Below are 72,089 nucleotides of genomic sequence, written 5' to 3'. Positions count from 1 at the left end.
CCCAGAACTTGCTTGCTATCACATATTTTCCAGAACTTGAAGTTGAAAGCAACAGCTTTGGTTTTGCAATATTGCTACTATTTTGCCACATACATACTCTAATACTCAGTATCATAAGATTCTCTGAGGCAGCAGGGTAGACATAAATTTCCAAAGATTTCTACATGTTTTATTTCCAAGACTATATTTAAAATAATGACTTGTATTGATTATTCAAATCCCATCTATTTAGCCTCCTTATTCATAACAATTTAATGATCTGAGGAAGAGTTATCCTAAAAAAATTTAGACTCTTATGTACCTTACAAATACTGATTGATTTCCTAAATATGTTCAGCTCCATTCACAGGAAGCTGTCCAATTAAAACACACACACACACAATACTACTCAATCTAGAAAAAACAAAAGGAACCTCTAAATAATGACTACTTGGCAAGGGATCTCCTTCACTGATTTAGAGAAATCAAATAGCTTGGAACAACTCCTTTTTCTAATTTGACTCTATTTGCATAAAACTTAACATTTATAAACACATAGCATACCTTTAGGCCTCACTCAGCTTAGAAAACAGACAAATACAATTAAAATAAGCAAGTCAAGAAGTGGTTGCAAAGTGAATACCTCGATATCAACACATTACACAAGTGGACTATCCGTTCAGTGGGAAGAAGGGAAGTTAAAACACCACCAACCGCACTGGAAATGTTTTTCTTCATCAGCTCCAGTGTAACTCCATTTTCGTCCATCACCCTACCAGTAAGACTTGGCTTGTACTCCTTACATTCCAGAATATTTTTAATCATCACCATACACTGAATGAGAAATTGCTCAAATGACAACAGATATGGATCAGGATCTGTTATCCTATTCAAACAGAAGTCCAAGACCGATGAAAGAACAAATTTATCACCAAATGAGTATGGATGTCTACCCTGAAAGGCAACTAAAATTTTCATCAATTTGGTACATGCCCTCTTTACAAAGTCCTAAAATTTAGGATATTGTTTTTGAAAAGACGAATCTGCAAACAACCAAAATGTCTTGTAAGAATAAAAGGAAAAAAAATAATATTTATGTTTTCTTTTTCTTTGCACTATATGAGAACTAGACATTGTAGATTGTAGTCTGACTAGGGAAGGAAATATTAGAATTTAAAGGTTCAAATCTTTAGCAAAGCATCTCATCACATAGCATATAGATAGTGTTTATTATTTGCAAAAAAAATGAGAAAAACAAAAACTAATGTACTACAGTCCTGGGTACTGAAAGATAAAGATAGATTAAGAAACACAAACATTGTCATAAAGATGTGTTAAATATTCAAAGCTACAAAGCCATAGCCAAAGATTAAAGAAAAGGTAGTCAATGAATTTGCCCACTGTGCTTTACATAAACATCATTTTAAGGGTCATTCACTCCTTATTTTATTTTTTTCATGTATATCCACTATCTACCTCAGTATTTTTAACTTTGCAATTTATTTTCTATTTTTTGTTGTCTTGGCCCTTCACTATGCAATATCCACGACCATAGAGTATTGTTGGTCTTGCAGCTGTCGAGGAGAATTTTCCTTTGAGTTTGATAGACACATTCCAAATAAAAAGTTATGCTCAAATTTTCTCCATTTCATCCAGCCAGATTGACTACTATGTGTGACATTCTCTCCACAACTCAAGTTTAAAACTTACTCCTCCAGATTCACCAACTAAGATTATATCATCCAACTTCTGGCAAAATGATGCATTAAAGCATGTTTGGACTGTCCCTAAGAACAAATCATCCAACTATAAGGTGTGCCTAAATACATTCAATCCGAAGTTAAAGAGTGTGTGGAGACACAGTGGGCCTATGGTACAAATCTTCCATTACACCTCCATAAGTTTGTATACCAAAAAAAACTTCGTACCCCATTGCCCAGAGGCTCTTCGCTATGCGAAGGTATGGGGGAGGGATGTTGTACGCAACCTTACCCTTGCATATGCAAAGAGGCTGTTTCCGGATTCGAACCCATGACCAACAAGTCACCAAGGCACAACTTTACCGCTGCACCAGGGCTCGCCCTCATAAGTTTGTATACCAATTAAATGAAAATTTATTCACACTATGTTTGGATCATCAAAATCCCAGCTAAAAATATAAAGTGAAGTCTGCATTACAAATTATCATTCTACAAAACTGTAACTTGGCATGCTTATATGTAGCATGCTATGAGGGAACGACTCTTGTCCAGGAACCAAATGATTCTTAATGTTTTCATTTTGATTTTACAAACGTTTATAACAGTTATTTGTACTAACTTACACGAGGATGAACATATATACACAAGAAATAGAAATCTCACAGTATGGAAGGAGTGATTGAATGGCACTCAAGAGCACAGGTGAGACTTCCTTGACTGGCCGAACCTCCTACATAATAGTAATATATGGCCCAATACCTTAAATTTTAAATTTATCAATTTGAAAAGGGTGCTAAACTTCAAGACACAGAAATCGTCATAGAGAATTAAAACAAGAGATAGATAGACAATTACCTGAAAACACTTTGAATCACTTTGAAATCCAGAAATAATTAATTGCCGAACAATCTTCGAACATAACAGCCATCGCTCACATGTAAGATAAAGTTCATGAGGCTGATCTTCAGCATTTAGATTACAGCTTTGAGAAAGAGATGAGAAACCATGCAGTATTGTCTGCATATCACTTTGCCAAAGGCGCCAGCTATAATCAAAGAAATGGGATGATATCTGCCAAACAAATCAGTTGAATATTTGAATATATTATATTTTCTAAGCCATGCACAGGTACTAAACAGTAATCTTATTGTATAAGTACTACGTCAATCAGATGCAGAATTTTGAGACAGAAAGGTAAAGATTCAAAAAATAGGGAGAAACGATAAAGTGGAATACAATATAAACCCCAACAGAGCCTAATGCTAGACCATATGTATTTCATAAGGTTAGATAAGAGCAACCACTGAAAAAATTAAGAATGAAGTACCAAACATAAAAAGATAATGGATTTCAATACAACTTATAGCAATTCATTCTGGCTCTTTATCATTACGAAAGAACAGTTATCCTTGGTGATGTTAGTATTGAGCAGTGACAAACTTAATTTGACAGCGGCATCAAATGTTTTTATCTTAGCTAATGTAGTAGATATAGATAGAGACCAACTAGGACATACAAACATTGCAATATATTGGACCCAAGCACCTGCCTCTACTCAATGCTACATATCCTCCTTTACTGATATTCCTCTTATCTATATTAAGTTCACCACCCTCTTGACAGGGTTAAATTATTGTAATTAAAGTTCCTCTTAATCTACCACAATCCACTCAATTATTAACTTAATGGTTGAAATTAAAAAATGACTCACAAAAGGCAATGAGACATACTCCCATGCTGATATGCCTAAAATTGAAGAACACACTAGGTTGAGTGATAGACATCCCTTCCAGAACGAAAAAACAAATTAAGCTACCCCTATAGACCTTAACTACTAAGATAGTTGGGACAACCTTTTAAGGGAGAGTGGCGATACTGCCTCCTCAAAAGTTTAATGTATCGAGCCATAAAGCCTTCAAATACCTACATCCAAGTTTCCAACAACTCACTGATAGAACCTCCTTGCTACCCTTGTAAGAACAAGTTAAAAAATATTATGAAAAAAGTCATCCATATTTGTGACTTTGTATATGTATATCTGTAGTCAAGATCTCTTCACTATGCAGACAGCAAATCTGTTTAAACAAGGTTTTCTTTTATATAGAAGATTTTTTTCTCCAAAGAACAATAAAGACAAGATTATTAATGAGGTTTGCATGATGTTCCAATAATGACTGAAAACATTTTGTAAGTTGTCAATGTACAGCATAAAGGCAAAGATTTAGACAGTTGAAAGCAATACTAAACAAAAAAAGAATAACAGAAAGGATTGCACCTCTGCAAAGTTGCGTTGGTCTGATGTAAGGCGTTTTGTGGACAACTCCTTTAAGGTCCTAAATAGAATCAAAAAGATTCGATGGGAAGCAAGAACATCTGCTGATTGAATTTGTTGTGATAAAACCAAAAAGATGTCTGGCCTGAGGAGTCATTAAATTAGCATATCAATATATAGTACTAGCTTTAAGAAGAATGTTAAAAACAGAAAAATGCATAGAAGCCAAACATTAAGACAGCTTATAACATGTTTGCAGCAAAAAACCATGCATGTTGGATATTAATGTATTAAAGACAATTTAGACAAATCACTTTGTAAGGTATGAATTGCGTAGGAAATTAAAATCCGTTAGACAAAACATATTGCCATGGGAGTTCAAGATAAATAGTGAACCAAAATGAACAATGAAAGAGAGAAGTAAAAAGTAGGATGGGTGAAATTTCAATTGCAGTATTGTGGACACATTAAATATTCCTGAAAACCAAAGAAATAAATATCAAAAGTACCATTCTTAGGGATAATCACTGCGGGCGATTCTGGAGATGAGCACCGCCAGCATCAGAGCTATCTGCGTTTTAAAAAGTGAAAGGGGATAGAAGCAGTAAATATCTACAACTCATCACAATTCACAAGCATAGCCAATAAAAATAAAATACTAAAAACATTTGAAATGCATGCTGGGGTGAAGGATGGCTAATATCATTTACCATTAAGTCTAACCAAAACCATGACCCATATCCCCATGACAAAGTATCTAAGATCAGAAAGTCCGTCACAATGGAAAGGGTCACAACTTGTAACCCATGCAAATTGAACAACATGGGTTATGAACCAATCAACCCATCACCGAACAAAAAAGACCATTTCTGGGACCCAAGTAACTAAACAGCTTGGCAATGAGAAAATAGTAACAGTAACAAGATAACACTCCAAACAGTCGCCAAGTACGTAATCACTAATAAGCACTGCGCGCCCACAAGACATACAACACAGCCACTAAAAGAAAGAAAAACAAAAGAACCTGATCATTCTCTTCTCTCAAGTACATCAACAACTTCTGCCTCAGGTGCATTTTCTCCTCATTGCTAATTCCACTGAACAAAACGAAGAAAAACACATTCAAAAAAGCGACATTACTCTCCGCATATTGTTGCATGTGTGCTTAAGCTAGATTTTCACACAAAAACAACTTTGCAACTCAGCTATCAACACTAAAAACCAATAAAAAAAGGACCTCTCAGCAGCATTTCGATTATACATTTGTTTTTCATTTCATTTTGTATTTTCTGCCGAGAAAGCAACAGAAACAAACACTCTCCCTAAGAACGAAACTCAGAAGCGCTTACGAGGAATTGCGGCGGTGGCGCCAGTAGCGGTTGACGCTGTTCTTGAAATACACGGTGGCCATCATGCGCACATCCGTCTGCGACCCCAAATCCTTCGCGGTAATCACTTCCTGCAGTTCCATTTACAGAAAAGCCAAAACCTCAAAAACGAAACACTAAGCGCAATGCAAACTTCATCGGAACCCTAAGAGAGAGAGAGAGAAACGTTACGAGGAGGCAGGAGCAGAAGCCAGGCCTGGACTCCGATTGGGCGAGCGCGTCCTCCGCCGGACCGCGGAGACGGTGATCGGTACTCATGGAATTCGAAAGCAGCGAGTACATGGCTGCAACGTCGGAAGCCGATAGCGCCATCGGCGACGGTGGTTGAAGAGAAATGATAGTTTCTCTAAGATTAGATTCGAAGAGTGTGTGAGTGAGTGAAATGGTGTTAAGTGAAAGAAGGATTTGTTTTCTAATGTGTACAAACTAGAAATGAGAGAGAAAAGGAGAATGTGGAGAAAGTGTTACACTCTATAAATAAATTTATGTAACTTCATTTAGTCTTACTCACACATTACAACGGTAAACAAACTAAATAATTTTTAGATTAAATAGGTAAATTAGTCGAATGTCTATTTGACAAATCTCATGTGACAAGTTTGGGTTCATGTCAACAATCCCATGTGGCAAGGAATGAATTGAAAAATTAGGAAAAATTAGATTAAAAAACATTCAAAAATGAGTCTGCAGTTTTAGCTTCGAGGGTCTCCTAATAACTTGGAGAATTTCCTTAAAATGGTTTCTGGATCTTATATTCTGGTGCTGAAAGAGACAAAGTTCGAGTATTCGGAGCCGGTTTTGTACTTGGATGTGGGGATTTGGCACCCTTTGGCTCCCATTTCTAGCCCCAGTTGCCCGTTGCCAGTTGCCAGGAACACAATCTCAATTTGGTCGGTGCCACCGCCTTCTCATCCTTTATAAAACACAAAACAAGAAAGTGATCATAAACTCATACCTCTGTCTTCCTTTCAAGCATTCTCAACCATGAACTCGTCTTTGTCTTCTTCCTAGTTAACTGCTAATTTTGACAAGTTAAATAGTTTGTCGCACCCACTTGAATGCTTGCAAGGGAACCCAGTTCCGGCATTCCTGTCCAAGACTTTCGACCCCGTCGACGATCCGTCGCTGGATCCGATCATGTCCTGGTGCTACAGCGGTGTTAGCTACATGGTGTGGGATCCTACCCTGTTTGCAAGACACGTCTTGCCGATGAATTTCAAGCATAACAATTTCTCCAGTTTTGTTCGCCAGTTAAATACCTATGTGGGTAATCTATGTATTTTTATTTTTTATGTTTCTATTGTAAGTTTGTAACTGGTTTGATTTGATGAAGATCAACCATGTGTAGTTATTTGATTGAAGACATTGTTTTGTCAACTGGGAATGAACTTTTTTTTAAGTGTATCCTAAGTTTCTCTTGATGCTTAAGATAATGTATTATGTATCTAACTTTGGAATGATTGTATGTGTTTAAGCAGGTACAGTAGTGAGCCATTTGTTATTTGTGATTTTTTTTTGCTTTCTTATTTGTCTCTTGTTAAAAGTGAACTTCCATGTTGTGGACTTTTCTATGTTAGCCCCTATGACTACTGATGGAGTTGTGTGATAAGAATATGGTTCAGATATTGTTCTATGTGGATTCTAGCACTAGAATTGGCAGCAGAAAGAATGTCTCTCTGAGTATCTACTATAAGTAGGGAGTGGATTGCATCCTCAGCAGGTAGTGTTCTATGTTTTTGTGTGGCGTTTTGTATGCTGCCAGAACTTACATACTGTTATCATTTTGATCATTTCCATTTGTTTGTGCAAAGCTTGTTTTGGATTCACAGATTGCAAATTCCATCACAGCTTCATCTGCTCCTCTAATGACTTGAAATCTGGTGTGTCTAAACCAAAATTTGTTTTTCTGCTCCATTGATTCTCAACGACACTTCAACTTTGATGTTAGTGGTGCTGATTCAAGCTCTGGGATGACAGACATGTGGGATATTAACTATTTAACTCACAACAAGTGATAGAAAGTATCCCAATTGATGATTCAACACTTGATGAAAAAGAAAGATAATATAAATAAGAATATGGATGCATCGGGCTTCATCTGCTTCTGCACATATTGTGTTATGTTTAGTTCCCAGGGGTCCAATTATTGAATAAATTGATTTTTAACTGGTGCTCATTCACTAATCACCAGGTTTCATTCTTTTAGATTAGTTGTATAGTTGTTCATGCTAGTAGTTATGAACCAAATTCTTAATTTAAATATCTTAAGATTCAAAGAATTTGTGAAACTTCATATCATATTAGTGTTTTGGTACTGTAATAAAATTTTCTTTATATTTTCTCTGTATCTATTATGAAGTCAATTTCAATGAATTAGAATATAATTTCTTAAATGTGTTTTTCATTTGACATTTACTCAAAGGAGAAATGACTTGCAAGTAATGTCTGGTGGAGAATTCTATTGTTTCAAAGCATAATTCATAGTTTTTTTTTACAGAAAAGTGCAATATCTAAATTCTATTAAGGTTATGAATTTATGCTTATTTTGATCTGGATATGAGTATTTTTGAAGTCTTATCTTAAACCTCATTATTTACCAACCAAATATCTAGAGAAACAGAGAAGTCTCAAACAGTAGAGAATAGGCAAGGAAACAAGGTTTCCTATTAATGAAAGGAAATCTTCAAATCTACAGCTGATGCTTCATTTTCTCCAAATCTGCAAGCCTTCATCATGGATTTGCAGCATATTATTCCTTTGTTGAGAAAATCTTCAAAGCTGATGTTGTACTTCATTTTGGGACACATGGTTCCCTTCAAAGCTGCACGTCTTCCATGGTGGCTTTGCCGAATGAAACTACCAAAAAATGCACAACAACTGTCACTTGCAGACATGGAGAAATCAAGTGAACAAGAAGAAGCAAAGGGTAGAACCTTTACAGTCAAGAGAAGAAGAAGCAACTGAGCGTGAACGAAGAAGAAGAAGAAGCAACTCAGCGTGAGAGAACAACAACTTCATAAACCCTAATTTTTTTGGAGAAGAAGAAGAAGCAAACTTGCGTGAGAGAAGATTTAAAGAAGCATACTTCAATTCCACGTTGGACAGTCTACGTGGCACTGAATTGCCACCAATGCACCTCACTAACGGCGTCACTTGGGAATTTAACGACAAGGACTATTTTGAAAAACTTATGTAAAGACAGGGACTATTTTGGATTTAACATTAAGTTAGGAACTAATATGCAAAAGGGGTAGAATGTCAGGGACTAAATTGTCTATTTAGTCATAATTTTTATTTATTTTCTGCATGTTTTTTATGAGTACCGAAGTTGAGAGCAAGGCTCCCTTTAGTGTAGACAATGCCTTTTCTGTGTCCCCATTCCACTTGAAGTCGGTATCTTTTTGAAGCAATTGTGTCAAAGGTTGAGCTATCTTTCCATAATTTCTAATAAATCTCCTATAATATCCTAATAACCCAAGGAAGCCCCTAAGTTCTTTAACTGTTGTTGGCCTAGGCCAGCGTTTTATTGCCACTATTTTATCTTCATCTGGCTGCACCCCATTAACCGAGATCAAATGACCCAAATAATCTATTTTTGTCTTCCCAAAACTATATTTTTTGGGATTGAGAACTAGGCTACTGTCTTGGAGGAGTTGTAATGTTGTACTCAAGCATTGAATGTGCTCTGACCAAGTTTTTGTATATACCAGACTATCATAAAAAAATACAAGGATAAACTTCCTGAGATATTCTTTAAAAATGTCATTCATCAAGTTCTGGAATGTAGCTGGCGCATTGGTTAGCCCAAAAGGCAAAACCACCCATTCATAGTGACTATTATGCATTCGGAAGGCTGTCTTGTGAATGTCCTCTTCTACCATTTGAACTTGGTTATAACCACTCCAGAGGTCCAACTTGGAAAAGTAACATGCACCATGAAGTTCATCTAATAAGTCTTCAGTTGATGGCAAGGCAAACTTATTTTTGACTGTTAGAGCATTCAATTTTCGAAGATCTGTGCAACACCTCCAAGAACCATCTTTCTTCTTAACTAGTACTAGTGGAGATGCATAGCAACTAGCACTTTCTCTAATAAATCCAGTGCTAAGTAATGATTTCAACTACCTCTCAATTTCTTCTTTTTGTGCATGCGGGTATCGATAAGGTTTCAAGCAAAATGGTTTATCATTGAGCAATGAAATATTATGATCATATCTTCTTTTGGGAGGTATAGTGGTAGGTTCTTTGAATAATTGTTGATAAGTTGCTAATAAAGCATCCAACTCAAATTGCTGACTTTGAGTTAGGCGTTGAAAATCAGCAGCTGAAGAATCACTATAGCAATATGGTCCTCTTATAGCAAGCAACATAGCTTGGCATTGTGCTGTCTTCAGCTTGCCAGTAAGTTCACTCATATCTGTTGATGCTTGCTCACCCTTTAAGCAAACCATCTTCCCTTGATGTTCAAATTTCATGGTTAACTGAGCACAATTCCAACTTATTTCCCATAGTGTCCTAAACCATTGCATTCCTAGGATCACCCCAAAAGTACTGCTCGGCAAAACCAGGAAGTCAGCGACAAATACAAGATCATGAAATTTCCATTGCACTTGACTACACTTCTTGGTTATCACAAGTTGCTTATCTGATGCAACCGTGACTGGAAAACCATGAATATTTTTTAGAATTGAGACCTAATGTTTTTACCCAATTCGCACTGATAAAATTGTGTGTGCTTCCGGTGTCCATCAAGAATGGCACAACTTGTTTCTTAATCATGTCTTGCATTTGCAGTGTGCTACCACCAGCCACACCTTGTAGAGCATTAAGGGAAATACAAACATTTGCATCCTTGACTATATCTAAACTGCACTTTATGAAATCATGGTCGTGATCCTCATCAGATTCGAATTGTATGTCAACAGTCTCTTGATCTTGCAATGAGAAAATAACATTTAACTTTCCCCACACCTTATATTTTTTCTTATGATCTTGATCCCATTTGTCACCACAGAATCGACACAACCCTTTAGCAATCTTGTCACTAACCTGCTTCCTGGAATTATTGTTGGCAGTAGATACCTTAGAATCTGTTGGATGTGTTGGCTATGTTGGGTTTTGAGTATGTTGATGATGCAAAGTTGTAATTGGAATCGTTCTATGCTATTGTGATGTAACAGACTAGTTTCTTGAATACTTGGTCTGTGAATATGCTTGAATCAGTTTCGTTGGAGAAAATTTCTTGGTCATCTCGTGAATAACCTCATCTTGAAGTTTGGCTATTCTGACATCTTCCTAAATTGAGGAAGGTCTATGAACCCTGACAGATTTCTCCAATTTGACAGTCAAACCAGAGAGAAAGAAGCTCAATGCCAACTCTTCTGATATAGCAATACGAGCCAAAAGTGTGTCAAACCTCTCAAGATACTCAATCAAGGAATCTTCTTGCTTCAGTCTTGCAAGTTTTGCCACTGGGTCGTCGAATGCACCAGTGTCAAATCGACTGCCTGCGTCTTGCAAAATCTGTTGCCACGTCTTGTGTTTGTTATTCATATTCTGCATGTAATGCCTTTGCCAAGCAAAAGCTTTACCATCCATAGACAATAGCAACAAACGACTTCGTTGCTCTTTCGGTGTTCCTTCCAATTCAAAAAATTGTTCAGATTTTACCTTCCATTCTCGATAATTAGAACCATCAAAAGAGGGGAAAGGGATTTGCGCCCTATCCACCACTGAGACAATGGGTTCATGAGTCCCACTATGATTTTCATCCTCAGTTGTGATTTTAGGTCCCTTATGTTGGGTTGCAATCGAAACCATCAGTCCCTCGATAGATTTATGCATCATCGCGAACGAATTTTGCATGGATTCTTGAAGATCAGAGACGATCTTCTCATAAGAATCCATGCGTGTCTCAAGCTCTTTTGTTGTCACAATCGTCACCTAGCAATCTGATACTAATTGTTATAGTTAGAAATAAATTTCTAATGTAACTTCACTTACTCTTACTCACACAGCACAAGAGGAAACAAACTAAATAACTTTTATTTTCTGCATGCCTTCTATGAGTACATGCTAATATTTATACCCTTACTTCCTAATGTTATCTAATTGTTTTAAGATAAAATCCTAATCTTATCTAATTGTTTAAGATAAAATCCTAATCATAACTTCTCAATCTTATCTAATAAAATACTAATCATAACTATCTACTAATCTTATCTAATTACTAACTAATTGACCCTTATTTTTGACTTATTACAGAAAGTGTTTGTGTTTGTGTATGAGAGAGAGAGCGTTTGAGCAGAGAACAGAAATGGGAGCGTGGAGGCTAACAATTGGGACCCATGGGCGTCGTCATAAGCGTTGCGTTTTAGATTCAGACGAAGCAGCGTAGCTGCTCCATTTAGCCCATTTTCTGCCAACTCGGATTGCTTTTTCTTTCTCTCTTGCTTTCTTTGGTTTTGGTCCATTTCTAAAACAGTGATGGGTTGGCTCATATTGGCAAGAGTGTTGCTAGGTGCACCCAACATTCTAAAAAAATGGCAAAATTACCCTTGCTTGGTTTTCTTCTTACGGATCAACTTGATCCGTAAAAGGAAAAATAATAATTTATTAAATATACAACATATTTAAAGATATCTAATTTATAATAAAATTTATAAAGATATTAATTTCATTAATTATAATATAATTAAATATATTTATTCATTTTATTAATTATAATATATTTATAAATATTGATTTATTATAAATAATTAATTTTAAATATATTTTTTTAGAATAAATTTGTTTAGAAGATGATATTAAAATACTTACATAGTCCCATTATTAATAAAAATCAATAAATACATAAAAGATAATAATAATTTTATAAAATTAATATTATCATCATTAATTTATTTTTTATTTTTATAATTAATCATATCATTAATATAAAGAATATAAAAAAATTAGTATTATATTAAAAATTAAAATACTTACTGCTTTATAATATATTTTTTACATGGTCATTTGTATAAGTGAGAAAATAGTAATTATAAGAGAATTTAAAAATATTAATACGTTATATAAAATAAGGATCTTAGATAACGAATGATGTCCATTTTTTGTTTAATTTTTTTTTCTACACCCTTTTCAACTTCTTTATTTCAATTATATTTAAAGTTATATTTCAAATTATTTTTTATTAGTTGGTAAACTAAGTTAACTAGACCATTTATAATAATTTACATATATTATAACTAAGTTAACTAGATCATTTTAATAACACGTGTGTATATAGACACAAACAGAATACACAATCAATGGAAATAAATAAAACTAACATTACTAATGAAAATAAATAAAACCAACAATACTCATGAAATGGGTTCATGTACAATATCTGTATATACATGGAATATCAATATAAAATATGTACATAAACTACGCCTGATCCGTGCGCCGCCTGCGTCTAGACCTAACATATACTAGATGGTCCTGTGTCACACTCCTGGCCAACTTGAGGCATTCTTCGATCACCTCATGTGTCGATGAGCCTGGCGTGACCACCCCTTGACTCAAATGGCGCTCCAACCTCTCAGCAAAGTCATCACAAACTTCCTGCTACATACAAAACAAACTGATTACACAATTTATTATGCAAATATTGAAGTAAATGACATAAATTATTAGTATTACTTACCGCTGCATGTCTAGGCTCCTCCGCAGATGTCGATGATGCTCCTGGCTCCGGCACGTGAGGGATATTCGTCTGCGGGGCCTGAGGGACGACTCGGGGCTGCGGGGCGTGACCATGAGGCAGAGGATCTAATGCATGGCCTGGTATCATGAAAGGATGCGAGATGCGGAATAACCAGTCCATGTAGTCACTGAAACACTGGCCTGGCACAACCCACACCTCACCTGCTGGAACGATATGATCCTCGTAGTGCATCCACCTGTCGTGTATATCATCATACGAGACCCATGAATCGACAGAAGGAGCAGGAATGGTCTGCGTGTATCCAAATTGCCGCACGACCCTCTCCGGTCGGTAATAAACAACAACAGGCCCCCAGCGCAAGAGACCGGAATAGCATGATCTAACGTGGAAGTCCCGGACCGATCGGTGCTCCCCATACGAGATCCAACAGACATCCGGAATCCGGAGTCGGTCCAGGTGCTCCCTGTATACCGGCATACGAATGCTCTTCACGGTCTTCTTGGTCGCAATCCACCTATACGCACACGAAGAATTCTCATCGTACTCCTGATCAGCAGTGGAGTCCACGACTGACGGAAAGTGCTCGTAAATCCAGCACTACAGATGTAACATCAAAATTATAAACAATAATAATGAAAGTGCAACAAAATTTAAAGTTGAACATTGTTGAGGCTGAATGAATGAAAAACATATTTGTTACCTGCAGCAGTGTGATGTAACCGCCAAGCTGTCGGTTGTGGCTTATAGATGCATCGTTCAGATGGTCGTACATATGCACCAAAGCAGCCACTCCCCAGGCATACCTCTCCGTCATACTGAGGTCACGAAGGGCCTCCAAGTAGACAACATGGACATTGGTTGCACTCTTGTTAGCAAACAGAGTGCAACCCAGAAGATGAAGAAGATATGTGTGAGCCGCAGCTATCTAATGGCCAGGCATCGACACTCATATATATCACATACCCATTGCAGGCGTACATACGGTCCACGACACTGGGCTGTCTCAGCCCTAGCGGACTCTGCAGAGACCATCAATAAGTCCACTAGTATCTAAACCGCATCATCCACGTGCAAAGGCTCAAAAGCATGTAAGTCGCCAATCACGGGAAGATGGAGAAACGAGGAGACGTCGTCCAACGTGATGGTGAGCTCTCCCACCGAGAGATGGAAACTAGACGTCTCCCGATGCCACCGCTCCACAAATGTGGACAAAAGTCCCCGATCACCGGTGTCTACCGAACACGCAATCAGAGGACTTAGTCCTGTACCAGCAACAAGTCCCTCAATGGCAGGGACAAGCCTGCCTAAACTATGGACCTTCCTCCCATGAGAGGATCGCTTCAATTCAGGACGCTCCTGAATTGAAGTATAAAGGAACGCAAAATTCGTTAAAATCATCATTTGAAGGAAAACTAATTTCAATCATAACAAGTAACTAAAAATAAATTTTATAAATACCTCTCTCGTCCATACGCTGCAAGCAACGTGATCCGCATATTGGGTCAACACGGATGGGTCGCTCGGACCACCCGGAAATCCCTCATGCTCATCCTCAGCAGCCTCTACCTGTGTCCGCAGGAATGTCTGCCACAATGTCCTCTACAGCAGCTGGTGCCTCCATCGGGTCATCCTGAACATCTGGCGCAGGGACCATTGGCTCATCGTGCGTCACAGTCACAGCAACTCGCTGCCTCCGTGCGGATGGAGTAGGCCGTCGACGCTGAGGAGCAGCATCGGAATCATCACGATTTCCTCTGCCCACACCTATGCCAGTAACCTGACCTAAGGCACGACCTAATCCTCTGGTCCTAACCATGATCTGCAAATGAGTACCACAAATTCAATCACCGATTTCATTCACTCAAAGTAATGCAAATTTCACGTGGTTGATCTGAACTACAATAAACTTGACCCTAATGATGATAGGCCTTCTCATCAACAAGTTTCGTATAATCTAGCCTTCATGTACACTTGTGGTTCATGACAAGTTTCGTATAAGCTAGCAAGTACCAAAGAATTGTTCTAGACATGGGAGTGATAAATATGTAAAGTTTGATGTTCATATTAATGATGATGAAGATAATTTGAGTGAACCAGATCAGACAGAGTTTGTGGGAACTTTTGTTAATTTGTTCCATGGACAAGGCCATAATATCAAAGTAACTAGTTTTAAGGTAGGGATATCGAAAGTGCTCGATTGTTTAGAAGCTGAAGAAGACGATGTTGTACTAGTTACTTTGGTGCCTAAGGTTGGAAAAGGAGATGTCATCATAGGAGGCATCAAAGTTGAGTTTATTCCAAAGTACAAGGATTAGTTTTGTTGTTATGTGTGCATCTCGAGGTCGTACACTTTCTTGGCTTGCCAAATTAACAACAAAGACTTGAAAGAAAATGTTAGCAAGATGGGTCAACAAAGCTAAGTCATTTTCAAATGTTCTGCTACCCTGAGAAACTTCTACTCATGATTTTACAAATGTTCTGCTACCCTGAGAAACATTATTTCATGCTAATATATCAATTGCTTTAAGTTGATCAAGTTTAAGTTCTTTAAGAAGTTTATTTTGTTTTAGTTATTTTTCAGGGTATGGATGGTGAATGGCAAAAAAAACCTTCTTAATTCTGCTTTGAGAATCAAGTTTGGCCCCAAAAGCTATCCCCGACCAGTCATTTTACCATATGATAATCGAAATAAAACAAATGGGTGAGAAAAGTTTAGAGACAGAGAATTTATCTAGTTCTAATGAGAGGACATGTCTTAAGCATAAGCTAAAACTTATCAATTCAAAATGTGTGTCATTTTAATGTTTTAGGGATGCAAAACAAAATGTGTTCCTCAATCAATGAGATGCAATTCTTGGAGAAACTTGGAACAATGACGATGGAACGATGATTAGAGCTAGGAAAGCTAAAACAATTAAGGAATTTGATGATAACTAATTTAAAGGGAGAACTTGGATACACACTATGTTCCTCAATCAATGAGATTCAATTCTTGGAGAAACTACATATTAATGCATTAGGTTATAATGAAGTGATTGACTTGGACTTTAAGTCAACCCAATCTGCACTTAGGAAGCTTTGCCTCAGGGGGAAGTTAAAAAAGTTGCCAAATTGGATTCCACGACTCGAAAATCTTGTAAACTTGTCTTTCATGTACTCCGAGTTAACTAATGATCCATTGCATATGTGGGTGTGGTGTCGTGGTAGTGTGGTGGTCACTCACTAGTCATTGGCCATCAAAAGTCTTACTTGAATTGGAGTGAAAATTTGGGTTGTACATGTTAAGGTTTGGTGAACTCGTACTGTAACAAGACAAGTTGGATTTGGATTAGCACTTTAATCCTCTTAGCATAGTGCTTCAGCAATTTTGGTACCAAAAATTTTAAATGTTCGGTTTTGGGTCTCATAATTTTTCAAAATGAGTAAGTGGAAAAAATAGATTATGCACGGAATGCAAAACAACTATACTTATTATTCTAAAGCTATTGTTTTTCCTTTTTCTCTCAAGTATCAACTATTGATCAAGTTTTAGGGATTTGTCCTAATCATGTTACTTTTGAACTTAATTTGCTGAGGTTGTCTAGGCGTTTGAATAAGTTTCTCGATACCACATTTAGTTCTAAGTAGCAATTACATAAAAGGCAATTACATATTCGCATTAAATCAAATTGAAACATTAAATATTCTCCAAACTGACACTATTTATCAAATATTTAGGATACATTCAGAGGTGATCCTAATAACCAAAATTCCTAATTTCAAAAAAAGCTCACAATGTATCAAATATTTGGCAATTTTTCAATTAAAATGAAGCTGTGACTTTTACGGATCAGGTGATCCGTAAGCTACTAAAAAATAGTTTATGGATCACGTGATTTGTAAGCTTCTTCCGAATCAAGTTGATCCAAAAGCTGCTTACGGATCACTTGATCTGTAAACTATTTTTTAGTAGTTTACGGATCACTTGATTCATAAGCATGTTTTGGATCAACTTGATCCGGAACATGCTTACGGATCAGGTGATTCGTAAACTGCTCAACACACTTTACGGATTAGGTGATCCATAAAAAGCACAGCAACTCCTGATAGCGGTTTCCGCCATCGCCGGTAACAATGGTGGAAAAAACAAAAAGGTTCACGGCGCTTACCTTGACTGTGGACGGTCATGAAGCTCCCTCGACGGTGGGCGGTGAAGAAGAAGCAGAAACGCGAAGAAGAAGCAGAAACACAACAATGGCGGCAATGGCTTGGGAGGCGAAACGCGAAGTTCACTTGGGAGGTCCGAGGAGGTTCACGACAACAATCACGCAAGAATGAAGAAGATGTAGAAACTCAAGAAGAAGCAGAAGAATGAAGAAGCACAAATGTCCGAGGACGAAGAAGCACGCGGCGTGGGAGAGAGAGAGGCGAGAGTTATTTTTTTTAAAAAAATGCTGAGGGGCTAAAAGGTCTTTTCCCAACAATTGTTGGGTGCACCAGCAAAACTGCTGGGTTCACCTAGCAGCACTCTATTGGCAATTGGATCCTTTGTAGTGGTGTTGCCTCTGCAACACTCATTTAAATTAAGGGAAAATATAATCATGGTTTCTTTTAGTAGACGAGATCTAAGGTGGTCAAGTTGTCTACATGGACCACCATGGTAAAAACATAAATAGTGACCATTAGATTTTGTGGATAGAAAATGAAGGGTTAGGATTTGCTACCTGCAACCTGTTTTGACCAAATTTAATATGACGCATGATAATGACTGATGTGCCATCATTTTCTTCTATTTGCTAAACCCTTTTTGCACCATTTTAATTATTGATTGGTCTTAATTGACAATTAATTAGGCAGTTTTATTATTTGGGCTCATTTAGCTAATTTGATGTTTTTAATCTAATTTCAGGAATTAATGAAACATTGGGCTTAATCCGGATTTTGGTTGTGGACTTGAAGAGGGCAAATAAAGCAGCGCTTACCTTAGTTAATTTCTAATTAGGAAATTTCGCAATTTTATTTTATGTTGTTCAGTGTTTATTTCGTTTTGGGCCAGAGTATTGTAATAGGGCCCAGTGACTTTGAGTGACTCTTTTTAAATAGCTTCCTTGGGATTCGTGCAGGCATTCTGTTATGTTATTTTCATTATTCAGAGCTTGGGTTTTAGGTTTTCACGTTTTTCTGTTCCCTTGTTACGATTTTCGTTCTTAATGCAAATTTCCGTTTTCTGCTTCTAATTACGAATTCATTCTTGCTTCTTCTTCTACTTTCATTTACGTTTCCGTCTCATTTACGTTTCTGTTCATTTACGTTTCTGCTTCATGTTTCATTTGCGTTTTCTGTTTGAATCCATGGAAGGGCTAGATTTTCTGGTGTTGTTTCCTTTTGAGGACGAAGCCCAACTCTCTTTGAGGTTTCGCTTGTAATGTGGTTTCCTGGCAGTTTTCCCTTCACCAGTTATCCCAAATTCGTGAATATTAATCCGTGCACGCTTCGTGTTCGATTAATTGCCTCTGAGCCTAACTTGCGTTCATGCTTAATGGACGAAGGGCTAACTGGTGTATGTGGTGCCTAATCACGTATTGACAACCCTAAGTTGATTTTCGCTTAGTAAATTGAAATAGGGTTGGATTAAGTGGTTGACTGTTAGGGACGAATTCTCCATAACCCAGGATAAGAGAATGGCTTCTAAATCAAAGGAAACAACCCATTTTTAATATTAGTAGTTTCGTATTCCAGTTTACTTGTTCTACTCTTTAATCACAAAACAAACAAACCCCCCCCCCCAATCGTTACTGTTACTGCAAGTATATTATGAACAATTGGTGTGTCACTGCTCGTTGGGAAACGACCTAGGATCACTTCCTAGTTACTGCATTTTCATGTTTATTTGATTCGGGTACGGCCTCGATCAATGACAGATTTGTCCTTATTGGTGAAACTAATGGCTTTGTATCCTATTAGATCTGAAACTAATTGTAGTTAGGGTTTATCGTTGTAGAAGACAAGAGTTGTCATTCAAATTCGATGAAGAAGGTACCAAATGCATTTGTAATACATGGCGTAAGCGGTAGAGGAATGTTTCGAACGGAGTCAAAGATGGAAGTTGGAGAAGTCATTGTTGTGCCTGGAAGTAGTGGAGACTTGGTGGAAGTATGAAAATGAGATATATTTGTTCTACATATTGTTTTGGTGAGTCTGGTTTATTTTAAGAAGCCTAGTAATTTGTATAATATGATGTGGAAAGTGATGGTGTTGAAATGTAGTAAGGATTAACCGATTTATGTGTCATTCTTTGTTATTTGATAATGGTTTCTATGAATAGTAATAATGGATATGATTAATTTGTATTGGCAAAGGAGTACACAATTGTTTCCGTTTGTGACGAGATTAAATTTTTCTAAGGTTGGTCAAAAAAAGAAAAAGTTGTGCATGTTCCACCCAAAGAGTGTTTCCATGTTGACATCTAATTAAGAAAATTATCAACATCAATTATTGGGAAATATTATTAAGGAGGAATTTTGTATTTTTTTAGAAGTGTTAGCTTATTTTTGTATATAGTGGTGAGTGAAGATATTATTATTTTGATTCCTAATATTAGAAGACATGTCATTTGGTTACATGTCATTTGTTTATCGGATGATAGGTTGTTTTACAATAAGTATTTTGATGGTTCTTGTAAATAAAGTGGTCTACAAAGCCACTTGTAGTGGAGTAGTTTAGTAGATGAATTATAAAGATTATTAATTGGAGGATTAACTAACACTAGGATGTTCTAGCTTAACAATTAGGTTTGAATTCTGATATATAACTATAATACTTGAAATGAGAATTTTATCACTTATAATAATTATATTTTATTTGAAAAAAAAATTTAACAAAAAATACATATAGTCTAAACAAAAAATCTTTTTTACTACACACTTAAATACAATATGCTCTCTAGTTTTATTTTGTTGGGATCTATGGTTAACAAAGAATACAATAAAAGTATGATTATTGCAAAATATACAATAAAATTATGCTTTCATTATAATATTAAGGGTGAGAAAATAACAGTACAACGAAAATATGATTCTATTATACATTGTGTACATCAGAATCATACTTTTGTTGTAATACGATATTGCAAAAAAAAATACACAACATAAATATGATTCCACTATACATTATACAAGGAATCATACTTCCAACGGGGAAGTATATTTTTGGAAATTAGTCAAAAGCCACCCACATAGGCAGTGTCAATAGCAATGCCCTTATCCAAAAACAGTGTGGATAACTAGTTATATAGGCGATCCGTGGCCCAAGTCCAAATACCACGATTTAATCTAATTTTGTAGATTTTGTAAATGTTTTAGGAATAAGATTTTCCCCCCCTTTTTTCTATACAATAGTCAATGGGAATAAGATTTATGGTTTTGATAGCCGATTATTCGTACGTAGATGACATACCAAATCAGAAATTCTGAAATCTGATTGGCCAACATGCGTGGTCACACACCATAGTGCCACGTCCTTAACCTGGAAGCATCTGGACTCTCTTCCACAAAGTATAAATCCGTCATTCCATCATGGTCACGGTTATCTCTGATAAACTAACTTTCCTCTGCATAAAAAAAAACAACTAACGTTCCTATTTCCGATTTCAAATTCCTTCCGGCGACACATTCGGATCCCAATATGAAGACCCGTTTTCCCTCCACACGGGTCATCTTCGTGGCCTCACTCTGTTTCCTTGCAAGCTTCGAATTATTGCAAGCCAAAACCATCGACCCCTACAAGGTTTGAAAAGTTTCATCTTTTTTTTTTCCTCTCTATTTTAGTGCAATTTGGTGTGAGGTTTGGGAATTTGTGGTGGGAAAGGTAGAAAGGTGTTGAATTTGTGTGATTTCAAATGTATTGATTGGTGGGTTTAGGTTAGTTGCATTGCATTGCATTACATTCTCGAGAATTTGTTACCCAGCTTAATTTTTGGTTGCTTATTTGAATTCTCAGTTTGGTGTTTTTAAATTGAGAAATTCGGGGGTTCATTTGCGAAATTAGGGTTTTGACTGACCTGATTTTGACTTTTGTGAATCAAATTGTCAAAGTTTAGTTTTTCTTTCTTGGCTTGATGGAATCAAGCAATGTGTTGTGTGCTTGAATTGAAGGTTATTCATTTACGAGTTTTTGTTTGTACATGGAGTGTAAGTTCAAAACCTGAATGAGAAAAAGCTGCTATTTATCCGCTTCAAGCTATCACTGATCAGTGATCACGAATCAAGATGGAGAAAGAAAAGGGATTTTTTTTTTATGTATTTGTTTGTTTTTTTATGAGAGCGTGGTGAACTAATTGTGCACGCTGTTCAATTTTTCAGGTTCTTGGGGTTGATAAAAATGCAAGTCAGCGGGAAATTCAGAAGGCTTTTAACAAGTATGTATGCTTGGTATTCATGTTGTCACACTTCATCATGTAGATTCAATCTGGTAACTGATATTTCTTTATTAATGTTTATTTTTTCAGGCTCTCTCTTCAGTATCACCCTGACAAGAACAAATCCAAGGGTGCATAAGAGAAGTTTTCTCAGATCAATAATGGTATTATAGAATGTTGCTCTCTCTCTCCCTCACACACTCACACACACACGAGCTCATATTCATTGGAGCAAAAGTTGATACTACAATCAATGATAACATTTATTTTGTGCACTTTCTACCTTTATCTTGTTTAAGGATATTCATGTGTGCCTTTCCTTTCTTTTAACAACATATGAGATTTTATTGGGGAGAAATGTGGCATTTGTTTGTTGTCTTCATAAATCACATATCCACTTTATCTTGGGTAGAAATATGAATAAACTTTGATGCATGTCATGTGTTTGGAGAAATTTCTATCATTGTATCGACTTTGCTCTTTTCCGTTTTCATAGTCTTTCATCATGATACCCAGACTTATGATTTTCTTTTCTGAATCACATGAATAATTTATGACATTATCTTCCCAAGTGATGTATCCTTTCTTTTCTTTCTTCTCTTTGAAATTCATCTTGTCAAATTTTTCCATTCTTCTTTTAAACACAGGACAATTGAATCTCATGTGCCCAAGTTGATCGCACTCAGCATTTTGGGGCTAAAGAGTAATCTTCTTCTTTCTTCTTTCATCATCATCTTCTTTCTTCTCTAGTTTTTTTTATGTAGTTGCATTTCTCTATACCATTATAGGAATAAAGGAATCAAATTCAATGGCTTCCCATATCTTTAGATCTATGGCTTCTATAAAGATCTACATTCGGGTTTTTCCAATAATGATAACCCTCACCATTGAACATAAGAGCCTATTGACAGAATTTCCCTCAGGAAATGGACATTTGGATGAGGCCATATCTATTCTTGAAGTTTTTAAACTTTATACAAGAATCCCACTCTGATACTACTTGTTGGTCCGTGTGGCCTCAATAATCTTAAGAGGGATAGACTTAGAATGCAGAAGAAGCAACAACAATCAATTTAACAATGTTCTTTAAACATGAAAGACAAAATTGATTGCAATAATATAAATAAGATAAGGGAAGAGAGAATGCTAACACAGTTTTATACTGGTTCGGCCACTTCCCGTGCCTACATCCAGTACTCAAGTAACCCACTTGAGTTTTCCACTATCTTTGTAAAATCCTTTACAAAGTCTGAACCACACAGGGACAACCCATCCCTTGTGTTCAGATGCTTTACAACAAGAGACTCACAGTCTCTTAGCCAATCTCATTGAATAAGAAGAATGGAAGAAGAATTCTCTTCAACAGAAGAATATTACAATGAAGATCCATGGATGAACTCTTAATGGATTTGCAAGTGTTTGCCCAAGATTTCTTGAGAGAGCATTTAGCAATGAAGTTCTCTTGGAATCTCTCTCATTTTCTTTTGAGAGGATAAGACATTTTGGACCAGCAAAAACTCTCTTATAAAATTCGTGCCCAAGTCACCTATTTATAGGCCTTTGATGACCATTCAAAAATCCAATGAAAAGATGTGACTGTTGGCATATTTTCTGACAATTCTCCATTGGTAATCGATTACAATGTTTGTGTAATTGATTACACAGTTATAATTTGAAGGGTCATGACTTTTGAATTTGAATTTCAGAAGTTTCGTTGCTGGTAATCGATTACAGACATATGGTAATTGATTATATGTTGAAAATTCAAATTCAAAACCCTTTTCAACAGCTATTTGTCAACCCTGTCTTCTGGTAATCGATTACACTGCCTGGTAATCAATTACCAGAGCCTTGAATGTCTTGAAAGCACTTTGTTTTGAGGCAAGGCTTGATCTTGAAGAAATCTTGAATCAAGGCTTTGTTTGTTGAAACAATCTTGTATTAATCTTGAAGCAAATGCTTATCCTTTGAAGCAGCCTTGTTTGATTCTTCTTTGGCATCATCAAAATCTTATATACATACATTCACATTCTCCCCCCTTTTGATGATGACAAACATGTGATTTCTTCTCGACACCATCAAAGCTTGCATGATTTACATTCTCCACCTTTCTCAAGCAAATTCTTTTTGACATCATCAAAATCTTCATGATTTACAGATTAGGCTTATCTAATCTACCTAATTAAACTAATTACATAAAACAAAGCCCAAACTCGCAGCCCAATTGTTCAAGTGCAGATATTTTGACTTCTAAGCTTAATTTGACCCTCGAAATGGCAGAATTGGCCAAATTTTATTTGTGAAACAATTGAAGATATTTTTCTTAGCTTTTGAGGGACTACTCACATGCTCCATTTGTGCTTGAGTCTCTCAAGAATCAAGAGATACCATACTCTTGTTCTTATAAGGGATGCCTTACCCTTTTCAAAAGTTTAAACAAAGAATATAAGAATTCACTCTCTAATTTAGAGGAAATGTTACAAATTGAAGCACTAGAAGGTTTCTCAATAATAAGTGTATTTGGCCAAGTTTTTGATCAAGAACTTGATTATTGAGAATGATTTTTAACTAGATATTTTCAAATGTTTCTCATGTATATAAATGTAGTGTATTTGGCCAAGTTTTTGGTCAAGAACTTGATGATTGAGAATGATTTTTAACTAGATATTTTCAAATGTTTCTCATGTATATAAATATGTTAAAATGATGAATATTTATAGGTAAAATCTATGTAAGCTGTTAGGGGTGATTCCCAAAAAATGTAACTCTTCAAAACACACTTTTTGGTAATCGATTACATTGATTCTAGAACTTGAAAAACAATTTTAAAACTTTTAAAAGAAACTTGAAGACTTTATTTAAATTAATCAAATAACCTAATATGCTTCTTGAATATTCTAATTGCTTGACTTATTTGTGTTCAAGATTCTTCATGTTATTTTGCTTTCACCTTTCTATCATTTGTTTTTGAAACTTGGGGAAATAGATTTGGGGAGGGAGGGAAAGGAAGGAGAGAAAGAAGGAAAGGAGAAAAGAATTTAACGAGAGAGGGGAGATTATGAAAGTTGGGGAAATAGATCTGGGAAAGGAATAAGAATATGGTGTAAAAGGTGTATGATAAGAGAGGGGAGACTAGATGAATTTAACGATAAGTATTAGTGGTCCACTAAAACAACACATGTTTGGATGGTTCACCCTAAAATTGGCCATAGAATAGAATAAATAAAGGTAAATACCTATTTAGTTTTGAAAGTCTATGTTGATGACAAATTGGCCCCTAAAATATGAAAAATTCAAATTTAGTCCATAAAATGAGGCAAATCAGTCTTGTCGTTAGCAAAAGTCGTTAACTCTAGCATCCCTACATACATGGCATTTTTTTTAATAAAAATTTTGTACATGTTTCATGTCATGTGTTAGTGAAGAGTCAACATGACTATTTTGTCAGCAACTAACTCCTTTCATTGCAATCACACAATTGCTGCCATCAACGTAACCTTTGTCCATTTTCTTCATCCCATCTAAAGCATATGTTCACCGGGGAGTTCCAATTCTTCCTCACAAAGATTCACTCTTCGAAGAGCTATTGGTTTAAGGTGCCCTGCCATCGAGTTCACCAAATTTGCATTAGATCCCTACCGATGCAGATTGTTTTGTGCGTGCATCCTCATTGTAACACCCTAAAATATTACTAATTATAAATCTATGTTTAATTGTATTTATCATGTTATTTGACTATATGGTTGACTTGAATGAGTAAAGGTATGGCTTGAATTAGTCATGTGTGAATTTCTTGATGTGGATGTTGAGTTATGTGGAGTTTTGTTGAGCTAAGTTGAAATTATGAAATTTCAAATTTTACCTAAACCTATTCCAATAAAATCGCAATCCCAAATTTGTCAATCGTTGGATCATCTTCAAATTTTGACTGGAGGTTCCCAAGACAACTCTCCACAATCTGGCCATTGGGATTTTGAAAATAACAACTTTTTATGTCTCCCTAAGCGAGAAGAGATCGCTAAGCGCAATTCCAACCCGAGAGGGAATTGCGCTGAGCGAGAAGGGGCGTGCTAAGTGCAATTTCAACCCGAGAGGGAATTGCACTGAGTGAGAATTGGCCCGTTGAGCGAGACTTAGTGTAGAGGGAAGACCTGGAATTCGAGGTTAGAGATCATGTATTCTTGAGAGTCACTCCATGGACTGGGGTTGGTCGAGCATTGAAATCTTGAAAACTCACACCTTGCTTTATTGGTCCTTTCCAAATTCTTAAAAGAGTCGGTCTTGTGGCATACCAAATTACATTACCCCCATATCTTTCTAATCTTCACAATGTCTTTCATGTGTCTCCACTCCATAAGTATATCCATGATCCATCTCATGTGATCGAATTGGATGACGTACAAGTGAAGGAAAACTTGACATATGAAACATTGCCTTTGAGGATCGAGGATAGGCGAACAAAGGACCTAAGAGGGAAGGAGATTGCATTGGTCAAGGTGATCTGGGGAGGTGCATCAGAAGAAGATGCCATGTGGGAATTAGAGAGTCAGATGTGAGCAACCTATCCATCCTTATTTGAGTCAGGTAAATTTCAAGGACGAAATTTCTAAAAGGGTGGGAGAGTTGTAACACCCTGAAATATTACTAATTATAAATTAATGTTTAATTGTATTTATCATGTTATTTGACTATATGGTTGACTTGAATGTGTTGAGGTATGACTTTAATTAGTCATGTGTGAATTTCTTGATGTGGATGTTGAGTTATGTGGAGTTTTTTTGAGCTAAGTTGAAATTATGAGATTTCAAATTTTACCTAAACCTATTCTAGTAAAATCGCGATCCTTGATTCATTAACCATTGGATCGTCTTCAAATTTTGATTGGATGTTCCCAAGAAAATTCTCCACAGTTTGACCGGTTGGATTTAAAAAATAAACAAATTTGTGTGTCTCACTAAGCGAGAAGGGCGAGCTAAGCGCAATTCCAACCCGAGATGGAATTGCGCTGAGCAAGAAGGGGTGCGCTAAGCGCAATTTCAACCTGAGAGGGAATTGCACTGAGCGAGAATTCGCCCGCTGAGCAAGACTTAGTGCAGAGGGAGTTGCACTAAGCACGAATTGTAGCTCTAAGCGCAAAACGTGAACTTCCGCTTAGCAAGACGAGCTCGTTAAGCGAGATCTGCAGATTATAAATACGTTCTTCAGCGTGAAAAACATGATTTTCACTCTCTCCTCTCCAAATGCCACCCAAACCCTAACACCCCCTTTTTCCACCACCCATGACCATCGATGACCGCCACGAGCCACCGTTGCTTGCTGCCAAACCCCCACACCAAGAGGAACATTTTAATCGGAGCGGAATCCTCAGAATCCTCCTCAAGGATTCGGTGGAGAAAATTCCCCCAATCCTCCATTTCATAGCTTCTCTGAGGTAATCTTGATTTCTAAGCCCTTCTCTTAGTTAGTTTGAGTTCCTCTAAGTGTGTCTTGTTTGTTAGGTACTGCAATAGGGTATTTTTACACTTCCTTTGAAAAACCCTTGAAAATGAGACATTGTAAAAATTATCTTTTTATAACATTGATGTTATTTTCGTGACCTTCACTGAACCTTGATCACATTGGTGTGATTGGAATTTTAAAATCATGTCTCCTTTTAGTAGAATCCGAAACACCACTCAACCAATTATGTTTTGACAGGGGTATTTGACTCCGAATATGGTTATTAACCAATTATGTTTGGACTGATGAGTGTGAATGAGAGAGACCTCTGAGCGATGCAAAGAGGAACCGAAGGAGAGCTCACGATAGGTGAGGGGAGTTTATTATCATTTACAATTTTTAATACCATAGTTGGGGTCAGGGAACCTAACTATAGGGATGTATGCTTGTCCCTATTGCATGCTCGTTTTCAAGAAAACAATGTTTTTGACTAATGGGATGCGATATATCTATTATTGATGAATAAGATTATTGTTTCTATTAGACTTGTATGGTCTGAAGACTTGGGGAGTGTGAATCTCAGGCATGAACTATACATGTATGTGTATACGGAATGCGACTTACTAAGGATACTATTATCGAGGATATTAATTGATGTGAGATGATGTTGTCATTGATGATTATGTTGATATGAGTTGATGCTGTTAATGATGATTATGTTAATATGATATGATGTTGTTGTTATTGATAAAGTCATTGAAATGAGATGAGGCATTGTTGATGCAAATAATGATATTGAAGTGAGATGTTGATGATGTTGAAAATGTCACGGTATGTACATGGGGGTGCAATGACCTCGTTGGATATCCCTGGTGGGGAAAATAGAGTGGTTAAAGAGTTTTAAGCATCTCAGGAGGGGGATGGCTTAGAATCTTTAATTATCAACGGTCAGTGCATTGATGGTGTCCATGTTTCATACGTTGTATATTGTGTATGTACATGAAGGGTGCAGTGACCTTGTTGGGTATCCTTGGTGGCAGAAATAGAGTGGTTAAAGAGTTTTAAGCATCTCTAGAGGGGGATGACTTAGAATCTTTAATTATCCACAGTCAGTGCATCAATGGTGCCCATGTTTCATACGTTGTATGTTGTGTATGTACATGGGGGGTGCAGTGACCTTGTTGGATATCCCTGGTAGGGGAAATAGAGTGGTTAAAGAATTTTAAGCATCTCTGGAGGGGATGGCTTAAAATCTTTAATTATCCATGGTTAGTGCATTGATGGTGCCCATGTTTCATACTTCATATGACATGGAAATAGTATAAAATTTATCAATAAGTACTTGTAGTTTCTCATGAGGAGGAATACTTGTACTTGGGGGTATGTCACTCAGTTTGGAACTCCCTTGAGACTCAGGCTGATCACCGTGGATGGGAGAAGTGGAGTTGCCTATGCATGACAGGGTGACCTCGACACTTACTGCCTAGTTTTCCTAAATGAGAGTGTCGTGTGGACACACTTAGGCTATTTCCTTGGGGATGGTACCACATTGCATTTGAGTGTTGAAATTAGGTGCATGCATCATACTGAGCATGATTGATTGAATCTATGGATGGATGATGACTATTTGTTGAGTATATGTTGGACTAATGAATGTTTGTGTAAGCTTATGATATTTGTTAATGTTTTCTTACTAATTATGGTTATTTGATTTTTGTATTAGTTTCTTTTATAATAAACTCACCCCTTGCAATTTTTGTACCGTGTGGTTGGTACCTGTGATGATTACGAAGTGAGATTCTCTTGTGGAGCCGCCGAGCCGACGTATGGATCATTTTGGGACAAAGTTGTGTTAGGTTAATCAACTCCTCCATAGCTGGTTCATAATTATTTTTGTTGAATTGAGGATGTAAATCACATATATATATATATATATATATATATATATATATATATATATATATATATATATATATATATATATATATATATATATATATATATATATATATATGTAGAAGCAAAGACTTTGCCCTTGATGTTTTGATGATGCCATATGTTTGTGATGTTTTGATGCCTTATGAAAAAGCGCTTCTCAAGTTTAATTCAAGAACAAAAATCCAAGAATACAAGATACAAGATCAAGAAGATCTCTAGTGTTTTAGGAAAGGAATTCCAAATTGAAGTTGCAAAAGGTTTGGCCAAGAAATTTAAGCAAAAATGTCTTTTTCAAGAGACTTACTCTCTGTTAATCGATTACCAGAGGACGTAATCGATTACTAGTGGCCAAAATGATTTATAACAACTATTAGAAATTTGAATTCAAATTTTACACCGTGTAATCAATTACACAAGAATGGTAATCGATTACCAACAGTTAATAAACATTTTGATTCAAATTTTAAAGCCTGTAATCGATTACACAAGTCTTGTAATCGATTACCAGAGGAGATTTTCAGAAAATTATTTTCAAGAGTCACAACTTTACAAATGGTTTTTACATGACCATCAAAGGGCTATTTATATGTAACTTGGAACACAAATTTGCTCAGAGTTTTTCAGAACAAAAAGGTTTTATCCTCTCAAAAAGCAAAATCATCTTATCCTCTGAAAAATTCCTTGGCCAATACACTTGCAATTCAATAAGGAATTATTTGAGTGCTCAAATTGTTCAATCTATCTCTTTTAAGAGAGATTTCTTCTTCTCTTCATCTATTTCTCAAAAAGGGATTAAGAGACCGAGGGTCTCTTGTTGTAAAGAAATCTGAACACTTGAAGGGTTGTCCTTGTGTGGTTCAGAACTTATAAAGGGATTTTACAACATAGTGAAACTTTCAAGCGGGTTGCTTGTGGACTGGACATAGGCACAAGGGTGTGGCCGAACCAGTATAAAAATGTGTTTGCATTTCCTCTTCCCTTGAACTCCTTTATTGCTTATTGCTTATTATTTTTATTCAGTAAATTAATTTGCATTATTATCTAGGAATTCTTTTTTAAAGGAATCTTGAGCTGTTGGGATAAAATTAAAATAGAAATTTTAATTTAAAAAAGATTGTGATATTTTAATTCAACCCCCCTTTCTTAAGATACCAAAGACCATTTGTCCAACAATATATATATATATATATATATATATGTGTGTGTGTGTGTGTGTGTGTGTGTGTGTGTGTGTGTGTGTGTGTGTGTATTCACTTAAGTAACGGTGCATTGTGTGGTGAATGTATATCGGAAAAAAAATTTACGTTCATTTTTCATAAGAAAATTAACAGAGTTTTCATTTAAAAATTGAAATTCTCGCGGTTTAGAGTGTTGATATCGTAACGACGAGCCCCTATCATAAGTTTCTTGCCTATTTCCTTCTGAAACATCAAGAAACCCTACGGATTGCACCGTGATTACTGTTAAGCAGCTCAACTCAGTTGGAAAAAATCCCCATGTTGACAAAAATTACCCCCATTCTGAGTATCTTACTCATTTTTTTCCGTAACGTCGCAAAACCCTACGAATTGCGCAATGATTGATGTTAAGCAGCTCAACTTGATAGGCAAAAATATGCATGTTGGCAAACAATTATCCCTGAATGAATTTAGGGTATGACAGTTGCCCCTCTTTACTTATCTTTTATTGGAGATAAAAGGGAAGTAAAGATAAGACACTAATTTCGTTCGAGCTAACTTTCCACCCGACCGACCTCTAGCGAAAGTGTAAGCAGTAAAACCTGTGAAAGCATAAAGATATTGAAGTTCTTCCTTTTCTCATTTTATTCTTTTTTCATTTTTATTTTCTATATATATTTTTATTTTTACATATATTTTTTATTATTATTTAAAAAGCATAGAAACAGAGGACGTCAAGTCCTATGAAGCACAGGGACAAAAGATATTGAAGTTTTAGAGATGAAGACATTGTTGTCTCCGAAAGCGTAAATGATGGCATTGTAACCTTTTGAAGGCATGCAATGACTGAAGACATTCTCATCTTCGAAATGCAAATGATGGTCATTGTCGCCTTTGAAGGCATGCAATGACTGAAGACATTGTTATCTTTGAAATGCAAATGATGGTCATTATCGCCTTTGAAGACATGCAATGACTGAAGGCATTGTCGTCTTCAAAATGTAGATGAAGTCATTGTCGCCTTTTGAAGGCATGCAATGACTGAAGACATTGCCATCTTCGAAATGTAGATGAAGACATGGTGGCCTTTTGAAGGCATGCAATGACCGAAGACATTGTCGTCTTCAAAATGCAAATGAGGACATTGCCACCTTTTGAAGGCATGCAATGACTGAAGACATTACCATCTTTGAAATGCAAATGAGGACATTGTTGCCTTTTGAAGGCATGTAATGACTAAAGACATTGTCGTCTTCAAAAAGTAGAAGAAGGCATTGTCACCTGGTGAAGACATTCTCGTCTTCGAAATGTAAAAGAAGGTTTTGTCGCCTTGGGAAGACATTGTCGTCTTCGAAATGTAGATGATGACATTGTCGCCTTTTGAAGGCATGCAATGACTGAAGACATTGTCATCTTCAAAATGTAAATGAGGACATATGGTCTTCGTATGCCATCGGAATCGATTGTCTCTGGACGGTAAAGGAGACTAAAATAGTCTTGAAAACAACGAAAACGGATGACCATAATGGTCTCCACATGCCATCGAACTCGCTTGTCTATGGATAGCAAAAAGGGTGTGGATAACCATGATGGTCTCCACGTTCCATCGGACCTGATTGTCTCTGGATGACGGAGGGGAGACTTTAATAGTCTCTATCAAAAGACATTGAGTCTTCGACAAAAGAGGGTAGATGACCATATTTGTCTCTGCGTGCCATCGGACTTGATTGTCTCTGGATGACAAAAAGGTTGCAGATGACCATGATTTGTCTCCGCATGCCATCGGACTTGATTGTCTCTAGATGATGAAGGGGGGACTTTAATAGTCTCACGGGCTCGCTTGCCTCTAGTTGACAAAGGGAGACTAAAGTAGTCTTGGTCTAGAGACATTGAGTCTTCGACAAAAAGGCAGATGATCATATTTGTCTCTGCGTGCCATCGGACTTGATTGTCCCTGGATGGCAAAGGGAGACTGTAATAGTCTCCAAAAAGCATAAATGATAGATGACTTTGAGTCCTATGAAAAATAAAGGTAAAGGACTTTGAGTCCTATGAAAGACAAAAGCGAGGACTTTGAGTCCTATGAAAGATAAAGATGAGGACTTTGAGCCCTATGAAAGATAAAGTGAGGACTTTGAGTCCTATGAAGGTGAGGACTTTGAGTTCTCTAAAGACGAGAACTTTGAGCCCTCTAAAGGTGAGGACTTTGAGTCCTCTAAGGCGAGGACTTTGCATCCTATGAAGGCGAGAACTTTAAGTCCTCTAATGGCGAGGACTTTGAGCCCTCTAAAGGCAAGGACTTTGAGTCCTCTAAGGCGAGGACTTTGAGTCCTCTACCTATGAAGGCAAGGACTTTGAGTCCTCTAAGATGAGGAGTTTGAGTCCTCTGAAGGCGAGGACGTTGAGTCCTCTAAGGCGAGGACCTTGAGTCCTCTGAAGGCTAGGACCTTGAGTCCTCTAAGGCGAAGACTTTGAGTCCTCTAAGGTGAGGACTTTGAGTCCTATGAAGGTGAGGACTTTGAGTCCTCTGAAAGATAAAGGTGAGGACTTTGAGTCCTATGAAAGAATAAAGGTGAGGACTTTGAGTCCTATGAAATGAGCCAATAGGTCTTTAGCCTTATGAGAAAACAAGATGTTGACTCCTTTAGAGGACCTCTCATCTATGCACTTATTGCCTAATATGAACATGATTTTTTTTGGGATGCAGATGCATGCAACCTTCATCTTGAAATGCAGTAAATGCAGGCTTTGTATGCAACAATGCAAGCAATGAAAATTTGTACAATGTTCATGAAATTCTTTCCTATTTTTGTGATTTTGATTTTGATTTGATTTTTTTCTTTTTGTGGAAAACATAGAATGATTGTTTCTGTTTTTTTTTTGAAAGATGTGATAACTCGTGCAACCCCTTCCTATCTTTTGCAAATCTCTTCGGGGACTCCCTCAGAGTGTATATTTTGTTTTATTTAGTCACTTGACAATTTTGGATGACGGTAGTGAAGCCGTTTGACACTTAATCAATCAACTAAAATAAGGGTCCTAGGGTTTCCCCCCTTTTTTATTTAAAACATCGATTACTTAGCACAATAAGAGAAATATAAGGCCTTGGGACCAATCACATGCACCATTGAAGGGTGGCAATGGATCATTGCACTTTGGTATATGACCAAGTGAAACTTTCTTGATTTAAGGTCATAGAGTGGTGCCATGAGTTTGTTGATCCCGCTGGGAGTTTGATGACATGGGCTGATCATGAAAGAATTTTTATGATGAAGCTACCCCTGGGATTTAAAAAGAATCCCAAAGAATTTGCATGAGAGACTAATGTCAAATGTACCCTACTATCGCTATTAGCTTCGGGCATTTTCTGTGAGCTTTTGGTTGAATGAGATTTCTTCTCAAATGTGCAAGTGTGAACCTCAGGGGTTTTTCTCTTTTTTTGTTATATATATATATATATATATATATATATATATATATATATTAATAATCACAAGTGTGTGCATGTTTCATTCTAGAATCTCAACTTAAAAGCAAATTAGTCATTCTTTGATCTACATGGACTTTATTGGGCTTGTAATGTGGTCAGGGGTAAGAGGGCTATGAACTAAAGGATTAGAGAGGCTCAAAAAGTGTTTAAGGGTTATATTGAGTAAGAACCTCAAGAGTGTCTTGCTTGTACCTCTTGTTCATTTCAACTTTTGAGTTGGGCTCTACTCCTTTTGCCTTGTACGTTAATCTTTCATTGCACTTTTGTGCCCTTTTTTTTGTAGAATTTGGAGATCTTTGTCTCTCCTTTTTTTTCACTCGCCTTTGGCGGATTTTATTTTCTTTTTTCTTTTCATTGTTGCCCAACTTCATGCATGTGTAGTTTGCTTTACTCTTCCTGCTGGTTTAGCAGTGGTTCCCACTCAGGGTTTCTATTTTGCTTTTGCTATTTTTTCTTTGTTGTTGTTTTTAGAAAACAACATGCTTTGGCTCGGAAGGGGTAGCAGAGGATAGACTAGTGTTTAGGATATTGAAACATGGTCATGTGTCATTTCAAATCTTGACTAGATCCTTTTTGTAGTTTGGATTTTGGGACAAAATCTTAATAACACTCCCCTGATTGTTTGCTTTAATTTTATTTTATCATCAACCCTAATTTTTGCTTAGGTCGCCCTTTCGGGTTTTCAACCTACTGGTTGAGAACTTTGATCTGCCCCTAGGTTCGCTTGAGGCTCACGCATGATGCCTTATATTGCCCCAGTGTAGGGCTCTGAGGTATCTATTGTTGTCTTTTGCTATGACCTTGTGGCAAGGCAAGATGAAAGAAACCGTGCAGATTCTCAAAAAAGAATTTTCAAGGACGAGAATCATTTAAAGGATTTTCAATTGACAAATTAAGTCAAACTACTCCTTTTCTTGATAACTCACTTTTCTCTCAAAAAGACAACTTTTAGGAATGATAAAATGAGGTCACATGAATGCTTGTATTTCTTAATTTGAAACACAGTCAATCAAACATTTTTGTTCTTTTTTTTATTTTTATTTTGAACTTTACTCATCGTTTTATGACACCCTCACCAAACGTGTAGAACGAGTAATTTCTGATTGAACAGTCTTAGAACTCAAAACTCAGGAAGCACAGGTCGCTTGAGCAAACAAACCAACGACTTATACTCACATTCCAGTGGAAGTCAAATAAGTAAAGATGTAATTGTGAGAGGATGAGAGACAAGGATGTCAAATTTATCCATATTATTAGCATTGTAACTGTGGTTTACAATAATGGCATAAACTTGAAAATCCTAATGAGTCATTAGAGACATCTAACAACAACCTTCAAATTGCCCCATGTATGGTGTCGCTTGCCAATGTCAGAATTCGCAAGCGATTCTCCTCAAATTTCAGCTAGCTCGCATCAATTAGACCTTGCACCTTATGTTTCAGGGTCCTACAATGCTTAATGGAATGCCCTAGAACTCCTTTATGGTAAGCACATGTTGCGTTCGAGTCATATCCTCAGAAAAATGGAGGTTGAGGAACCTTATATAGAAGCAAGCTTCATAATGATGAATCAAGTAGTTTTGATGATGACAAAAAGCCCAAAAGAATGATGTCAAGATTGAGTCAACAAGTTCAAGATCAAGATTAATTTCAAGATTCATTAGAAGAAATCAAGAAGATTCAAGATTCAAGAGAAGTTGATTTCAAGATTAAAGAAAAGACATCAAGAAGAATCAAGATTCATGAGAAGATGAATTCAAGATTCAAGAGAAGCAATAGTGAAGCAACAAGTCAAGACTTCACAAGGGAAGTATTGAAAAGGATTTTTCAAAAACCAAACATAGCACAATTTTGTTTTACAAAAAGAGTTTTCTCAAATTTTCTAAGTTACCAGAGTATTTACTTTCTGGTAATCGATTACCAGTTTCCGTAATCGATTACCATTGATAAAATTTGATTTCAAAGTTTTTAACTGAATTTGCAGCGTTCCAAATGATTTTTAAATGGTGTAATAGATTAAAATATATTGGTAATCGATTACCAGTGTATCTGAACGTTGAAATTCAAATTCAATTGTGAAGAGTCACATCTTTTCATAAAATGCATTGTGTAATCGATTACATGGTTATGGTAATCGATTACTAGTGACAAGTTTTGAATAAAAGGTCAAGAGATGTAACACTTGACATGATTTTCTCAAGGTTATAACTCTTCCAATGGTTTTCTTGAAAGACATGAAGAGTCTGTAAAAGCAAGACCTTGACTTGCATTCAAACAACTTCTTGAACAACTTTTGAGAAATCTTGAAACCTTTACAACCTTTAAAATTCTTTAAGAATTCTTTCCTACTCATCTTTCTTCTTCTTCCTTTGCCAAAAAGCTTTCTAAGTTTTCTATTTTCCAAACCTTGTTCTTCTGCAAGTGAAAATTCTGCAGAAAACAAAAGTGTGCTATATCTTTTCATTCTCTTCTCCCTTGGCCAAAAAGAATTCAACAAGGACTAATCGCCTGAATTCTTTTTGTGTCTCTCTTCTCCCTTTCCAAGAGAATTCAAAGGACCCCGTCTGAGAATTCTTTTGATTCTTCCCTTTCCCTTAAACAAAAGATCTCAAAGGACTAGCTGCCTGAGATATCTTTTGTTTCCCCTTACAAAGATTCAAAGGACTAACCGCCTAAGAATTCTTTGTCTTAACACATTGGAGGGTACATCCTTTGTGATACAAGTAGAGGGTATATCTACTTGGGTTGTTGTAACTGAGAACAAGAGAGGGTACATCTCTTGTGGATCAGTTCAAGTTGAGGGTACATCCACTTGGTTGTTCAAAGAGAACAAGGGAGGGTACATCCCTTGTGGATCTTTGCTTGTAAAGGCTTTTACAAGGTTGAAAGAAATCTCAAGAATCGATGGATCTTTGCCGAACCAGTATAAAATTCTTGTGTTTGACTTCTTCTTCCCTACACTTTTTAATTTTCGTTGTGTACTTTACTTTTACGCTTTACTTTTGTTTAAGTTACATAACTTAGTAGTAAAGCCTAATTGAATCTAGTAACATTAAGAAGGATAAGTTTTAATTAGTCAAGGTACATTAATAATTAATTCAACCCCCCTTTCATAATTAGTGAAATTTTGGCTCCAAAATTTGGCTCCACAAATTCAATTTCAAATTCAAGTGAAATTTGAATAGAAATTCAAATTTCCCTCCAATTTTGTGTGACACTTAGGCTATAAATAGAGGCCTTGTGTGTTCATTTTTTCAACTTTGATCATTTGAAAATTAAACTTTAGATTTCAGAGCTCTTTTGGAGTACAAAACTTCGTGCTCTTTTCTTCCTCTCCCTTCATTCATCTCCTTCTTCCTCCAAGCTCTTATCCATGGCCTCCTATGGTGATGAACTTCTTCTAGACTCATCTTCTCCTTGAAGTGGCGTCTTCTCTCTCTCTTCCTTCTCCATTCCACTGCCATTCATCTTCCAAGAAGCAAAGGAATTCATTGATGAAGAAATCCTAGGCCTACAAGCTCCAATGGAGATTACATAAGGAGGTGAGCATTTGCTTGCTACACCCCATTGTCACATCATATAGTCAAACTTTGTGCATGTGCTTCATGCTTTACATGCCTCATGCCACCTAAGCATACTTAGTGGAGAATCTTGGACTTGATCTTGAATTAGTGGACTGAACCATAGCTAAAATTCACTAATCATAATTAGTGAAATTTTGGCTCCACAAATTCAATTTCAAATTCAAGTGAAATTTGAATAGAAATTCAAATTTCCCTCCAATTTTGTGTGACACTTAGGCTATAAATAGAGGCCTTGTGTGTGCATTTTTTTCAACTTTGATCATTTGAAAATTAAACTTAAGATTTCAGAGCTCTTTTAGAGCACAAAATTTTGTGCTCTTCTCTTCCTCTCCCTTCATTCATCTCTTTCTTCCTCCAAGCTCTTATTCATGGCCTCCTATGGTGGTGAGCTTCTTCTAGACTCATCTTCTCCTTGAAGTGGCGTCTTCTCTCTCTCTTCCTTCTCCATTCCACTGCCATTCATCTTCCAAGAAGCAAAGAAATTCATTGATGAAGAAGATCCTAGGCCTATAAGCTCCAATGGAGCTTACATCAGGAGGTGAGGAGTTGATTGCTACACCCCATTGTCACATCATATAGTCACACTTTGTGCATGTGCTTTATGCTTTACATGCCTCATGCCACCTAAGCATACTTAGTGGAGAATCTTGGACTTGATCTTGAATTAGTTGGCTGAACCATAGATAAAATTCACTAATCATAATTAGTGAAATTTTTTCTCCAAAATTTGGCTCCACAAATTCAATTTCAAATTCAAGTGAAATTTTAATAAAATTCAAATTTTCCTCCAATTTTGTGTGACACTTAGGCTATAAATAGAGGCCTTGTGTGTGCATTTTTTTTCAACTTTGTTGATTTGAAAATTAAACTTCAGATTTCAGAGCTCTTTTAGAGCACAAAATTCCGTGCTCTTCTCTTCCTCTCCCTTCATTCATCTCCTTTTTCCTCCAAGCTCTTATCCATGGCCTCCTACGATGGTGAACTTCTTCTACACTCATCTTCTCCTTGAAGTGGCGTCTCCTCTCTCTCTTCCTTCTCCATTCCGCTGTCATTCATCTTCCAAGAAGCAAAGGAATCCATTAATGTTGAAGATCCTAGGCCTACAAGCTCCAATGGAGCTTACATCAGGAGGTGAGGAGTTGATTGCTACACCCCATTGTCACATCATATAGTCACACTTTGTGCATGTGCTTTATGCTTTACATGCCTCATGCCACCTAAGCATACTTAGTGGAGAATCTTGGACTTGATTTTGAATTAGTGGGCTGAACCATAGATAAAATTCACTAATCATAATTAGTGAAATTTTTGCTCCAAAATTTGGCTCCATAAATTCAATTTCAAATTCAAGTGAAATTTGAATAGAAATTCAAATTTTCATCCAATTTTGTGTGACACTTAGGCTATAAATAGAGGCCTTGTATGTGCATTTTTTTCAACTTTGTTGATTTGAAAATTAAACTTCAGATTTCAGAGCTCTTTTAGAACACAAAATTTCATGCTCTTCTCTTCCTCTCCCTGCATTCATCTCCTTCTTCCTCCAAGCGCTTATCCATGACCTCCTATGGTGGTGAACTTCTTCTAGACTCATCTTCTCCTTGAAGTGGCGTCTCCTCTCTCTCTTTCTTCTCCATTCCGCTGCCATTCATCTCTGTTATACAGTTGTGAATTCTGTAAGTTAATTTAGATTATTGTTAATTCCTTAAGTTATTGTTTTAAATTCATACATGATTAACTTTGTGTTCACAAAAATAGGCATCTTACTGAGACAAGTATGCGATCGGGGAATTCCGATGTGTATGGATTCCTCGAGCCACAATCCATCCAGAGATCTGGGCAATCACAATTTTAATCAGAAAGTTACATGAAGAACTGGATGCAGAATTCAAAATGCGATGTCTACCTAGGAGCCTACCTGAATTGGTAAGTAAAACTAAACAAATAAATTTAAATAATGTATAATACTACAATAACCTATATTGGTCTCCACTGCAACGCACACTGGCAAATGGACGTCATTTTGCCTAAGGAAAATCTTGTTGTCTGGTTTTGTTCCTTGCATAATAGGCCAAACAACTACCTTAAAGGAATAATTAACAGGTAAGTATTGTTTTTCAATACATTTGCATTAGCATCACTCAGCAACATCAATATTTTAATGTTCCTTGTATTCAACAGTGTTTTGAAAGGACTAGATGATACTCCACAACCTAAATCCAAGGTTGGTGCTAGGTGGATTGTTGTTAAAGTAAGTGATTTAAAGAAAACTTCTACTTATATATATTTTATGTGTGTGTACACTAAATTGTAGTTAACGTTTAATACTATATTTCATTATGTATTTAGTGTAATAGACAAAAAGGAAGCACTGAGTGTGGCTATTACATGATGCACTGGATGTCCACTATAATCTTAGGAAGTTTCATGAATAATTGGGAAACGACAATTGTTTATTTCAACCAAATTTGATTTTGTTATCATTGGTATTACATTAATAACTTATGTTTCATTTGATCATGCAATATTTTAATGATGTTAGACCATTGGAAGCAGAGAGATTGAAGGCGCTTCGCATCTAGTGGGTACAAAATTATCTCAAAGTTAGAAATCAAACTTAGGATGCTAGGGAACTTTGTAATTTTAGTTTACTTAATTAGTTTACTACCTTACTTTATATTTTTTTACAATTGTTGTTTCCTTTTAACATTGAATATTCTTTATTGATAGTTATTAATAAATTATTTATTAATAGTTATCAATTGATTTTTTACAATTGATAGTTTATTAGCTAGCTTTTTGCTAAGAATTGTTTCAAAGCAGAATGCAAATGATATATGTTGTGTTGTGTGCTCTGATTTCAAATTTGCAGGTTAATTTTAGAGTTTTTTTTGTAAAAACAGACAATGTATTAAAAAAAATTCCTAATAACAACATCGGTTTTTTTTAAAAACCGATGTTAATATACACAAGCAACATCGATTTTTCTAAAAAACCGATGTTGACGTATAAGTTAACATTGGTTTTTCAATAAATCGATATTGTTTGTGTATATTAACATGATTTTTTTTACAAAAAAAAAACCGATGTTAACATATCAGTTAACATCGATTTTATATAAAATCGATGTTAACATTGACAGTTAACATCGATTTTAGTATAAAACCGATGTTAACTGTCAAGGCTGATATGAACATTGATACCTTTTTTTGGTGTAATTCTTATTATATGACATTGGTTATTTAAATAACGGATGTTATCAATTTTACGTTAACATCGATTTGATAATACTTTCAACATCGGTATTTTCAACATCAGTTAATAATCGATATTGAAAATCATAAATAACCGATGTAAAAAACATATTTTCTAATAGTGATATACATTTTGAATAAATAAAAGGATATGGTTCTTGAGGTGCACAATCAAAAGTGCAATTGATTCTACATGAAACTCCATTAGAGTCATTGTTTGATTCAACTTGCACGAATGAGGGATTGTAACCGGCTTGTGCCAAATCCAACATAATCATGATCATGACCACAACCCCTAAAGTCTTCTTCTCATTATTTATCATCTAAGTCTTTACAAATTAATTATCCCAAAATTTTATATAGATGTTAAATTATTATAGCGATGTTTCAAGAAAACTAAACGTCAATTTATAGACACAAGATAATGCATGTAAAACAATTTTAGCTCCTCCATAGAATAGTACATAAAACTCTTCCAAGATTTTGTATCATATTAATTAAATTTATTTATTTTTAGAAATAAAATAAATACATATATTATATGTGTCAAATCAATAGGCCTGTGAGTCATAGTATCTTTTATCATAACAAATTGATTTAAAAATTAATACAAAAGGTAAATAATAAAATAATTATAGAAAAAAATACATATATAATGCCAATGGAAGATCTAGATTTTTTTTCCAGTGGGGCATAAAATAGGCTAACGTTTTCTCGGACAAAAAAATATAAGCTTTTATTAGAAGGTTGTTAAAGAAATTTGAAACAGTAAGAATTTGAATGATAACATGGGTAAAATGAATATTAATTTATTTTCTCTTTTATCTTTTACAAATTTTTACATCCATCCTTTTAAAAAAATTATCTTATGGGCAATGCTTATTTTTTTTATGGGACAAAACGAATATTTATTTAATATATTCAATTAAAAAATTAAATTGTGGGAGAAATTGCCCCCATTGATATCGAGGTAGATTCATCCCTGTATAATTCAACATGTTAAAAATATGAATTGCATTACTTTAAAAATTCAATTTCGTATTTGTATTAATTATTATATGTATTTAACTTCTCTCTTGATCCGAAACAAAACACTATTCAATTTCTCTAATTAACTATTATATTTAATAAAAATTTGATAAATGTATTATATTTAATGAATAAATACTTAATCAAATTATATATTTTATATAATGCATATAATATTGAATGTCATTGACTATAAAGTTTATATATAATATATTAATTACTTATAATATAATAATTTATCTCTTAATTATTATATTTAATAATTTGACTGCGTATTTATTTAATGAATATAGAAATTAATGTCTCTGGATAATATTTAATGCATATATATAATTTTCAATGTCATTGATAAGTCAATTTTAGATATAATATACTTATAATATATAGTAATTTATCTCTTAATTTTTATGTTTAATGATTTGACTATGCATTTATTTTATAAATATAAAATTTAATGTCTCTGGATAATCAATTTCACTAATAATATATTAGTTATGACTATTTTGAAATATATTATATTTATGAAAAGATAATACATGATGGCTTTTAGATATCTTAAAATTCATAAAAAATATTGGTTTTAGTTTATTGATAATGTAAATTACTCCCTTTGATCATTTATATAAGAAAATAAAACTAATCAATGAAGATCAGCAAAAACAGTTAAGTTAGTTTTAATTAATCATGTCATGAATTTTAGTTTCATTCGAAAAATACTCTTTAAATTAATTGGTTAAAGTATTGGTTACATTTAATGTCACTACATCTCCTCCACCAATGAGTGTAACTTGTATTGCTAGTAGAATGTTTAAATATGTTTTTAGTTATTGTAAATTAGTGTTTTTTTTATTTTGGTTCCTGTAAATTTATTTCATAATTTTAGTTCTTGTAATTTTGTATCTTTTCAATTTAATTAATTTGGTCTTTGTAAGATGTTTTATTTATTTTTAGTCCATGTATGCTTACATTTTTTTTTCAATTTTGGTTCTTGTAAGCACGAACTTACTAGATTATAAATATATTTTTTTTTAATCTTATGAGATCAAAATTGGAAAAGCATAAATTTATAAGAACTAAAAATGAGAAAAATATCTTACATGGACTAAAATTGAAAATGCACCAACTTATAAAAAATAAAATTAAAAAAATAAACTTACAAGTAAAAAAAATGAAAAAAATTAACTTACATGCACCAAAAGATATTTAATCCATAAAAGACCAGTAAATGCATGAGAAATGAGTGAGAGTCTCGATAATAGATTTCGCAAATAAGGATATAAAAGAAAACTAACAATTAATAATCTTAAATTAGTAATATGTTTCTTATAATTAGGACAAAAAAACATCCATTCATTTCTTATATATAAGACATGAAGTAATAATTTAAATTAGACGGTTAGTATAGTATAATTCAAAGGAGTGATATAAAGTGTCTCATCGTGTTTGCTTGTAGGAGAATGATTTATTAAAAAAAAAAAACTCCTGTTTGATTCCCTTTATGTACAAAATTCACTTAGATAAGGACAATTACACACTTTGAGCTAAATAAATTTCTGATCCAATGATCCATCACCCAAGACAAAAAAAAAAAAGAAAAAAAAAAGATTGTTAATATAGTATTACTTGCTACACACCTACTATTGAATGTTATTCATCTCAATGGCATGTACCAGGAAACATACTTTATGTGAGAGTTACTACATAGCACCGGATAGATCATAATTGATGGTGACGAATTTCAAGAAAAAAAAAGATGAAAAATTGTAAATGACACATACCTGAATTGCAGTAAAAAAAAGAAAAGAAAAGAAAAAGAGACGTCCGTGAATGAATTAGGCGAGAAAATATTGTACAGAAAAAAGAAATTCTTGAAACTGTGACAAAGAAGGAAACTTAACCGATGTGATTTACTAATGCCATATTTTCACGTAATGTGTAGGTAATGGTACAATACCTGACCAAGATATAGTAGATAAAAATCACCTATCCTACTAATCTACTGGGTAACTGTTTTCAATTATAAATACATGGATACAGTGTAGTGCAGGTAAAGACATCGTTTAAATTACACATTCTTGATGAGCACTCTAGAATTTGGTAACAACAGTACAGTACCCATGCTTGTTCCCCAAATCAGGAATATCTTCATTCGTTAAAGAAGCAGGACAATTGAAAGAAAGATAGTTATTTGAGGTTGAGCACTTTCAGTTCTCGTCTTGAGTGAAATTTGATGATGATTTTAGGTTTTGTCAGTGTCACATACTTTCACGGAAAATTTTATAATTCTCATAAGCTTTTACTAGAACGTAATCTTGACAAATCCAAATTTGAGGTTTTGAATTCTCGGTTTTCTTTGGGAGTTCCTGATCACGCAGATATTGGTTCTTTTTAGTCGCTTGTTTGTGTGGGTTTTGCTTATAACTGCATTGTTTTAATATAGGGTATGCACAAAAGTGCATTTTGTAAACTTGGTTTATCTGTAAGACGTTACAAGATCAGTGTGAGATGGGTTATTCAGTGTGGAACATCATAGTTTGGCAATTGGCAGTTGAGTTGGGAGACTTGGGACATTGGTTTCGGTTGGTGACACTGACATGAGCGACTTTCTTCATCTTAAGTTTCCCCTTTTGGCATCGCTTAAGGTCCAAACTTGAGCATGTGACCCCAACATGCTATGCACCACCACATGGTGTCTAAAGTTCCCAATCCCAACCTTGATGCAAATATGACATGAAACATAAGACCTTCAATCAGCACACACAACACAGTAGTTGTATTTAAATGCTGCCATGTCAGCCCCTTCTCCATCCTCGTCACCGGCGCCACCACCAGAACTCTCTTCCTCTGCACCTCCCAGTTCAACTTCACCATTACCGTTACCCTCACCGTCTCCATCCCTATCTCCAGCCAATCCTCTGCCGGCACCACCACCACAATCGCCGGCATCAATTTCTTCTCCTCCAGCAACCCTGCCACCTCCTCATAGTTCCTCTCCTTCTCCACCATCTACTACAACTATAAGTAGTAGTGCACCTCCTCCTCCTCCTACTACTAGGAAAAATCCTTTTGATTCTCATCATTCTACTCCATCACACACTTCTGGATTGGCTCCACCACCTCCATCAGCACAAAATTCTGGCCCGGGAAGCAGTAGTGGAACTAGTGCAGTGGCTATTGTTGGTGTACTGACAGGAGTTCTGCTGCTTGGCTTCATTGGCATTGCTATCTGGTGTCTGAGGAGGCAAAAGGAAAGGGTTTCTAAGAGTGGTGCTTATGACTTGCCACCTGAATCAGGTAAATCTGTAAATACTGCTATTGTTTCTTCAGTGAATTAATGGAAATCAGGTACAATAGTTTAATGGGCCGGTTTGGGTACATCAAAGAAGAGAGAATTTCATTAAATGGAAAATTCAACTACTGATAAAATAATAACAATACTAAACCCTTACATTTATCACATACCATAAAATTTATCTAATATTATCCCGTGTTTAAGGGTTCATATGAACCATATTTGTAATTCTTAGGGATCAATCAGAGATTTGTTTGTTATCGTGAACTAATATGTCTAGCCAATAAAAGGACCAATTGATGTGTGGCAACTCTTGTTTCTTTAATACATTTGTCCTTATTTTTATTATTTGCTAGTTTGTTGCTTTTTCAACGGTTTTTTTGTGTCTATCTTTTTTCTGCACATTAATTTATTTTATGTTATAAAGATGGAAAGAGATAAACACAAAAGTGCATAAATTATTGTATAAATTGTTATGTGTATCACATCTCTTTTAAATTTAGTAGGATTTGTCTTTTATTACTTTTGGCAAAAATTTATTTAACACTCAATTTGTTCGTGCTTTCAGACTATCTGAAATTGCCCCTGTTGTAAATTTGAAGCCAATTAAAGTAATTCAATTTTGTAACTTTGTCCAGATATGCCTTTACATAAGATTCGTTCTTCAGCTCCTCTAATAGAAAGAGCTTCCGGCGGTAATACACCACCAGGACTAGGCAACTCTAGGACATTGTTTGCATATGAAGAGCTACTGAAGGCCACAAACGATTTTTCAACTAAAAATCTCTTGGGAGAAGGAGGATTTGGTTGTGTGTATAAAGGATCACTTCCAGATGGGAGAGAAGTAGCAGTCAAACAGCTGAAAATTGAAGGAAGCAAGGGTGAGAGAGAATTCAAAGCTGAAGTGGAAATCATTAGCCGCATTCATCATCGCCATTTGGTTTCCTTAGTTGGATACTGCATTTCGGATAACAGAAGACTACTTGTCTATGATTATGTCCCCAACGATACCCTTTATTTTCATCTTCATGGTAAAGCTAGTTCAGAGGGCTAGCTGAATGATTGTTTCATGATATTTTGATTAAATGTGTCAGTGAATGTGTTCAAAAGAGTGTATTGCTAACATTTCTCTTTGATTAAATTTAATCTGTGCTAACTGAAAGTGAATTTGAAGGGGAAGGTAGGCCAGTGCTGGACTGGACAAAACGTGTTAAAATTGCGGCTGGGGCAGCCAGAGGAATAGCTTATCTCCATGAAGACTGTAATTATCAATCCTTAATATCTTTGTTATTGTGATGCTTTTGTAAGGTCTTGAATTAGGAAACTTGAATTTATGAAGTTGGCTGAAAGTGAAAAATATGAATGTGAATTATCATACATGTGGGTGAGTGATGGGGCCGCGGGTGGAGAAACATTGTTTTTCTTTCTTTTTAATAATTTGTTTGGAAACAATTACTGAAGTCACGGACTTCAAAAAATGGAAAATTTGATTTTTATTCTAGTGTAGTAGATAACATGAATTGAAAACTGGGTGACTTTACTTTATTATCATTCATCAAGTATTGTTATTTCGGCTATTGAATGCTATGTTTTGCATAGGCAATCCACGGATTATTCACAGGGATATCAAGTCAGCAAATATTCTTTTACACTACAACTTTGAAGCTCGAGTATGTGCTATTCAACTTCTCATTCTAAGTTGGATAATATCTGTTTCATTGATATTCTAAGCTAGTTATTAATATTTTTCCTCTTACAGATCTCGGATTTTGGGCTAGCCAAATTAGCAGTTGATGCTAATACACATGTAACCACACGTGTGGTGGGAACTTTCGGGTGGGTAATGTCTACTATTTCTCTTTACTTTTCACTCCCTTTGCGTACAGATTACGGATTCATGACTCATTTCTTAATAATGCTCAAACAGTAAAAATGATTCGTTTTTTCCCTCTTAAAAGATATGTTGCGCCGGAATATGTATCAAGTGGTAAATTCACTGAGAAGTCAGATGTGTACTCTTTTGGAGTCATGCTTTTGGAGCTCATTACAGGAAGGAAGCCAGTAGATATATCTCAACCAGTTGGAGAAGAGAGTCTAGTTGAATGGGTAAGCATATATAGGTGCCAACTTCTTGTGATCTCTCTTTACCTGCTGTACTAATCTTTTGCCAATCTGGTACTTAGGAAGGTGCTGGTGTGTCAAACTGTTGATTGCAGATCAAAATTTACATTATATCCATATCTGTGCTGTTTCTCAATTTGGAAGGAGTTATAATTTCGTTTCGCTAATTATTATGTAGTAAACTTGGGTCCAGTCCAATAACTAAAGTATCTAAGTAGCTTAAGGCCTTATAAATCCCACGCTATAATTTCATACCTTTACTGTGAGACTTGAGTCCCATACCTTTCAATTAGATCCCAATTGTATTGCAACACCATTTTGAGAAGGTGAGGAAGGATCACTGAAAATAAAAATTAGTTTATTGAGTTTCCCAATTAAGCATCAGCATGTACAATTTATGCCTTGTCATGATGTGCCTCTATGTTCTAATTGGAACTTTCCAAAATTAATGAAACGATTTTACAGTGAGTAGTTAGTACTATATAAAGAGCCTTTTACTCTTGTAGTATGCATAATATGGTTCATATGTTTGCATCCTAACTGGGTACAATTTTACAATATAACAAATGTGTCGTCTCTACCACACCAAAGATGAAAGAAAAGGAAGGAGGTAACAGAATTTAAATTTTTGGTGTGGAAAAGAAAGATTTGTTAACAGTTGATCTTCATCTAGCTGTTGGAAGTAAGGCTTTTTATGTTTAGGAAAAGTGTTTAGGAATATTGGAGACTTTGAATAGAAACTTGATAGGAAGGAGAATTCTTTATGGAGGAGAGAACTTTGTATTTTTGCTTGATACAAATGTGTAGGATTACATCTCTATTTATACTACTCTAAAGAGAACTCTAGACACACTAATTCTAGAGAGTTCTCAACTCTAGAGATCCAAAGAGTATTCTAGAGAATATTAAAACCATAAGAAATATCTAGACACTCCAAACACTACAAGAATTCTCTAGAAACATGACCCATAATTACTTAAGCCCAAAATAACTAAGTCCAAGGAACCAAATAATTAATTTAGGCTCAAATCAAGTTTATATTTCAACATCCCCCCTTAAACTTGATTTGTGACTCCAAGCATACTCCTTAGCTTCACGAAAGTTTCCAACTTGAGTGGCTTCGTGAAAATGTCGGCAGCTTGATCTTGAGACATCACATACTTCAACTTTACCTCCTTCTTCTCAATGCATTCTCTTATGAAGTGGTAATGGGTGTCGATGTGCTTACTTCTTTCATGAAAGACTGGATTCTTTGCCAAAGCGAGTGCTGATTTATTGTCAACACATATTTCCATAGGTTCTTCTTGTGGCATTTTTAACTCTTTCAACAAGTTTTATAGCCAAATTGCATGACAAACGCATGATGTGGCAGCGACATACTCAGCTTCACAAGTTGATAGTGTGACTATTGGTTGCTTCTTTGACATCCAAGTGAAAGCAGTATCTCCCATAAAGAACACAAAACCAGTAGTGCTCTTTCTATCATCCAAGTCTCCACTCCAATCGCTATCACTATAGCCAACAATGTCATAATTGTCAGAAGAGTAATAGTGCAAGCCAAAGTTTGTTGTACCTTTGATGTATCGAAGGATTCTCTTTGCTGCCTTGAAGTGAGTTGTGGTTGGAGCTTCCATGTAGCGACTTACTACTCCTATAGCATAGAGAATATCCAGCCTTGTACATGTCAAGTAACGTAAACTTCCAATCAAATTTTTGTAAAGAGTTGGATCCACATTCTCTCCTTTTTCATGCTTGCTCAACTTGCTGCCACATTCCATCGGGGTGCCTACTGGATTGGCGTCATCCATCTTGAACTTCTTAAGGACTTCTTTGGCATAGCCTTCTTGGGTGATGAAAATTCCTTTGTCTTCTTGTTTTACTTCGATGACGAGATAATATGCCATGAGCCCCATATCCGTCATCTCAAATTCATTTGACATATCTTTCTTGAACTCTTCGAACATGCTTGGATTGTTCCCTGTAAAGATCAAGTCATCTACATATAAACACACAATCAAAATATCTCCACTTTGCGCTTTGATATAGAGTGCATGCTCATATGGACACTTGATGAAGTTCTTGTCTTGAAAGTACTTGTCAATTCGAACATTCCAAGCTCTCGGTGCTTGCTTGAGACCGTACAACGCCTTCTTCAACTTCAAGACTTTTTCTTCTTGCCCTTTTACTTCATAGCCCAGTGGTTGCTCAATATAGACTTCTTCTTCGAGAAAACCATTCAAGAAGGCTGACTTCACATCCATTTGATAGATCTTCCATTTATTTTGGGCTGCCAAAGAAATGATCAGTCTAATAGTTTCAAGACGAGCAACAGGAGCAAATACCTCATCATAGTCAATTCCTTGTCTTTGACTATAGCCTTTAGCCACCAATCTTGCTTTGTATCTCTCCACTTCTCCTTTAGCATTCTTCTTTGCCTTGTACACCCATCTTACTCCAATTGCTTTGTGTCCTCGTGGAAGTGTAGTAAGTTCCCACGTATCATTCTTCGTGATTGACTTGATTTCTTCATCCATGGCGTCTTTCCACTTTATGTTTTCCGCCGCTTCTTGATAGCTTAGAGGCTCACAATCACCAAAAAGACAAAAGAGGTTAATGTCGTTTAGGTTTTTGGTTACCTCATAAATCTCTTCAATGCTCCTTAGTCGCGGTGTCCTCTCACTTGAACTTGTTTCATCCAGCCTTGGTGTCGGTGAGGCAGGTGGTGTAATATGTTCCTCTATGATTGGTTGTTCAATTTCATCATCTTCTTCAAAATAAGGAAGAAAATCATACTTATCTTCTTGAACACTCCAATCCCAACAATCTTCTTCGTCGAACTCCACGTCGTGACTTATGACGATCTTTCTACTATTTGGATTATAGAGCTTGTACCCCTTGGATCTTGAGTCGTAACCCACAAACACGTACTTCTCACTTTTATCATCAAGCTTTGTCCTCTTTTCGTCTGGAACATGGGTATAGGCAATGCTTCCAAACACTTTGAGGTGAGAGATCCCGGGCTTCCTTCCACTCCATGCTTCTTGTGGTGTCTTCTCATGCATGCTTCTTGTTGGAGAACGATTTGTTAGGTAAACTGCACATGCCACTGCTTCAGCCCAAAACTCCTTCAGCATCTTCTTGCTCTTGAGCATGCTTCGCACCATGTTAAGTATGGTCCGGTTCTTTCTCTCTGCTATTCCATTTTGTTATGGCGATCTTGGCACTGTCAGTGGGCGACGAATTCCATGGTCTTCACAATATTTGTTGAACTTATTTGAAGTGAACTCTCCTCCTCGATCAGATCTCATGGCCTTGATGGAAAGACCACTTTCTTTCTCCACGAGGGCTTTGAACTTCTTAAAGTTTTCAAACACTTCTGATTTCTCCTTCAAGAAATAAACCCAGGTTTTTCTGGAATAATCATCAATAAAGAGGAGAAAGTACTTATTCTTACCAAATGAATTGGGTTTGATTGGTCCGCAGACATCGGTGTGTATGAGCTCTAGCGGCTTTGTTGCTCTTGTTGTTGATTCCTTTGGAAAACTTTTACGAAATTGCTTCCCAATTAGACATCCTTCGCAAAGTTGTTCTGGGTGGTTGATGCTAGGCAAGCCTCTCACCATCTCCTTCTTCGCTAAACGTTCTAGACCGTCGAAGTTGAGGTGCCCGAACCGTAGATGCCATAGCCACGAAGAGTCGGTATAGCAAGCAATGAGACACTTTGCCACATCATTTTGAATGTTCAAGAGGAACATTCTATTCTTTGACATAGGCACCTTAGCAATCAAGTTATGTCTACAATCTCTTAAGAAAAGACTATGTTCTTTCAAATGGATGTCATAGCCTTTCTCTAATAATTGTCCCAAGCTCAAAATATTATTCTTCATGTTAGGCATATAGTAGACATTGGATATGAATTGATGACTCCCATTCTTCAAACGTATGAGAATTTTACCTTTGCCTTTGACTGGTATCTTTGAGTCATCTCCAAATGAGACATCGCCAGTTGCCGCTTCATTGATCTCCACGAACATGCTTTTATCGCCGCACATGTGGTTGCTTGCGTCGGTGTCGAGGTACCACTTGTTTCTTTTCTCTTCAAATTTGTTTTGGCACGCGAGTAGCAAAGTTTCTTCTTCTTCGCCTTTTTCTTCTACGAAGTTAGCTTTCTCTTCAACCTTCTTCGAGAATCTACACTCGGATGCATAGTGACCAATCTTGTTGCAATTGAAACACTTGATTTGTGATTTGTCATACCTCGACCATGAATTTCCTCTTCCACGACCTCTTGTTACTTGTGGATTCCAACTTCTTTCTCCATTGTTGAATTTGTTGGAGTGGTTGTTGTAACCACCTCTTCCTTCTCCTCCATGTCCTCGTCCACGTCCACGATCTTGGCCGCGACCTCGTCCTCTTTGGCTCTTGTAATTTGCATAGTTTGCTTCCTTTACGTTGAGTTGTTGTAGTTGCTCCGTAGCCTCCTTTTGTTTAATTTTTCTCTCTTTTTTTTCTTCGTATGATTGTAAGGAACCCATGAGTTGCTCAATAGTCATGGTCTTTAAATCCTTGTTTTCTTCAATGTTGGTAACAATGAAGTCAAAACTTGGATTTAAAGTTCGAAGTATTTTTTCCATGACCTTCACCTCATCAAGATCTTCAGCATTTCTTTTAAGTTGATTGACTACGGCCAATACTCGAGAAAAATAATCAGAAATTGACTCGGACTCCTTCATAAACAAACGCTCAAAGTCACCTCTAAGAGTTTGAAGACGAATCTTTTTTACCTGCTCAACTCCTTTGTTGCAAGTTTGAAGCTTATCCCATGCTTCTTTGGCCGTCGTTGCGTTGGATATCTTCTCAAATGTATCTTCATCCACCGATTGATAAATGAGAAAGAGAGCTTTCTTGTCTCTCTTTCTTGACTCCTTCAACGTCTCCTTTACACCTTGGCTTAGCGAGGCTTCATCTTGCTCCTCGAAGCCATTCTCTACGATATCCCACACATCTTGAGCTCCTAGTAGCGCCTTCATCTTGATACTCCAATTATCATAGTTGTTCTTTGTGAGCATTGGCATTTGGAAAGGAAAACCTCCATTTGCCATCTTTTGAGGATCTTGAAGCTCTGATACCACTTTGTTGGAAATAAGGCTTTTTATGTTTAGGAAAAGTGTTTAGGAATATTGGAGACTTTGAATAGAAACTTGATAGGAAGGAGAATTCTTTATGGAGGAGAGAACTTTGTATTTTTGCTTGATACAAATGTGTAGGATTACATCTCTATTTATACTACTCTAAGAAGAACTCTAGACACACTAATTCTAGAGAGTTCTCAACTCTAGAGATCCAAAGAGTATTCTAGAGAATATTGAAACCATAAGAAATATCTAGACACTCCAAACACTACAAGAATTCTCTAGAAACATGACCCATAATTACTTAAGCCCAAAATAACTAAATCCAAGGAACCAAATAATTAATTTAGACCCAAATCAAGTTTATATTTCAACACTAGCGTGCTTGAATTAATAAAATATGCATGCATACATACAGAAAGGCTGAAATGTTGAAAAGCCAGATACAGAATTATAGTGTATAGGCTTGCATTTTCACCCAAACCAATATTCAATATTCTTAGAATTTTACTTTTGGAAGCCTACCTGACTAACAAAAACTAACAACTACCAACTAAAATTGGCCGATAAAAAAGAACTGACTAAAGATGCCAGCTTATTTTTTCAGGCTCGACCTTTGCTGACCGATGCACTGGATAGTGAGGAATTTGAGAGTTTGACAGATCCAAAGCTCGGAAAGAACTACGTTGAAAGCGAAATGATTTGCATGCTTGAAGTTGCTGCTGCTTGCGTGCGATATTCGTCTGCCAAAAGACCTCGAATGGGACAGGTAATGAAAGGGCAGCAGAAAGTTTCCTACAATATGTTATTGATTGTGGAACATACGCATTCATTTCTGAATAATATTTTTCTTGAATTATCACGTTTGTCAGGTTGTTAGAGCTTTGGATAGTTTAGCTACTTGTGATCTTTCAAATGGAATGAGAATTGGGGACTCTGCACTCCAATCCGCAGAAATAAGATTATTTCGTAGGATGGCATTTGGAATTCAAGATTATAACTCCGACTTTTTAAGCCCCAGAGAGTAATTTGAATACTTAAGAGGCTATCGTATATCTAGGGTGAGTCTAAATTTCTTGTCACACCCTTGTGAAATTAAGTTAGTTTTAGATATGACTCTTCTGAGGTGAGTACCCGAAATTGATTGTATCATGTTTGCTTGATTCTTGTAACAAACTCTTCTTGTTTTTTTTCCACTTTTTTTTTATTCTTTGTATTCAGATTATTATTATACTTTATGATATATGATTGATATGTAGGACAAAGTTTTTATTATTTTGGGTTCATGACTTCTAATTTAAATTTTTATAACTTTTAATTGTGCATGGCACATGCACGTTCTAGTATATTAAATAAGGTGAAAGTTGACGTAAAAATAAAGTTGTTAGGAAAACCGTGGTAGCCACTCGTTGTAGTTGTGAAAACAACCTCTCTACTTTTGCATATTTAGTTTTTTTTATTTAAAAGAAAAAAGTTAATAATCCTTAACTATGTGTGATATAGAGATTATGAGCACATGGACCAGATATAGTCCAAGACCACTTATGCATTAGGCCACTACCATTTTAAAATGTTTATAAAGTTACCATTTTATATTCATGTTGATGAAGATAAATAATTCATTTGTTTGATAGCATTAGTGTTATCGGAACTTGACTGATCATCGGCTCGATAAGACTACTTGATCAATAGATCACTGGTATAATTGGTGGATCAATGATTAAATCGCACAACCTCATAAATTATAATAAAATTACAGTCTTATGGGTGAAAATGGCTAATGATAAGATTGATGTGTACATTATGAATTACAGGTCCTATGCTCGAATCTTACGTGTTGCATATCTGTGTTATTTTTTTATTTGCTTATGGAATTTATAATAGAGTACGTGACTTCAGAGAGAGAAGACGTTGCAACACACAAGCAACCATGTGAATTTTGCTTAAGAAAATGTAAAAGCAGAGTTGCACTTAGTAGAACGTGAATTGTTGGTCAGATAAAAAATTTTGTGCGGTTCAACCCGACTCACATAATTGTTTATTCTGATTGATACCGGTTTAATGACGTGTCATATAACACTGCATACCATATATGTGTAGTTCAAGATGCTCTTTTCTTAACGCATTCGGTTGAATTTTCTAGAAAAGCAAGAACCACCAAGTTGTTTAGAGATCACATATGTCGTCACTTTAATTCCAGTTTTGAATAAATAAAACTTCAAAAAATAAAACATAATTATTAAAGATTGGCATTGCAAAGGAAATACATTTCCAAATATAGAAACATAGTCTAACATTGGTTGTCGTCTTGACATCCATTTGATGAAGCTCCAAATCATAATGTTCAACAAAAGTTATGATTGTCCGAAAAGAGTATTTCGATGAAACCGGAGAAAAAATCTCTTTAAAGTCAATTTCTTCCTTTTGGGTATAGTCCTTCTCCACAAGTAAGAATCATCCGACATATAAATTTGGCATCACTTTTAACTTAATCTATTTGAGACCTAGATGCATGTGGTGGGACAATAGACACAACAATGAAATTCATAATGTCAGTGTCGCAACCTACCCTTCGGCGGGAGGGCGACGCGTGACTCGCGGGATGCGTGTTCCACGAAAGGAATACGCGCGGAGTCGCCACCAACATTTATTTGAGGAAAACGTCGGAAAAACCGGAAAAGACGTGATCTACGAATTTTTTAAGTGAAAGGTTCGGGAGTTGTATTTACGCACGGGGAAGGTATTAGCACCCCACACGTCCGTCCCAAGGGACGGCAGCCTTTAATCGAATGTGCAAACGTGACTTTGATTTTTACGTTCCCTTTTATGTCCTTATATCCTTTTTATATTTTTCCTTTTTTGTGGTCGACAAGGGTGTTTCCCTTTGCTCCTACGTATTCCTCAATTTGAGATGAGAAAATCAGACCTACGTAGTTCTTTCTTATCAAATGATTCTTTTTTACTTAAGTGGTGATCATTTTAAGGCGTTGGACCTTAAAAATGATCCATTTTACTTAGTGAGAAATTGAAATGACAAACTTCAAAAACCTATTTTTTATGGACGAGCTTGACTAGGCGAGTTGATTTTAGCCTTAGTTTCACTTTAGTTATTAATCAATTCGATTAAGAATGAGAAATCCCAAAGAGAAAATGTCCGATTGATTTTCCGCTTTATTTTACTAAAAGATGTTTTTTTTTTATTATTATATTATTTTTTACCTCTTTTTGATTTCCAACGTGGTTACGGCACGACCGAACGGTCGGAATTTATTTTAACCGAAGTTAACGGATAATACAATTCAAACGTTCGGTGGAAATTTATTTTATTTTTAAGTTAAGCGAGAAATGACTTAAGTAAAATGGCTTAAGCACGTCAACAGGGGGTATAAAAAGTAAACAAAACGAGAATAAAAATGCACGAAACACAATGTGGACCACTACGGGTACATAGAATGAATCGAAAAGCTTGGTTCGAGGTACTTACCCGTTGAAGATCGAAGAACGATGAAGAACGAATGAAGAACGTCGAAGAACGGTCGAAACCTTTGCGAAATTCCTCACGGAAAACGTTACGGAAATGTTTCGGAAGCGCCTCGGCTTAGGTTTTCTTCACGGAAACAATTTTTCCAAGCAAATTCGAAAGAGAGAGAAGTGCCTAAGGGGCTGAACCCTTTTCTTCTTCACTTCCTCCCCTATTTATAGCAAAATAGGGGAGGTGGTTGCCGCCCAGCTCGCCCAGGCGAGCCAGGTTGCTTCCTCCAGAAGCAACAGCCTTCTGGAGGAATATTTTGGAGGGCCCAAGTGGGCCTGGGTGCTATTTGCACCCCCATTTTTACTAAGTACACCCCCCTCTGCTGTTTTTTTGGTGATTCTTTTTTCGTAAAGTTACGGAAACTTACGAATTTCGTAACGATACTTGCTTTCTTTCCGTAATGTTACGGAACCTTGCGGATTACATAATCATCCCCTTTTTGACTTACGGAATGTTACAGAACCTCACTTAATTATGCAACGATGCTTCCATTTGATTTCCGGTGTGTCACGGAAACTTACGGATTGTGCATCAATATTTTTTTGGTTTTTCGGCATGTCCTGGAATTTCACAAATTGCCTAATGATGGATGCCAAGCACCTCACAAGGACCAAAGAAAGGTCGCATGTCATCAAGCAAAGGTCCCCGGACGAAATTAGGGTATGACAGTTGCCCCTCTTTACTTGTCTTTTATTGGAGATAAAAGGAAAGTAAAGATAAGACACTAATTTCGTTCCTCTCGATTTGACGAGAGTCGCGAGTGACCATAAAATCTCCACATGCAAATGACTTGTTGTTCCCAGAATTTCACAAATTGCCTAATGATGGGTGCCAAGCACCTCACAAGGACCAAAGAAAGGTCGCATGTCATCAAGCAAAGGTCCCCGGACGAAAATTAGGGTATGACACTAATTTCGCTCCTCTCGGTTGACGAGAGTCGCGGGTGACCATGAAATTTCCGCATGTAAATGACTTGTTATTCCCGGAGGAACAAAAGGTGCAGAAGACTATGTCAGCCTCTGCATGCTATCAAGCGTTCTGTCTTACAGATAGCAAAAGAATATTTATACGGATAACCACTCGGGTATTTCCGCGTATCATCGGGCCCGCCGCCTCTGGATGATACAAGGGTGTAGAATGACCAAATTTGGTCTCTGCTTGTCATCGAGCCCGCCGCCTCTGGATGACAAAAGGGTGCGGATAACCGTAAGGTATCTCCGCGTATCATCGAGCCCGCCGCCTCTGGATGATACAAGGGTGCAGAATGACCAAACTTGGTCTCTGCTTGTCATCGGGCCCGCCGCCTCTGGATGACAAAAGGGTGCGGATAACCGTAAGGTATCTCCGCGTATCATCGGGCCCGCCGCCTCTGGATGATACAAGGGTGCAGAATGACCAAACTTGGTCTCTGCTTGTCATCGGGCCCGCCGCCTCTGGATGACAAAAGGGTGCGGATAACCATAAGGTATCTCCGCGTATCATCGGGCCCGCCGCCTCTGGATGATACAAGGGTGCAGAATGACCAAACTTGGTCTCTGCTTGTCATCGGGCCCGCCGCCTCTGGATGACAAAAGGGTGCGGATAACCGTAAGGTATCTTCGCGTATCATCGGGCCCGCCGCCTCTGGATGATACAAGGGTGCAGAATGACCAAACTTGGTCTCTGCTTGTCATCGGGCCCGCCGCCTCTGGATGACAAAAGGGTGCGGATAACCGTAAGGTATCTCCGCGTATCATCGGGCCCGCCGCCTCTGGATGATACAAGGGTGCACGTCACATGACCTCAGGGTCAGTATGACAAAGATTATGGGGCGGCCGACAAAAGCAAGGCTCTTGCTCCTACGTATCCTCCAATGAGGAACTCAGACCTACGTAGTTCTGGATAACTTGTGAGACTTGAAAAAGTCTCGGTGTTTTCTCCACTAAAATGCAAACATGCTTTAGCAAAGAGACAAATATTCCAACTGATTTAGAGCAGCATATGCTTTTTTTGAGTGAAAAACAATGCGTCTACCGGGGAAGGAGAGTCTGCTGATGAAATTCCCCATAACCAAAAATGAGATTTTGGATGTTAGCATTTCGTTTCTAAATGACCATTTAGAGGAAACACCGGGTTCGACAAAAATAGAAGAAATCACTCAAAGTGTATCAATCTCGCACAGGTAGGTGTTTCATCCTAATTCCGAACCATAGATATGTCATGACTTGACTTTGCAAATTATTTCCTATCAAATCAAAAATTACATGCGTGATCATGGATCAATAGGACTTCCCTTGGGAATGGGTTTTCTTGATGGGTTTTTCGGCTTTTATGTGTTTTTGGCTTTTGATTTTTTTTTGTTGGCTTTTTCTTTTTCTGTTTTTGTTTAGTGCGGGGCGAAAAAGTCGCTAGCGCACGGGATTTTGGTTGGTAATCAAAGGGAGAAGACCATTTTAGGTCGTGGTTTCCTTTCCTTCTTCTTGTTCATTTGGTGACAATTCTGTACTGTTCAGATATTGTCTGGTCCAAAGACCTCTCTGCACATTTCTTCTGGTTTCTTTGACCAGGAGCTTCCTTCTTTTTTACTTTCTCCCATTCTTTGGTTGGGAATTTTCTTTCTTTTCTTTTTTCTTTCTCCCACTCTTTGATTGGGAATTTCCTTTCTTTTCTTTTTTCTCTTTCTTCCACTCTTTGATTGGAAATTTCCTTTCCTTCCTTTTTTGCTTTCTCTTTGATTGGGAATTTCCTTTCCTTCTTTTTTTGCTTTCTCTTTGATTGGAAATTCCCTTTCCTTCTTTTTTTTCTTTGCTTCCGAGGGTAAGGTTTATGGTGAGTCAGGATTTTGGCTCAAGGCTTGTAGAATGGCTAGACATGATACATGTCAGGGTTTGGTTTGGTTCAAGGATAAAAGGGATGCCCCACATTATTTCCATGACACAAATGCAAAAATGATGATTTGGAAACTTTATGCAAAACGGGTCATGCATGCACCTATCCGGACACTCAAGTGTCAAATTTTTATGGTCATGTGATGTTAGGGCTCAGGATTCATTTCCTCTATTTTAAATCAACCCAATGTTTCCAAAATATGTTCTTTTATCAATTTGTGCATTCCTCCAAGTCATTTTGGGCGTCCGGGGAAATTTTCACAGCATTCACCCTTCAGGTGTACACACATTTTTTCTTCAAAAATCGGTTATGAATTTTTTTCAAAGAAAAGTTGGAAATCGTCTCTTTTCAAAAGCATGTCGGTTTTTAGCTAGACAACTTATTTTCTCTTTTTCCACCTTTTTCCTTACTTGCTTTCTTCTTTTCCTTTTTGTTCTCTTTTCCATTTCATTCATTTCATTTTTTCTTTTCTATTTTTATTTTTATCATGATTTTTTTTGTTTATTTTACACATATATTTTTTGGACGATGTTCCTAAACGAAGAACTCTACACATCATCAATAGTAATGATATATAAACACTAACGCAACAATCTAAACAAAAATGTATGCGCTGTACAAATGACAATCGAAACAACAAAAACAAACATTAGTCTCTCAAGTCAAAACAATAACATAGAATAAAAATGACAAAAGAAATATGAAAGAAAACATGAATCTGGGGATCTCCCAGTCACGTATCTCCACTCCCTCCCAAGAAGTCAAGCAAATCGGCCATCTCCTCATCCTCGTGGGCCTCTTCTCCATCGCCGGGAGCTTCTGGGGGTGCCTCTCCTGCTTGGGCCTCGGGCCAATCTCCGGGCCATGCAACCTCTGCCCTGAACTGGTCTGGAGTAGGGCATGAAAAAGAAGCGAAGCCCTGGCTCTGCATGCTAAGGCTCATCTGGTACAGACAATCATGGGTCCGTACATGTGCTCGGTGGTTGACCGCCTGCTGGCGAACCAAATGCCGTAAATACTGCTCCATGTCAAATGCCCCAGCCTGGCCAGCCTGATGAGGTGGTGGTGGCGCGCCTGCGGCCTGTGGAGCATCACCCTGAGCCTGTCTCTGGGTACAGTACTTCTCAATAAAAGCCTGGGTGATGGGCGGCCGAATCACCTTGGTAGGTGCAACGGGGACTCCGAACGACTGGCAGAGTCCTGTGATCAGTGCGGGGAATCCCAGGGCCCTGTTGGACTTATCTAGGTCCAAAGGGTGCCTAGTGGGCGCCATACCTGCAAAAATATAGATGGCATCAGCGATCAACTGAGCCACATGGATGCTCATCCGTGTCAGGATGGCGTACACCAGCTGACACTTCGGCATGGGAAGGTCGGAATTATGATCGGTGGGCAGGACGTTGCTGAGGAGCAACGTCATCCATATCTGGGTCAGGGTGGTCATGTTGGTGCGCATGATTCGCACTCGCCTCCCTGCAGCAGTCCGGGCAAAATCCTGCCCCGGTATACATAGCAGCTGGGCGATGGCCTCCTCATCGAACCCATCAGACCGGTTCCTCCTCTGGCCATACTCACATTCCTGGCCCTCTTCCAACACCAACGGATATCCTAGGAGTTGGCCGATAGCGTCGGCATCAAACGGGATCCACTGACCCCTTACCCAGGATCTCATGTCACGCACACCCTCCTCTGTTGGCCAAGCATTGGCATAAAACTCAAGGACTATTTCTGGATCAAACTTGGCCATGGGAGTAACCAGTGATGCCCACCGCCGGCGCCCTATTTCCTCCTGGAAATCAGTATATTCGTCGTCCCTGAGCTGGACGCATCGCTCCCGGAGAAACGACCATCCCTTGATGGCCTCGAAGCGCTGCTGGTGTACAGCGCTCCTAAAGCGGTGACTGTCATACTCCGGAGCGGAACTAGTTCCTTCGGCTGCCTTGTCCTTCCTGGACCTCTTTGAGGCAAGCTTCCTTGGGGCCATTTCCTGCGAAGGCAAACATTTGGAAAGTTAGTTTTACCAGTGGAACACTACTCTTAAAACAAAAATGGCATACAACCTCTTCCCATAAACATCAATGTAAATTTAGAGCAAGCTTATGCGCATATTTCCTTACGAACGTTCGCTTGCACAAGACATTCTTTTAACTAAGAAAAATGCACCCATATACAATCAAGGCAGCTTCGTTACCTAGATTATTTACATGTACTTCCAAGGTGTATTTGTCACTTACATCACACACATCTCCTTGGCTAAATTTACATACATGCATACTCAAAGCATTTTGGGGCACCAAAAATTGCACATGTGCACATCTTGGTATTTCTAATACCTATACATACACAAACTTCATGATGAATATTGACTATCTACACAATAAAGTGCTACATTTCATGCTCTTTTCAAGTTTTTGCTACCTAAAGTCGTATGCAAATTCAAGTATATTTTCCTTTGCTGACTAAAATTGTATGAAAAGGTATATATTCTTTTTGTAATGTATTTTCTTTGCATAACATGCAACATATTTATATATATTTTTTTGTGAGACATTTTGACTACCAAAAATTATATGTACATACATCCAAGTATTTTGCTATCATACCCAAAGTGTAAATTGCCAAAGGTATTTTGCTACCTATTCTAAACCAACACATTCATGACGAGCAAAATTCCTAAACATCTAGGCGTAGGGAAATTATTGTAGCATGGCCCATAGCTGATTGCTGGCCAAAAAGGGTAACTTTACCCAATATGCACCTCCTCTTGTGTTCTTTTTGCATAAAATTTTAGTTCCTAGGCCTAGGATATATGCGGGGCAATTACTCTAGCCTTTTTCAGGAATGAATACATATTCCAAAAAAAAGAAAATGTGTACAAACCAAAATGCCCCATGGGTTGTTTCCTTACAAAAGTCACTCGCTAATGCCATTGAGGCATTTCACCGAACACTTGGTGGGCGCGCGTTTAGGCGTCAATAGCAAGAGAACGGGGACAATGTGACATGTCCCATTGTTCCAAAATGCATTATAGGCCTAGGGCCATCCCATACACACCCCTAATTCAACCTAATCAAGCAAGAAAACAAACCAAAATTGCCCTATATATTTGAGCATACTCCCACAATTTAGAGCACCAAAAGGAGATCAAAATACACCAATGAAAAGCTAGAAAGCTTAGGGATGGAACACTTACTTGTTGGTGATGAACAAAAGCGCAAAACGGAATCAAAAAATGCGGAAAAGGATGACCCTAGGGCTGCAAACTCGTCAATCCCGTGGGTATGGCTTTTGAAAGGGGGGAAAAGAAGTTTTTGAATGCAAAAACGCCCCCCCTTTCGTCATTCTTATAATTTGGTGCAGGGGTGGCTCGCCCAGGCGAGCTAACCTGCACATTTTTTTTTTTTTTTGAGGGGAACATTAACCATGTCCCCTCCCTTCTCATGGATTAGCATCTTGCCTAACTTGAACTTACTTAGGTTAGAATTAGGCGTTGATTACTTATTTTTTTACTTTTTAAAACAAACAAATAGTAAAAGAAAGCTGCAAAATACAAAGGATACGGGGCTGCCTTGCAGCGACATTCTCTGCTTGTTCCGCACAGAGAAGGGGCAACGATCGGTCGGTCGTGACCCCATCCCCACTTGCATCCGTCCTTAAGTACCTGCAAGTAATAAACAACCAGGTATGGCCAATCTTGACCGCGTCATTACCCTACCTTGATTGGTTTCTGCCGCTCACGTTTTGTCTCTACCTCAGAAGGTAGCCCAAGGTGATCCTGCCCCTGTTTTACCACAACAATATACATGCGTATGCGTATGCACGAATGTTTTCAAACGCAGCAAATTTAGGGAAAGTTGGTTCAGGTTCAATTCTAATTAAGCGCTTGGGGGATCCCATGAACTGAGCGGAAGGGCTCAGGTGATCACAGATTAACGCAAGGTGTGAAACTAACGTGAGGACTAAAAGCCTCGAATCCACGTTCATTTCTTTGAAAGATTGTAACGAGAGATACAACAGACAGGAAATCCCTGGGGGAAATCCAGAAAACGCATAAAGATAAAGAACATGCAGCGACATCCTTAATTGCCCCAGCTTCTAAGCATAATATTGTTTGACGACATCAGAGTTGACGGGTGAAGGTAGCTCTTCGCCATCCATGTTGGTAAGCACCAGGGCTCCTCCGGAAAAAGCCCTCTTCACAACAAAAGGCCCTTCGTAGTTCGGGGCCCATTTCCCTCGATGGTCCTTGACAGCATGGGACATTTTCTTTAGCACAAGGTCTCCCTCATGGAACTTGCGTAAGCGTACTTTCTTGTCGAATGCACTCTTCATTCTTTGCTGGTATAAGCGCCCATGACTCATGGCCGTTAAGCGCTTACCCTCAATGAGGTTGAGCTGATCATAGCGTGTTTGAGCCCACTCTGATTCCTTTAATCCGGATTCTGCCAAGATCCTTAATGACGGGACTTCTACCTCAAACGGTAACACAGCCTCCATCCCATATACCAATGAGAACGGCGTTGCCCCAGTTGACGTTTGCACTGAAGTCCGGTAACCGTGCAACGCGAAGGGGAGCATCTCGTGCCAATCCTTGTATGACACGGTCATCTTTTGGATAATCTTTTTTATATTCTTATTGGCCGCTTCCACGGCTCCATTCATCTTTGGCCGGTAGGGCGTGGAATTGTGATGCTGGATTTTAAACTCCTCGCACATTTCCGCCATCATCTTATTATTCAGGTTGGTGCCGTTGTCCGTGATAATCTTCCTTGGCAAACCATATCGGCAGATGATCTCTTTCTTAATGAACCTGACCACCACATTCCTCGTGACATTGGTATATGAAGCCGCCTCGACCCACTTGGTGAAATAATCTATCGCTACGAGGATGAAGCGATGACCATTCGAGGCCTTGGGCTCGATGGCCCCGATGACATCTATTCCCCACATGGAGAAAGGCCAAGGGGCGGACATGACATTCAGAGGGTGTGGTGGGGCATTGACATTATCTGAGAATGCTTGACATTTGTGGCATTTCCTCACATGGACACAACAATCACTTTCCATGGTAAGCCAGTAATAACCTGCTCTTAGGATCTTCCTGGCCATAGCATGTCCGTTGGCGTGCGTTCCAAACGAGCCCTCATGGACTTCTTCGATCATGTGATTTGCCTCCTTGGCATCCACACACCGCAGGAGTGTCATGTCGTGATTTCTTTTATACAGTATGCTTCCGCTCATGAAGAAACCGGCTGCCAACCTCCTCAATGTCCTTTTATCGTTGTCGGCAATCTCTGGCGGGTATTCTTTGCTTACGACATATTGCTTGATGTCGAAATACCAAGGCTTTCCGTCCCGTTCCTCTTCCACTTGGCAACAATGTGCGGGTTTGCCACGACACCAAAATTCAATGTAGGGTAGATCCCTGTGCGGTGTTAGCTGGAACATAGACGCCAACGTAGCAAGTGCATTCGCCATTTGATTTTCCTCGCGGGGAACATGATGGAAGGAGATCTCATCGAAAGTCTTAGCCAATTCCTTGATATAGGCTTTGTAGGGTATCAGCTTGGGATCTCTAGTTTCCCATTCCCCTCTCAGCTGATGGATTACCAACGCTGAGTCGCCGTACACCTTGAGTAGTTTGACATTGGAGTCAATTGCTGCCTGGACGGCTAGGGCACATGCTTCATATTCGGCCATGTTGTTGGTGCAGTCGAATCCTAGCCTGACTGTGAAAGGTACACATTGATTGTCCGGAGAGACCAACACTGCCCCAACGGCATGACCTAGAATGTTTGACGCTCCGTCAAACCATACAGTCCATTTGTCCCGATCTTCGTCCAACTTTTCCTCGAACAAGGCCATGATGTCCTCATCCGGGAATTCCGGATGCATGGGCTGGTAGTCGTTAAGAGGCTGTTGAGCCAAATAATCTGCCAAAGCGCTTCCTTTTATCGCCTGTTGGGTGACGTAGACTATATCAAACTCAGATAGCAAGACTTGCCACCGGGCGATTCGTCCTGTGAGAGCTGGCTTTTCAAAGATGTACTTAACCGGGTCCATTTTGGATATCAACCAGGTAGTATGGCTCAGCATGTACTGCCTTAGGCGATGGGATGCCCATACTAAAGCACAACACGTTCTTTCGAGCAAGGAGTAATTCATCTCACAGGTCGTGAACTTCTTACTTAGGTAGTAAACAGCGCGCTCTTTCTTCCCGGATTCGTCATGTTGCCCCAGCATACACCCCATTGACTCGTCCAAGATTGTCATGTACAAAATGAGAGGCCTTCCAGGTATTGGTGGCATAAGCACGGGAGGATTCATTAGGAACTTTTTGATCCTTCCAAAAGCCTCTTGGCAATCCTCATTCCACCGATCAGTTTGGTTTTTGCGCAAGAGTTTAAACAACGGCTCACAAATGGCGGTGAGCTGCGATATGAATCTGGCAATATAATTCAAGCGCCCCAGGAAACCTCGGACTTGCCTCTCTGTACGGGGTTCTGGCATCTCAAGGATAGCCTTCACTTTTTCAGGATCTACCTCTATCCCTTTCTGGCTTACAATGAAACCAAGCAATTTCCCTGATTTGACCCCGAAGGTACACTTAGCGGGGTTCAACCTTAATTGATATTTCTTAAGCCTTTCGAACAATTTCCGCAGGTTGACAAGGTGTTCTTCCTCGGATTTAGATTTAGCAATTATGTCGTCCACGTAGACCTCGATCTCTTGATGCATCATATCATGGAACAAAGCTACCATGGCCCGTTGATAAGTTGCCCCGGCATTCTTAAGTCCAAAGGACATCACCTTGTAACAGAACGTTCCCCACAGGGTGACGAAAGTAGTCTTTTCCATATCCTCGGGCGCCATCTTTATCTGATTGTAACCAGAGAAACCGTCCATGAAAGAAAATAAAGCGAAATTGGCCGTGTTATCTACGAGGATATCGATGTGTGGTAAAGGAAAATTGTCCTTGGGACTGGCCCGATTCAGGTCCCAATAATCTACACACATTCGTACTTTCCCATCTTTTTTAGGAACTGGTACGATGTTGGCAACCCATTCTAGATACCGAGCGACGGCCAAAAATCCAGCGTCAAATTGCTTCTTCACTTCTTCTTTTATCTTCAAGGATGTTTCGGGCTTCATCCTCCTCAGTTTCTGTTTTACCGGGGAACACTCGGGATTTAGAGGTAATCGGTGCTGTACAATGTCAGAACTCAAACCGGGCATATCTTGGTATGACCAAGCAAAGATGTCTTGGTAGTCTTTTAGCAGGATTATTAATTCTTCACGGATAGGTGCGATAATACCTGTACCTATCTTTACTTCCCTCTTTCCATTGCCAATTCCTAAGTCTACTAGCTCTGTTTCTTCTTGATGAGGCCCCGTTTCTTGGTCCTCATGGGCGACCATTCTTTCTAGTTCTGGGGGAAGTCCCACATCCTCATTTCCTTCATCTTCCGTTTGATTCATTTCTCGCTCAAAGTCGATAGGCGGGTCCCAGGTATTAGTACCTTCGGGGGACTCGTCATCGGATCTGCCGTTTCAGAAAAAGAAGTAAACATGCAAATGAATGAGAATGGGTAGAGACCAGGAACAGATGAAGAAAGATCCTTGTATTATAAATTCAAAAACAAAAGACACAAAGCCTTAACAAAAGGAAAAAGCCTAGGCCCAACTATAGAGCTTTTAAAACCGTAAAGGTTTACATTATGCTCGTTGCGTAAATGCCGGGGCGTTCCTCCACTCGCCAATTTCCCAGCTGGAAATCAGGAGGGCATGGTCGTACCAAATCCAAAGTACTCGGAATATCATCCTCGCATATCGCGAACGCTTGACCTTTGTCTCCCAGACCCGCGCTTATAAAGCTTCTACTTATGTGGCAGGGCGGGCTTCCTTCACTTTCTTGTCTCCAACGCGAGCTTTGACCACTGTTCTTCCTTCCCGCGATGCTTCTTTTCATGTCCGCCTGAGTGGGCTTATAGCCTAAACCATACTTCCCACGATTTCCTTGGGTATTTATCAGGCTAGTTATGCCGCCGTTGTTTTTGCCTAAACCCATCCCGGGTTCATAACCGTTCCCCAACATAACTTGGGCCATCATTACCGCTGCATCGGACAGACAAGGCTGCCCAAAGAGGGAGTCCACGGAGGAAATGCTGACCACCTCAAAAGACTGGAAAGCAGTTTCTAACGATTCTTCTGCGGCTTCCACATAAGGCATGGAGGATGGGCAGCTTACCAAGATATCTTCCTCGCCTGACACGATGACCAAGTGCCCCTCCACTACGAATTTCAGCTTTTGGTGGAGTGTAGAAGGCACAACTCCCACTGAGTGGATCCACAGGCGCCCCAACAGGCAGCTGTAGGGGGGGTTAATATCCATTATTTGGAAGGTGACTTGATAGGTGTGAGGGCCTATTTGTACTGGGAGATCGATCTCTCCCCTAACCTCTCGGCGAGTGCCGTCAAAGGCCCGAACCACCATTGAACTTGGTTTTAAGTGGGAAGCATTGAATGGTAACTTCTCCAAAGTGCTCTTAGGCATCACGTTTAAACTGGAACCATTATCGATGAGCACCTTGGCTACGATATGGTCCATACACTTGACTGATACGTGTAAAGCCTTATTATGCCCTCTCCCCTCGGCGGGGATTTCTTCTTCGGCGAAGGCAAGATAGTTGTTGGCAGTGATATTGTTGACCAGCCCTCCGAAACCTTCTACCGAGATATCTTGGGCCACGTGAGCCTCGTTAAGCACTTTTACTAGCAGAGCCCGATGAGGCTCGGAGCTCATAAGTAACTCCAACAGCGAGACCCTAGCCGGGGTTTTGTTGAGCTGTTCGATAACCTTGAATTCGCTCTGCTGAATTATCCGAAGGAACTCGCTGGCTTCCTCTAGCGACACCTCCTTTCTACCATCCTTTTTCTCCGGGGGCCCCTTTGCTGGAATATCTTTATTCGAAGCGTGGGGTGCTTCGCCATCTTGTTCCTCCACCACTTTTCCTTTTCCCTTGACGTCGACGGGTTGGACTGGTAGGTCCGGAGGTGCGAACACACGACCACTACGGGTCACACCACTCAGTCCCGTGATATTTGTTACTTTAGCTGACAGCGAGCTGACGTCAGTGGCTTCTTCTTCCTTCTTCCCCGGAGGTGTATATCTCCACGGGACCGCGTGACTATTTTGGTACGGGAAAGGAACAGGTTTGGCTATTAAGGGGTGTCCGGGCTTTTGCGAAGCTGCGCTTTTAGTGAAGTATATCACCAAGGGTTTGGGCTTCGCAACACCGCTCCCCTCCGTAGATTGCATGCATATATGCTGCTCTTCTTTTCCTTCAATGCCGACTTCCAGTCGACCTTGATCTATCATCCGCTGTAACAATTCCTCTACTTCCAAACACGTCTCCATGTCATGCATCTCGCCGGAGTGTAGCAGACAGGAATCCTCCTTACACCCACTATGGGGAATCACACCTCCTTTTTGTAGGGCCTCAAAGATAAACCTCCTAGGGGTTGCCACATCCCTTAAAGGTTTAGACCTGTGCGGCCTATCGGATTCAACTGCATTAACTGCTCCCCCTCCATGATTGGCGAGCGGGTTGGTTCTCACATTGGGCCGATCCTCTTGGAAAGTCAGCCATCCAGCATCCATTAAATGTTGGACCTTGTATTTAAGGGCCAAGCATTTTTCGACGGAATGCCCCGGGACACCCCCATGGTACTTGCAAGTTGCGTTAGGGTCATACCACTTCGGGAAAGGGGGTTCGAGGACCCTTCCGGGAGTTACCACGGCCAAATGATTGGCGATGAGGGATGGCAGAAGATCTTCGTACGTCATTGGGAGTGGGGTGAATTCCGGAAATGGCCTCGGAGGGAAGTTCCTTGTCGTGTTGGAATTACCGGCCGGTCGAGTCGTGTTCGGAGTTGGAACTTGGGGAGCTTCCCTCTGGGTGGGTGCCTTAGGTTGCACGGGTGTTGAACTAGAGGTATTCCCAGTATGAGCCGAGAAGCTTGGGTGATGTTGCGCGTACTGATGGGTACCATGAGGTGTTTGCTGGGTTTTGACCCACGCGGGTGTTGAAGAGACGGCATGGGCATCTCCCTCCTTCCTTTTTGCCCCTGTTGCCCCGATTCTTTTGGCATTCGCGTTTATGGAAGAAACGTAATCAAACTTTCCTCTTTTCAATCCAACCTCGATTCTTTCCCCGGCAAACACCAGATCCGCAAAGCTGGACGGCATGTAACCTACTAGCTTCTCATAGTAGAACACTGGCAGAGTGTCTACCATCATGGTGATCATCTCTCTCTCAACCATGGGAGGAGCTACTTATGCCGCCAAATCCCTCCATCGCTGCGCATATTCTTTAAAGGTTTCACCCTCTTTCTTAAACATATTCTGCAGTTGAGTACGGTCAGGAGCCATATCAGAATTGTACTGATACTGCCTTAGGAAGGCGGTAATCAGATCCTTCCAAGTACGGATACGGGAAGCTTCCAAATTAGTGTACCACACTACCGCAGCTCCGGCCAAGCTATCCTGAAAGAAGTGTATCAACAGCTTTTCATCTTTAGAGTGGGCGCCCATCTTACGGCAGTACATTTTGAGATGGTTTTTGGGACAAGTCGTCCCTTTATACTTGTCGAAGTCCGGCACTTTGAACTTCGGGGGAATAACAACATCGGGTACTAAGCAAAGATCCGTCATGTCTGCGAACGGATAGTCCCCAAATCATTCCACAGCCCTCAATCTTTCCTCAAGGAGATCGAGCTTCCTCCTTTCTTCAGTTGCTGGGGGCGGCCCTTCCGTGGACAAAACTATTGGTGATGCTGCGATGTTGGGTTGAGGCAACGTGCCTGGTGCCGGCCCTTCGGGGATCGGGGGATAGAACTCGACATCCCTTCGAGCATAATCTTGAGGGTCTTTGTGGACTTCGTCGGGCTGCTGAGGAGGCTCTCTTTCATGGACGGGAGAAGCAATGTGGCCCGCATCTTCTTGCAAGACGGGTGGTGAATAGTTGGGCGGCAATCCATAAGGGTAAGCCGCTCGGTTGTATCCCAGGTGAGGGCTGACATCGTGCCCCAGTGTGTCCCTTCCCCGTCCTACTATGTTTGAGGGAGGATGGTGCGTAGTTGCCAAGAGAGTCGGGTCTGCTTCGGCAGCCGAACTGACAGCGGCGGCGGTGGCCGCGTTCTTCTCTATGAGCTGCTTCATACTTAACATGGCCTCCATCATGGAGGCCATTTGTTCTTTCAGAGCCGACATGTCGGCTTTCATCTGTTCCTGCGTCTCCTCTTGATCACCCATCGTTCTAGATTTGGATCTGGTGCGATAGGGATCCCTTGCGGCGTGTTTAGTTATGGTGTTTTTCCCTAAAAAACCAAACGTGAGGAGTGGGTAAAGAAAGAAAATGCATGCTAGAGATGAAACGTAGGAGTGATTTGATTTGCACAAGTTTTTTGGAGTAGAAACATGGGACCAACTCATTTTATTTCAAAAAGGAAGTCATATCTAGTCAAGGTCTGAGAGACCATACAAGTTTCCTAACGATTTCTAATTATGTGGGCCATTAAGTCTATCATATGCTGACAATAGCCGAGAAGCCCGTGAATCTCTTCGGGGGCGGAGTAGGTGTCTGCCATCGCTTTGGCCTTGGCTAACAATCGGGGAAGTTCTTGACTCCCGTTCAAGGTAAGAGCAAACCGATCCATCCACATGGTTGCCTCTTGGTGTAAAGAGTCGATCACCCTTCCTCTAGCCTCTTTTTCCGCGTATACTTGGGCATATTCGTCGGCAATCCTATGCTCGTGGGCCGCGGCTAGACCTAACTCTTCTTGGTACTTGGCGATGATAGCTAGCATGTTGGTCTCCGTCTCGCATAAGCGCTGAGACAAGCTTCTTTTGGACCTTGAACAGGCAACTAACTCCTCTTTCAAAACCATGCTATGTGCTCGCGACTGGTCCCTTTCTTCCCTTCGCAACTTGAGTTCACTATTGCTACCCCATAGAGCTCCACGAAATTTGTTCCGGCCGTACTCTTCCTTGCGAGCCCTCTTGGTCTCTTGTTCAAGGGCTCTTGCGGTAATTGCATTCTCTTCCCGTAACCCGGCACACTCCTTCCGAACGTGTGTAGCGGCCAACTTGAACTTCTCCTTGGCAAGTTTTGCCTTTCCTAACTCGCTTTTGAGAGCTTGGCCTTCTTCGTCCTCTTCCGGTGCTTCAAAATTCTCTTCGCTGACGACTTTTAACTTGGCGAGCCAATCTAAACCTCGTATATGAACTTTCAGCCATTCGTGGTACCCACCAATGATGCCATTACGAATGCCTCTAAGCTCTTGATCTTTCCTTAACGGGGTTTCCCATGCCTTATGGATTCTTTGTATAGTCTTGGAATTTTGTGCGCCGAGATCCCTCACAAGGAAAGGAGACATGCTTTCTTCCGTCGGTGCTCCCCTCATGGGGTACCCTAGTTGTCTTATAGCGAGCGCGGGATTGTAGTTAATACAACCCCTCGTTCCTACCAGCGGAATGTTTGGATATCTTCCACATGAGAAAAGGACTCCTTCTTTTCCTTCCTTCCATCGGGGGAACCAACTGATTGTTCTACCTCCTATCCCGGCCAAAAGCTGGTCCCAATCTATTCTCCCCTTTTCAGTACACGAGCGATGGCTCAGGAGCAGACATGGATGTCTTGCGTCTTGTTGGAACAAGTGCGAAACCAACCAAACACAGAGGGCGGGTAAGCAACAAATGATCCGTGCGCTACTCTTTTCGCACCTTCGGTCAAATGTGTCAAATAGATCTGCCAAGACAGCTACTACCGGACTTTCCTTGCTATGGTGGTAGGCAAGGAAAGCGTCGATTGCTGCTAGGTCTACCAAACCATCCACGTTTGGAAAGAGGACGACCCCAAAAATTAGCAAAGCTAACACATCCATAAACGGGACCCAGTCTCCTTGATTGGCCATACCCCTTGCCTTGTCTTCTAGGTACTTCTGTGGTAGGCCCGCTATGCCGTTCCGAGTCTGTTTTATGCGGTCCAAACCTCTTGCTGAATCCTTGACCACAGTTGCAATTCTGCTCAAAGAGGGGAGACACCCGGAGGAAAGATATGGTTTTCTTCCCCCGAGAGGACATCCTAGAATCTCCTCAAATTCTTCAATGGTTGGTACTAATTGGAAGTCTCCGAATGTGAAGCACCTCAAAGGCCGGTCGTAGTATTGGGTAAGTGATACAATGGCTTCTATGGACACCTCTGCTATGGTCAACTCTAAGATCTTTCCGTAAGTCTTGCGGAAGGTTTGCATTTGGAGGGGTTCCATCAACCGCCCTAATTCCTTGATGCTGGTGGTATCTAGGCTTTTGACCTTGACTTGGTAGAACCTCTTACTGGTTTGATTTGTTCCCATGCTTACTAAAGTGAGATAAAAGCTGGTGCAAATCAAAACTCCGGTATCTCATGGGTGGGATGGATGAATGCATGATGGAATGCATATGACACAGATGCAATCTAGGAAAGCGGGGGTCCGGGGAATTTGTCCCCTTCTTAGATATGACGTCTAGGGGTAGCGAAATGCCCCAACGCACGTTTTTAAGAAGGCGACACGGACCCTCCGTTGGTTTGTTTACAGTAGGGATCAAGACAGAACCCATATGCAATGCCTATGCAAAAGACACAATGCGGGAATGTGCACAGTATGACAATATTTACCGAACATAAGCAAAAGGGTATATGATACTCATGCATGGCAGTGTGAAAAAATGGCACGCAGCGTGTTTGCTTCGTG

The 72,089-nt window shown here is 38.4% G+C and overlaps 3 protein-coding genes, 1 long non-coding RNA gene and 1 pseudogene across 5 annotated transcripts; 2 read left to right on the top strand and 3 right to left on the bottom strand.

The window, feature by feature from the left end:
- The window catches only part of LOC100798771 (importin-11-like), a 19,331-nt pseudogene extending 13,527 nt beyond the window's left edge, over positions 1-5,804 (bottom strand).
- A 6,963-nt stretch (positions 5,805-12,767) lies between these two features.
- Positions 12,768-14,079, bottom strand: LOC102662338 (protein MAIN-LIKE 1-like). Its single transcript, XM_006599853.1, has 4 exons — positions 14,011-14,079; positions 13,748-13,912; positions 13,027-13,644; positions 12,768-12,944 (listed from the first exon to the last, which is right to left on the bottom strand). The coding sequence occupies exons 1-4, from the start codon at positions 14,077-14,079 to the stop codon at positions 12,768-12,770; spliced, it is 1,029 nt and encodes a 342-aa protein (XP_006599916.1).
- Positions 14,080-14,097: 18 nt separating this feature from the next.
- LOC102662477 (protein MAIN-LIKE 1-like) lies at positions 14,098-14,863 on the bottom strand. The gene is made up of 3 exons (XM_006599854.1): positions 14,699-14,863; positions 14,506-14,613; positions 14,098-14,403 (listed from the first exon to the last, which is right to left on the bottom strand). Exons 1-3 carry the CDS (start codon positions 14,861-14,863, stop codon positions 14,098-14,100), a joined length of 579 nt encoding a protein of 192 aa, XP_006599917.1.
- A 5,767-nt stretch (positions 14,864-20,630) lies between these two features.
- On the top strand, positions 20,631-21,668 carry LOC112999753 (uncharacterized). The gene is made up of 3 exons (XR_003264943.2): positions 20,631-20,811; positions 21,387-21,442; positions 21,533-21,668. It is a non-coding gene; the product is annotated as an uncharacterized lncRNA (long non-coding RNA).
- Positions 21,669-42,556: 20,888 nt separating this feature from the next.
- On the top strand, positions 42,557-53,226 carry LOC100799296 (proline-rich receptor-like protein kinase PERK9). Of its 2 annotated transcripts, none has more exons than XR_005889002.1 (8): positions 42,557-44,644; positions 45,281-45,673; positions 45,817-45,903; positions 46,242-46,312; positions 46,402-46,478; positions 46,601-46,748; positions 52,490-52,664; positions 52,768-52,908. XR_005889002.1 is itself a non-coding variant. In XM_003548700.5 (8 exons), exons 1-8 carry the CDS (start codon positions 44,140-44,142, stop codon positions 52,921-52,923), a joined length of 1,599 nt encoding a protein of 532 aa, XP_003548748.1. In that variant the 5' UTR covers positions 43,732-44,139; the 3' UTR covers positions 52,924-53,226. The 2 variants fall into 2 exon arrangements, 1 of the variants encoding a protein (XP_003548748.1); XM_003548700.5 differs by having other exon boundaries at positions 43,732-44,644; positions 52,503-52,664; positions 52,768-53,226.
- Positions 53,227-72,089: the final 18,863 nt, after the last annotated feature.

This window comes from Glycine max, chromosome 16 (genome assembly GCF_000004515.6).
Source record: "Glycine max cultivar Williams 82 chromosome 16, Glycine_max_v4.0, whole genome shotgun sequence".
In the NCBI taxonomy this organism is placed as follows: Eukaryota; Viridiplantae; Streptophyta; class Magnoliopsida; order Fabales; family Fabaceae; genus Glycine; species Glycine max.
Note: the sequence above shows the minus strand (reverse complement) of the source record. Positions and strands in the feature narration are given on the sequence as shown.

What these genes read in the sequence shown, in the direction of transcription:
- LOC102662338 (XM_006599853.1), bottom strand. Translation starts at nt 14,079, where the DNA reads ATGGTCTCTGCAGAGTCCGCTAGGGCTGAGACAGCCCAGTGTCGTGGA. An exon ending in CGTATGTACGCCTGCAATGG is followed by an intron (nt 13,913 to 14,010) that starts GTATGTGATATA and finishes TTTGCTAACAAG; the next exon opens with AGTGCAACCAATGTCCATGT. An exon ending in GTTACATCACACTGCTGCAG is followed by an intron (nt 13,645 to 13,747) that starts GTAACAAATATG and finishes TTACATCTGTAG; the next exon opens with TGCTGGATTTACGAGCACTT.
- LOC102662477 (XM_006599854.1), bottom strand. Translation starts at nt 14,863, where the DNA reads ATGGTTAGGACCAGAGGATTAGGTCGTGCCTTAGGTCAGGTTACTGGC. An exon ending in TGACGCACGATGAGCCAATG is followed by an intron (nt 14,614 to 14,698) that starts GTCCCTGCGCCA and finishes CTGCGGACACAG; the next exon opens with GTAGAGGCTGCTGAGGATGA. An exon ending in GCAGCGTATGGACGAGAGAG is followed by an intron (nt 14,404 to 14,505) that starts GTATTTATAAAA and finishes ACTTCAATTCAG; the next exon opens with GAGCGTCCTGAATTGAAGCG.
- LOC100799296 (XM_003548700.5), top strand. Translation starts at nt 44,140, where the DNA reads ATGTCAGCCCCTTCTCCATCCTCGTCACCGGCGCCACCACCAGAACTC. An exon ending in CCTTTATTTTCATCTTCATG is followed by an intron (nt 45,674 to 45,816) that starts GTAAAGCTAGTT and finishes GTGAATTTGAAG; the next exon opens with GGGAAGGTAGGCCAGTGCTG. An exon ending in ACTACAACTTTGAAGCTCGA is followed by an intron (nt 46,313 to 46,401) that starts GTATGTGCTATT and finishes TTCCTCTTACAG; the next exon opens with ATCTCGGATTTTGGGCTAGC.